The following is a 72,089-nucleotide window of genomic DNA, read 5'->3' as shown; positions in this document are numbered from 1 at the left end:
ATCATGGGTCAGGGGACATGAATACAAGTGCCACCTCTCCCGTGTGTTTGCTGAGTGTGGTAGAAAGGGTTCTGCCATGTCTCACAACTGGAGCCTTATTTTCACATTTCTGTTTTTATGAAAGCCCTGCCCTGTGAGGTACTTGAGTTAACAGTGCTCATCCCCTGAGACAGGGTGTCAGGCTAGTTCCTCCGGGACTCCCTGGGGATCCTTGACATAGAGTATAGTCTTGGCACCAACTGTATTATTTTATTCTTTAACTTTTTATTTTGAAATAATTTCAAACTTATAGAAAAGTTGCAAACATAGTACAAAACACTCTTATGTATCCCTCACCATGGATATCCCAATCACTGACATTTACTTTGAAATCTTCTCTGTCTTCTTTCTCCCTCTGTTCTTACGTCTGTATACACATATAAATGCAAATGTATATCCTATTTTTTCTGAACCACTTGAGAATAAGTTGCAGATATGATGCTCTTTACCACCAAATAGCTTAGTGTATAGTAGCTAAGAAGGAAACATGTTCCCTGACATAACAATATTACAATTATGAAAAACATAAATTCATATTATAAAATACTAATATCTAATTTATAGATTTTATTCAAATTTCAATCCCTGTCCCATTTAAACCTTTTATAAAAATATTGTGGCCAGGATTCAATCCTGGGTTGCATAGAGTTACTCTGTCTCATCTACTTTACTCTGGAACAGTTGCTTGTCTTTCCTTGTCTTTCATAACCTTGACATATTTTAAGAGTACAGGCCAGTAATTTTATAAAATATCCAATTTGTACTTGTCTAATGTTTTTTCATTGTTAGATTTAGATGATGTGTTTTTTGCAAGATTGTCATGTGCCCAGCTGGGCGTGGCTCAGCCTTTGAGTGTTGGCCTAGGATCCAGGAGATGGAGGTTTGATTCCCGGTTAGGGCACATGCCCAGGTTGGGGGCTCGATTCCCAGTCGGGGGGATGCAGGAGGCAGCCGATCAATGACTCTCTCATCATCCATGTTTCTATCTCTCTATCCCTCTCCTTTCCTCTCTCTAAAATCAATAAAGACTTTTTTTTTTTTAAAAAAAAGATTGTCATGTAATTGAGACTATGTTCTCAGTCCACTGTATCAGGAGGCATAACATGTCATTTCAAACCACTACTGGTGATGATAATTTTGATCACTTGGTTAAGATGGTTTCTAACAGGTTTCTCTTCCTTAAAGTTACTATTTTTTTCTCCAGTAAGTATTTTGAGGGGAGATATTTTGAAGCTATGTAAATATTAATACTGAATTCTATTTTCCAGTAAAAGGAGCTGAGATCCTTGAAGAATGACCAATTCCAGGGTTGGGAATGGGAAAATGCAAGATAAGCTTGAACTATCTTAAGAAACAAGGAAGCATGGAGGTTCTCTAAGGATGATAAAACATGTCAAAATGACACCAGAGCTAATCTGAAGGAGCTCTACTAGCTAAATCTTGAACAACTAGAGCACCAAATGCAGTGCAATGGCTTATAACTCATTGAGTAAAATAGAAACAATAATATAAGAATTCATGAGTTCATATGGAATGAATGAAATGGTTATAAATAGAAAGCTCTTTGTTAGAGTAGAATGACCAGTTTCCTTTTAAAGAACCACTGTATGAAGGGAGGGTGTTATCATCAAAACTCTAGTCAGTAAGCCAGAACTTCTTACCTCCTCTAAAGAGATCTCCAACCCATACTTGCTGGGAGATACAGGGCACGGCTGCTAAGAGAGCCATGAAGGTCTCCAGAGGTGAACATGGACCCAGCCGCCATCAGTGCCTGGGAGCATGGCACAGCGAAATACTTCAGGAATCTTTTGATGATCAGACTAAACTCGAGTTTTGTCCCTCCAATGAGAACTACTGCTAAATATGTCTTATAAAACCCCAAACTGTAATTTAAAAAGACCCCATGGTTGCCTCCTTTCCTGGGGATGGGTTAAAAGGTCACCATTAGTCAGAATTCTGGCCGTGACTTAGTGTTTCCTGCTAACAGGTCTATCTCAAACATTTTGGAGGCTGGGGTAGAAGGTCCACTGGTTATATGCCTAAATATTTAAAAATTATATATATATATAATTTAGCAAGTTTACATATATATACATATATAAGTGCATATATATATGGTCTTATCCTACAAGCCTGGAAAATGAACCATCAGAATTATAAATAAAGGTGTCAGAGTATGGCTTTAGTATGACTAAAAATTAGCAAAAAAGCAAAGATGGCTGAATTTTATCATTTTTGCATATACTGGAATGTTCTCTTGATTGTACAGTGATTTTCGCCATAAAGTAGTCCCTGAGGGAAAGGACTTTGGTGCGGAGAATATTTAGGATCTAATCCCAGGGGGCACAAAAGAGAGAACAGGGAAATTTAGACAGGGAGGGGAGAAAAGTTAAGATGTGGGTGTTAGTGAACAGCTTACCACTATGGCCAACTAGGCCCAATCCCTCTTGCAGGAGTATCTTTAAGTAAAAAAACATAACAGCCCTGGCCAGTGTTGCTTAGTGATTAGGGTGTTGGCCTGTGCACTGAAGGGTCACAGGTTTGATTCCAGGTGAAGGGCAAGTACCTAGGTTGCAGGTTTGCTTCCCACCCCTGGTCCGGGCTCCAGCAAGAGGCAAGCAGCCTGTGTGTCCTCTCACAGCGATGTTTCTTTCTCTCTCTCTCTCTTTCTCTCTCAGTCTCTCTCTTTCTCTCTCTCTCTTCCCCTCTCCCTTCTTCTCTGTCCGAAAAGCAGTGGAAAAAATATTTTCAAGTGAGAATAAAAAACAAACAAACAAAAAACCCCCACATACCCACTTTTGCCTTTGTATATGTTCACGATAAAGTTATTTCTCTTTAATCCGTAGTTCAATGACAGGAAATTAATTTTATAGGCCAAAAGCATGTTTGCATGTTGATTAGTTAATTTTTCTCGGAAGCATTTCTCCTTTCTAATAATAGCTGGTTAACCTGAATGCATTTTCATTAGTGCCCCTCATTAGTGCAGTTCACATCTCAGAATTGTTGTGCAGTGAGCTAGGGAAGCTGGGGGAATTGATTCACTGACTTTGATGATTGTCTCCGAGAGTATTAAATTTCTTATACTTTGGGGCTGTGCGTGTACTGTCTAGGATCCCGTGGCACAGGAGAAAGATCTCTGACAGAGAAGCTGGAAGTTGCAAGCCCTGAGTTTACAATTGTTTTCCAAAAAATTATTTTGCTTACTTTTAATAATCAAAATTTTTTATGACATATCCAGAGTAAAATGCTAAATACAGTATGAAGTCCCCTAAATTTGTATCTTCATCAAAGATAAAATTTAAAGTAAATATTAAATTAAAGGTATTATTCTCTCATATTTTTAAATAAATATTTTAAATGACAACGCAAATCACAAATTATACTAAATTACAGTGAATTTTTTGTTTATTTTTTAAACTCATTAAATCTTTTGATATTTTAGAATAAACTTTTTATTTTGGAATATTTTTGGACTAACAGAAACTTTGCAAAGATAATCAGAGAATTCCTGAAGCCTTCACACATTTTCTCCTAACGTTTTACATTATCATGATATAGTTGTCAAAACATTGGTACATTGTAATGAACTGAACTTCATAATTTATTCAGATTTTACCAGTCTTTCCACTACTGTCCTTTTCTATTTCAGGACCCAATCCAGGATATCACATTGCATTTAGTCTTTATGTGTCCTGTTCTGGAACAGTTTCAGTCTTTTTCTGGCTTTCATGACCTTGCAAGTTTTGAAGAGTACTGGTCATGCATTTTGTAGTCTGTCCTTTAGTTGATGTTTGTCTGCTGTTTTCTCATGGTTAGACAGTGGTTATAGGTTTTGGGGAAGAATACAACAAAAAGAGGTGCCTTTATCATTATATCATGTCAGGGGACATATGTTATCCACAGGACAAGCTGGTGTTTGCTGTTTTCTCCACTCTAACTTGACATACTTTCTCCTTTGGAAGTGAACCACTAAGGCCAGCCCACATTCAGGAAGAGGGGAACAGTAAGCTTCATTTCATATATTATTTGGAATTCTTTTGTAAGAAAGATTTAGTCCCTTAGTTACTTATTCAATCATTTATTTATATAGGTATGCATTCATGTGTATTTATATTATCCTTGGGGTTAAAATACCTTGCTACATAATTTACTTTTTGCTCAAATTCTTCCATCTTTGGCCGTTGGGAGCATGTTCAGTTTGGCTTCTGTGTCCCTTGAATTAACCTCAACCTTTTGTGTTTTTTTGAGCATTTTCTTCTTCTCTGGCCCTAAAATAAGCTCAGTGGAGTGAAAAGGTCTCTGGGAGGATGGGAGAGACTGAGATCCAGTAATGAATTAGCCTTTGATGGAAGATGCAAGGAGGAGACAGCGGGTGTGGCTGAAGGGACTCTGCATAGCACGCATTTAGTGATGATGATGCCTGTTTCATCGCTCAGACTAACAGCAGTGGTGATGGGACTGGGTATTTAAGATGAGGAGACAAAACGTTTGTGAGCTTCTGTGAGGGATCTGACTAGAAAAAAGTGAAAGGATTTATGGATAGCATTGAGGATCAGAGACCATAAATAAATGTTCATGCTAGCTATTTAATACAGAATTATGTTTTATAGGAAAAGTACACTTTAATGAATAATTTACACACATTTATTCACACCCAAAGAAAGCCTAGGCTGGTTCATGCATCCTCAACTCGAGTTGAAGACCTCTTTATCTGATGACAGCTAACCGACTTGGAAAAAGAATACTTGGAAAGAGAGAGTCTGATTCAGTAGGCTTGATCTTTTAAGCCCTTTCAGGAAAATGATGGGAACAGCACAAATGTGAACTTAAAAGACAAAAGAGTACTTCGATTCATGATAAACCTTTACAATTTAAGTGAATATTTGCCAGTTTAGAAACTGTGCTTTGGAAATACTTCAGTTATCTTTGCTGCCATAGGAATTTCTTGGTGAAAGATTGAATCAGCAATTACAAACTTTACAGATGAGGAATGCACATGTCCCCTGCCTGGTATCTGTTGCAATTGCCCTTTATTCAATCACCCACAGCTGGAGTAATTGGATCTTTAGGTACAGGTTAATGGGATAATTAGGCAAACAGGATCAAACTTGTATACTACGAGGAAATGGATGACTGCTGTCTCCCAGCCTCCTGTTGTACACTGTGCTCATGCAACCTGTTCTTCATTTCTATGGGCAATAAAATAGGAGATGGATTAGCTGCAAGTGATTTCGTCTGTCTGTAAGGGGAAGTGTGGTTTGATTTAAATGATTTTTTTAAGAGGCAGCTACTGGAATAACTAGCTAGCGATGAAATGGATGAGGTATGCCTGCTTCACAAAGCCAATGTAATTTGGCCCCTGTATTTCAGATAGTCCTTTGAATGCCATTTTCTCCCTAGAATATTAATATGATGCTCATCCATGAGGCTGTTTTTGTCATACGCCTTATAGAAGAAGTAGAAAGTGACATAATGCTATGGAAGAACATAATAGGAATTATACACTCAGCAGTGATCTCCCCAATAGAGTAAAGACCATAAAATAAGACGGTCTATGGCACTATCTTTTGAAGACTAATATACTGTGATCTATCTTTTTCATGGTTATTTCTATGAGCTCTGACTGGCTAGTTCTCTGTGTTATGGGAAATCTGGTGACCGACCTTTTCACTGCCTTTCCAGATAGGTAGAGCTACTTTAGGTGCACAGCCATGCTACACAAGGGAACAGAGACCTAGCATCACCTATCTTAATAAGCATCTGCTACTGAGTCCCACCCTTCTTCCTTGTTTTAACAACACCACTAAGAACATCATTAAGGGATGGGAGCGTCTTGCCTCCAAATGACTACAGGTGATGTGTTGTGATGTTAACTGGTAATTAGCCTTTTGCCTTTTTCTGTTACCATAGATTCGCATATTAGATTAACTAGCTGAGTGCTGGTGTCTGAGACAGTCACGTGGAATGGAGCGGGGCGTCTGATAACTGGTAACAACAAGCTCTGTTAGGGGTGGTTGCTGAGATACGGATATCAAGCTTAGACTAATTGTGCTCTGGAGCAAGCATCTGGGTGGTCAGTTTGGTACTGTACCCAACTTTCATCTATTTGGCTCAGCCTCACTTTTGCAAGCATGTAGTAAATCCAAATGAGAACATTCATTATTTTTAAAAATATATTTTTTTATTTTGAAACAGTTGTAGGTTTACAGAATGATTGTGAGGATAGTACAGTGAGTTCCCACACCCTGCATATTGTTTTCCCTGTTAACTAACATCTTACATGATTATATTTTCTTTGTTATAAGTAATGAACCAATACTAATACATTAATATGAACTAAAATCTAAAATTTATTCAGATTTGCTCAGGTTTTTTCCTAATGTTCTTTTTCGGGTCTAGGATCCCATTCAAGGTCTCACCCTGCATTTTGTTGTCCTGTCTCCTCAGGCTCCCCTTGGCTGTGAGTTTCTCAGATTTTTCTTGCTTTCAATTGACGTTGACACTTTTGAGAGAATTGATGAGGTGCTTTCTAGGGTCTCCCTGAGTTGGGAGATGTCTGATGTTTTTCTGGTGATTAGACTGGGTTGTGGGTTTGAGGGAGGACTCCACAGAGGTGAAGTGCCATTCTTATCACATCATATCAAGGGCACACATTATCAACATAACTTGTCTCTATTGATGTTGATATTGATAACCTGGCTTGAGGCAGTGTTTTTCAAATTTTCCACTACAGAGTTACCCTTTTTCCCCCTCTTTCCTTTCCATACTATGCTCTTGGGACGTCACTGTGTATAGGTCTCACTTAAAGAGTGAACAGTTATGCCCTATCTCCTTAAGTATGAAAGAACTGCAGAAATTATTTGGATACTTCTGCACAGGAATATTTGTCTATTCTCCCCATTTATGTATTTATTCAATCACTTGTATCCATATAAACTCATGGATATTTATTTTATACTTTGGGTTATAATCCAGTACTACTTTATTTATTTTTGTTGCTCAGATTGTTTCAATTTCGATCAGTGCAAACTCTTTTGGTTGGTTCCTGTGTTCCTTTGACACATGCCCATTATTTTGGAGGATTTGTTTGCTTATTTTTAGCATTTTCTAACTTCTGACATTACAAGACGGTCAAGTACTATCATGAACCTGCACTTTAAATCTATTTTACACTGATGTGCTTATGATTTGCTATAATATATATTATATGATAATGGAAATACATATACCCCCCCCCCCCTTTGTCCAGTCCTTGATGCCAGTGGATGACCTTGAGTTCCTTAAGCACATTATGGACAATCACATTCCTATACCTTTGTTTCTTCTCCAAGCATTTTATTTTATTTATTTATTTTTAAATATATCTTTATTGATTTCAGAGAGAGGAGAGGAGAGGGAGAGAGAGAGATAGAAACATCAATGATGAGAGAGTCATTGACCAGCTGCAGCCTGCAACCCGGGCATGTGCCCTGACCGGGAATCGAACCCTGATCGCCTGGATCCTAGGTCGATGCTTAACCGCTGAGCCACCCCCGGCCGGGCTCTTCTCCAAGCATTTTAGAAGATTGATGCTGGATTTATTTTTCTTTGCCAAGTGTAGATTAAATAGAGTATTTATGATTATTTCAATAACAAATACTAGGGACCATGCTCTTGTTAAGGAATATAATTGCCTTTTATGTCACCTTATTCCCTTGTAAAATAGAATTCAACTTGTGTCTATTGACCTCCTGCTCTTTTCTAGAACAAAATTTTCTTGAGACTGACAACTGTCTATTTCACCAAAATCAGTCAAAAGTAGTCAATTATTCCTGCTTAACAGATTGTGCTCCTCAACAAAGCACATAAAAATGTGTTTAGCTTAATCAACTATTATTGGAAATGAGAATCATTTTCAAATTGTTCCAAAGGAAAACAAACCAACAAACTTGTAAACATGCACTTGGCACAGAAATTCAGCTTAATTGAACTAAATTTTTAAAGAGAGAGAGAGTGAAAGGGAGCTGGAGTGAGAAGCATGTTTGATGAAGGCTGGAAAATCTACATGTCAGCAATAATAAACTTGTTATTTAATAAGGTTAATAATAGATAAAGTCCCCTAAAGATGAATTGTTATCACAGTTGACGACCGTTTTATTAAAATGTTAATGGCCTGAGGCAAAAGCAAACTGTTCTCTTAATCTGCCAGAAGAACTGCTTTTTCAGGAATTATCATACCCCACAGCACGTGGGACTTGAGCAAGCCTTAATAAGCATATTTGAAATTTGGACTAGACACAGCTCCTGAGATCTTAACTTGACAAGATTGCAGATGCATTTCACACACTCATTCATGGTCAAGCTTCTTCCTCATCGCAGCCAAATATATGACACTAACTTTTGCACGTGAAAATCTATTGAAAGAAGTTTCTCTAGATTAATTTTGTTTTTCTTTTCAAGGTTGAAGGAAATAACTAGTGAGGGTTTTTTTTCTTTCCCTCACCTCCATGCACATAATAAGCAAGCCAAGGGCATTTTCTAGTAAGTCTGATTGCCTGCACTATACAATGCACCTTTTCTGTAGTGGCTGGAATAGAAATAAAGATATTCAGCAGCACCTTCAAGGACAATCAAATGAGTCAACCCGCTGTCGAATGTGTATAAATGTGATGGGTTACACTGTGATTTGTTTGGGCCCATAATCAGAACCCCAAAACACCTCTGTCAGGTGATGCTGTATTTCTACCACAGTAACATTAGCTCAGATCACAAAAGAAGCAGTTCAAATTCAATTCTTTCTTATCAACATTTTTCACAGACTTTTTCTTGTATAGCTACACATATACATGGTGTATGCCAGTGAAAAAACTTGCAAATCATAAATACCCTACAAAATTGACTATTGTATTGTGTCTGAAAGTGAAGCAATAAGAAATATTCAGTATCTTCTAAATTATATGTGATTTTAAGGGGCTGGTGGTGGCCAGGAGGTAGAATTGACAGCTATAAAAAACTGTCATACTAAAGTTAAGTGTGGCATGGATTCAGGACAGGAAAGGTCCTGAAATGTACTTAGTCTTCAAAGGTCTAGTTAATGCCAAAGCTCTGTACATGCTGGAGTTTAAACACAGAAATCCAGTTTAAAAAAAGCAAAGAAAGTTAGACAAAACTAACTTTCTCTCTCCCCCCCTTCCTCTTCTTTCCCTTTTCTCTAAATATCAATAAAAATCTTTTTAAAAACCTGTCATAAACCTAATATAAATAAAAAAGTAAAAATCCCAAAAGTTGCCAGACCCAGGAAGAAGCAAGTAACCTCTAATCAGGTCCAGCAACATGTACTGTGCACCAGTCTTCTTTTAGGCTCCGTGTGGAATGGAGTGAAGGGTGCACAGGAAAATTTGAACCTGAAGGTGTTAATCTGTATTTTAAAGACAATATCTTTATTGTTAATTTCCTGACTGTAAAACTAATACATTGTCTAAAAAGCATTAGTAGTTTAGTTACATGTGTTCACACAAAATAGTATTTCATAGATATATATTCCTGTCAATAAATACATCATTCCATACTAGATTAAAAAGAAAAACAGAACCGTGGTATTTTTCAGTTTCTTCCATCAAAAGACAAAACTAATTTCCTCTCTCTCTCTCTTCCTCCCTCTCCCTCCACCTCTCCCTCTCCCTCTCCCTTCCTCTCTTTCTAAAAATCAATAGAAATCTTTTAAAAAAGCAAATAGTTGAAAATTTTCCAAGATTGACTAAAGCCATCACGCTTAGATTTAAAATTTCTATATTCCTCATGTATGATGAATTAAAAGCAAACAATATCTAGATACATCATAGATAAATTGTGATTAGCATTCCTGAAGATAGGTGCATAAAGTCTAAAACAAAATATTGTCAGTTCAAATTCATACATAAAAGGATAACATATTATCACAAAGTTATTTTTATGTCAGGAATGCAAGGTTGATTTAACATCACAAGAGCGATAAATTCAATTCATCAAATGTAAAAAAAAGAATCACATGATTCCTTCACCATTTTACCTTGTAAAGTACATGATTGTCTACCCATACTCTGTATACCTGAAATGAGAACAAAATAATATTGAATGTAAACAGTAATTTAAAACTAAATTAAAAAAGAAAAAAATCATATGATTACCTAAAGATACAGAAAAAGCATTTGATTAAATCCAATATCTGTTCATCATAAAGCATTTAGCAAACTTAGGATGAAGGGAAACGTCCTTAACTTGGTAAGGAGTATATTTAAAAATATACAGAAAACATTTTAACGGTGAAATATTAAATGATTCCTCTCTGTGATCTGGTATGAGAAAGCATGATGCAGCCATAATTTTATTCTTTACAGTCCTGGAAATCTTAGTCAGAACAATAGGGCAAGAGAAAAACAGTACAAAGGTATAAGTAAGATTGTGGTATTGGCAGACAACACAATCGTGAATTTAGATAAGCTCAAATAATTTACAATTAAAATATTTGAGCTAATACATTAATGTAGCAAGTTTATTGCTTACAAGGTCAATACAAATATCAAGCAAAGGTCTATATTCTACCAAGCACCAAATTATACCACTTACAGTAGCATCAAAATGCATATAAATTAAAAAAAGGAAGCAAACTAGATATTCATCAAATTTGATATATGTTGGCATCCCCATACTTCAGAGTTACAGTGAAGAAAACAGCTGAAAAGAATGAGGTAGATCCATAATATTGAATTGGGAATATCTACAAGAAATATGTTAAAAGAATACAATAAGCAAGTTGCAGAACAATATATATGGCATGATAAAGTCCATTTAAGGTAAAATATAATTGTGAAAGTAAACTCTCTTGTATTTAACTGCATGCATTCATGCATTTATAGAAAGCTAAGAAATGTCTGCAGGTGAGAGCAGTAGTTACCCATGCAGACTTCGATTTCTAGATGGTTGTGTGATGCACTAAACTTTTCTTCACTCAGAATTCCAGTTTTCCTCTCCTCCCTGGCATGCATGAGCATCGTATTTCCCCCTCCCTTGAAACAAGCCATGACCATGTGATTTGCTTTGTCCAATGGAATATAAGTGGGAGTGACAAGTATTACTTCTCTTCAGAAGCAATGAAAAAATGCTGTAATATTTTCTCTTTGTGATACCCTTTTTTCTGCTTTGGTGATTGTGGATCATGTGCTAATATAAAGTAGCCTAAAGATCAAAGCAGCCAGAATACTGACGAGAGGAGAAGTAACTCCCTTGGATTTTTGCTTGAACCCAGAATGACAAATTTCTGTTCGGTTAAACCACTAAAATTTAAAAATTGTTTATCAATGTAGCATAATGTAGCCTATCATGAATGGCACACACAAAGGGGGACTTGAACTCATCTATACTGTTTGATAATGGGAATATTTTATACGCTACTTATTTTATTAAAAAATGTAGTCCTGGCTGAGTGGCTCAGTTGGTTGGAGCTTCATCCTGTACACCAAAAGGTTGTGGGTTAGAGCCCCTGTCAGGGTGCAAATGGGAAGCAACCAAAGGAAGTTTATCTCTCACATGGATGTTTCTCTCTCCTTTCCTCTACTCTCTAAAATCATTAAAAAACATATGCTTGGGTGAGAATTGAAAAAATTTTGTAAATAATTTTTAGAAGATTGATACATTGCCTTGGATATCGGTTTAGCTCCTTATATCTTACCAATAAAAAAGTAGAGAGACTAAAATGATTTAGGCTTTCAGGATGAATTTTGGTATTTTTAGGGAGCATATGTATACCTTAGAGACCAGCCTTTGTCTTTACCAATCCGCTGAGTCATTCGAATGCAAATTAAATCAAATTAGATGTAACAACAAAAAGTTTACATAGGTTGTTTTAAATCTTAGATATTACATTATCTCTACATGAGTGTTTCTTTCTCCCCCATATCTATGCCCATTCTCATTCTACTCACCTTGCAAGAGTAACTCCTACCCCATGTCTTCAATGACGCTTTTTCTTCAGACTACGGCAGGGCCTCCATTTTCTGATCTTTAAGAACACTTTAAGTTTGCTTTATGAAATTCATCAACTAAGATTATTTATTATGAAGACGTTCTCTATTTTCTATGTGACAGTGTGGACTTAGATGGCCCCTGGCTGGGCCCGTGGCGTGCGTCAGTGCCTCACTGTGATTCTGAGGGGTGGGTGCGAGGCATGGGTGACTACTGGGGTCTGCGAGATGGGTGGTGTGCGCCAGATTCCTCATGGACGAGCCTGAGCCATGGGGCCTTGATACCTGGGGCACCCATGTGTTTCTCATCCCGGGGCTCCTCTGCAGCCCCCTAGAACTCCAGAGATCCCGAGAGATTGAGCTTCCTCTGGGCAGAGTGGTCCCAGCTGCTGTGCCTTGGACCTGATCCCACTATCTGTGAGCTGCTTTGACTTCAGCGTATCCCACCCAGCCCATCCCAGTCCATCCCTGCCCCTCGGGCGGGACCTGCATTCACCCTCCCACACGCTGGTAGCTGCATACGGTACCTTCCAAGCTCCAACTGTGCCCTGCTTAGAAAAGAAAAATAAAGGGCACATTTAAAAAATCTACAGTGGTTTAATTATCTGGTATAGTGCAGGTAATAGAGCAGCCAATAAATAAATGGACTATAAAGGAACAAATGAATGATTGGTGAGCAATTAATACTTACTGACTTAACCCATAGCATGTATGTAAAAAATTGGTTAGCACACTCTTTTCCTCTACATCTTATAAAGATTTCCCCCCTATTGTCTAAAAGGTTGGGTTTCTTGTATTAATCTAGTTCTCTTTTATCAAGATTAAAATGGTCTATATAGGAAACCAGAGTATCCATCAAGATGTCACAATAGTAATACTAATTCCGAATGAAAACATAAGGGGGCCCTGGCCGGTTTGGCTCAGTGGTTAGAGCATTGGCCCACATGCTGATGGATCCTGGGTTTGATTCCTGCCAAGGGCACGTCCCTTGGTTGCAGGCTTGATCCTGGGAGACAATCAGTGGATGTTCCTCCCTTCCTCCCCCTTTTACTCTCTCTTAAAAGCAATGAAAAAAAAATCTTCTATTGAGTATTTAAAAAAAAGATTAAGAAGTAAGGGGAAGAGATTCACGTAGATCACATGTGCAGGTCAGGGGAGTTAACTCTGGATTAGTCTATTTTGGTGAGGAACATTATTAGAAAATTCCTGGACTCTAGATCCTGTGCTCATTTTCTTCATATATATTACCTTGCTGACCGGCCATTTCGAGCCAGTACTCACATGTGTGGCCAGGTACTTTTCCACTGTGTTAAGACTCTACATTGCTTTCAGACCTTAAAATTACTTAAATTAATGTAACGGCAGACATGAGATATCTCATGACTGGTCAGCAAGGTAACTATGTTTAACCTCTTAACAAATCTGTAAAACATATATTGCTATAGACTTTCTACAAAGGAAGAATGTGATGTTTAAAGAAATTTGGAAGTCAGAAGTCAAAAGTCCTGACTCCTGAATCTGAGGTCTTGTCTGTGGGATGGATAAAGTCCAGGCTCATTTCTTTATCCCCAGACTTGTTACATTTTCACATATATCTGAACCCATCTAGAGAGCTTGTTAAAAATGCAGATTCTGAATTAGTAGAGGTGGAATGCAAAACATTGCATTTATAAAACTCTCAGGGGTACCAACGTTGCAAGTCCAAGGACCTCATTAGAAGCAGCAAAGCAGTTTACAAAGTATTTATTGTAGAAAATTTGAATTAATAAAAATATTTGTAATGCTAAATAGAATTTCTAATAGAACCCTAAAGAATAATTACATAAAATATATTTTAAATATTTATATTTTAAATATATTTTATATAAATAAATATATTTTAAATATATTTTAAATATAACAATTGTTATATTTTAAAATGGGTGTTTTCACAGAATTCTTGAATTGTCTTTATGAAGCTCAGTCTTAACTGCTCTAAAAACTCGGTGTTTGCTTAGTGACTGCAATTCATGGATATATATATATTTTTTTCTTGTTCTGGTGCATCAATAGAGAATTAACTTTTTAATTTTTCATCATTGACTTAATTAGGAATAGTCATTTGCTAAAATAAAAGTAAAAAGGAATATTCTCTCCTACCCACCCCCAAGGGCCAAGATTAGTAATTCAGGAATTATTATAATATGAACTATAGGGGAAAGGAATGTATTTCCTTAAAAGTAATATTTTACCTTGAACTTCTTACAACTTGCTGTTCCATATTGCCTAGAGATCACTTTTGAGTTGAGAAAGTGGTATTTTTATATATAGTAACCCAAGAATCACCCTGACCCCTATCCCTTACCGCTAAATAAACTGCAAAGCATGCAGTCTTTGATGTTCTGCCGGCAGGAGCACTGAGATAAGAATTCCCTCTATGAACACTGTGTTATCCTTTTGCTATTATCTACTGATTAAACCTCAAAGGCCCTTTCAAACTGTCAGGGAGAGCACACACAAGGTGTTCCATGTGGATATGTGTGGCAGGGAAGGACAGGGAGTTCTTGAATTCTACATTCTGTGAATACCTGACTTTCATCCTTAAAGCACGTTGTGTCTCTGCCTTTGGATGTAGCACAGGATTGTGTTGCTAGGAAAGTTTCTGGTAATAAAGGAAACACCAGGTGCATGCTGTAACTAGAACTCAGGGGAAATTTATTAGACTCTAGCATATGAGGCAGTTGAGGGTCAAGTCCAGGGCTAAATAGATGAGCGCTTCATGTCGATTAGCAAACAACAACTTAAACCTATTGGGTCACAGGTGGCAGGAAGCCTATACTATCAGCAAAGGGAAAATATGTATCACATGGGGAGCACTCAGAAGTGGAACATGTAATACAGTTTCAGCAGTTTGATATGGGTGGGGTAGGGAGAAGGTTAGAGAGGGTTAAACAAACACACACACACACACACACACACACACACACACACACACATATATATCTCATTTAGATGAACAGATGATGAACCTATTAACTCCAGATCTTGATTAGACTTACAAAAGTGCCTTTGGATTTGAACATGAGTAATATCATTTAGAAACCTGGGGCATTTAATGTCATCGGCTAGATTTAGTGTGATGGTGGTGACTTGGGCAGGTGATTCCTTTTTAAAAAATCTGTGTATTTTTTATTTTTATTGAATTTACTGGGGGTGACATTGGTTAATAAAATCATATAGGTTTCAGGAAAACAGTTCCATAATACATCATTTATATATTGTACTGTGAGTTCACCACTCAAAGTCAAGTCTCCTTCCATCACCATTTATCCCCCCTTTACCCTCTTCTACCTCCCCCACCCCCTTTTCCCTCTGATAATAACCACACTGTTGTCTGTGTGTATGAGTTTGGTTTTGAAATATGTTTTTATTGAGCTTAGGGAGAGGAATGGAGGGGGAGAGAGAAACATTGATGTGAGAGAGAAACATTCATCGGCTGCCCCCGCCCCCCCCCCTCCTGGGGGTTGAGCCTGAAACCCAGGCATGTGCCCTCGTCGGGATTCAAACCAGCGACCTTTCAGTGTATGGGATGAAATTCGACCAACTGAGCCACACCGGCCAGGGCTGTTGGTTTTTTTGCGTAGTCCCTTCACTTTTTTCACCCAGCCTCCCAACCCCCCTCCCTTCCAACAGCTGTCAGTCTGTTCTCTGTATCTATGAGTCTGTTTCTATTTTGTTTGTTAGCTTATTTTTGTTTATTCTTGATTTCTGGAGGGAATAATAGTTTTTTCTGGGTGTCTTCCTGATGGACAGACATTTTTCTGAGTGCTCATTTATCTAAAGGTTATTCTTGATTTTTGAGTTTTGTGTGCTTGGAGATCCTGAGTAACCTGGTTATGATTTCTAGAAGGGGCTACTGGGAAAACAGGAGAAAGGCTGTGTTATATTGGGAGCAGCCTGACATTCTCTCACTAACAAGGCCCTGGTGGCCTTTGCTGTGTTTACTCCACCTGTACTAAAGCAGATACATAGCTGTTGGGTCCTTCCTTACCCAGGGGCTTTGAAATGAATACGTGATTATGTGTATTGTAGGGCTTTTCTCCTTCTAGATTTCATAACAAAATAACCCTGCTGGCATTGCTTCTAATGCTTCATACCACCTGATGGAGAGATTTCAGGGCAGGAGGTTTCTACGCTTTTCCTCACCAAGAGGTCAACATATTTTCAGATAGGGAGAAAAAAATCACTGGTTATGGAAATTTTTATATGAAAGTGATATACTGTATCCAACACAAGCCATTCTGATAACATGTTCTTCCTAAAACTGTTTCAGGTGTTGCATTCTGGCTTAGGATTTTTCACTTAATTGCTACTGTCTCTTTGGTCTCTATGACACAATCTTAGACTTAAGAGTACAAAGACTTTAGATAGGATCTATTTTAGTAATGGTAAGTAGGGTTCATATTGCATGATAACTCTGCTCACTTGGTTGTAGCTTTCTAGATCCCTGGACTGAGAAGTCTTTGTAGTTATGCCCATAAATCAATTGGGGGAAAAAAGTCATGATCAATTAGTAATGTTTTCCATGGAAGAAAATGGGATAAATGGTAATATACATCCTTGATCTTGACCAATCCTATTGTTTTGTTTCCCAACAATATTTTTTCCATTGATTTTTAGAAAGAGTGGAAGGAAGGGGAGGGGGAGGAGAGAGAGAGAGAGAGAGAAACATCAATGTGAGAGAGACACATCAATTGGTTGCCTCCCACATGCTCCCCCACCGAGGCTGGGATTGAACTTGCAACCCAGGTATGTACCCTTGACTAGGAATGGAACTCGAGATCCTTCGGTATGCGGGCCGACTCTCTAAGCATTGAGGAACACCAGCCAGGGCAATCCTATTGCTTTATGATTGAGTAAACCTCAGATTAAGCAGTATAAGTGACTTACAAGAAAGTAAAGAGATAAAATTTGACCTTTGGGAAACTTATTCCAATTTCTGTCTTTTCATTACACCATCCAGTCAGTACCTTTCATTCCTGATGACTAAGTAAAAAATTAGGTAATAAAAAAGTAACTTGTTTATTAATTATTATGCACTACTAGGAAGAGAACATGGGGTCAACTCAAAAGTGCTTATCTCCCTTTCATTCATCCACCCACTTTCTTGATAATGACATACTGTATTACTTGGGAAGTATTGTAAGTACCAAACATGATCTGGAGACAATAATTTGATATTGGAATGAGATTAGTTTTTTGTAGCAATTTGAAGGTGGGAGTAAGCGCTAGCTTTTGGGACCCACTGATTAATGGTTCATTTCATGAATACATATAGGTGTAAATGAGAAAGCAGAGTAGTGTAGTGAAAAAATGTTAAACCAAACAGATGCTAGTTGAAACCTGTGATTTAGTTGGTTATAAAGCTTTAGAAAAGTCATTAAATTTCTCTGGGCTTTGGATTCCTCATCTGGAAAAATTTGGAGTAAAAAATACATGCCTTTATAATTATTGTAAATGTTGGAATAAACTATCTGAAGCTCATGACAGTGTGACTAATAAAAATGAGCTACTCAATAAATATCAACTTTTGCTATACAATTTTTACATAAAATTAAATTAAAAATAAAATTCCAATAACTTTGAAGAGCTACATTTAAAAAAATCTTCCTGATGCTGGGTCATAATAACCACTCCTAAATGCATTTAAAACAATGTTTCCAGGTTGTCACGGACACCTACTACATTTCTACCTGGGAATCTTGTTAAGAATGAAGACTTCTAGGAGTTGTTCCATCCTAGACCTACTAAATCAAAATGCCTGGGATGAAATTAATTACCTGTATTTTTTAACAAACTCTATTCTTGTTGGGAGTCTTGAGGACCCTCTTCATCTCCTAAATTCTAAATCAATTGAGAAGTTAAAAAACAAGATTCAACATATGACTGCTTACTTTTAAGATTTAGGTTGGAAGAGATAGTTTATGTACATGAGTAAGCCTGCTTTCTAAAACTGAGCCCCAGAATTAGAAGAGCACCCTCTCAGTCAGAGGTAATGCTGTACCACGAAGGCTGCAGGCCATGGAACGAAGGACAAGGCAATGTCAGCTCTCTCGGGCATCTGGAGCCCACGAGGAAGTGGCATAATCACTTGGGCTAATGTGCCATGTTTCTCTTTTCAAAATCACTAGGAAGCTACTTCATTTTCTGCTGATAAGCAGAGGATACGGACACAGGCCAGGAATAATACCACTCTAATTTATAGCCTTCCACACGAAAAGAAACTTCATTGTGAGTAAAAACATTGACCACCACCCCTCACACACATCCTGAGCACTTCTCAAGCACATCCTGTTAAAGACTCACTGGTCTGGATTCACATTTCTGTTCAGTACCTCCCCGTAAAGAATCCTCAGTTTAGCCCTAACACAGACTAAATGATACCTTATGCCTGAAATGTTTGCAGGGGTCGAGTGTGCAAGTAAAGGTGGAGCCAAAGCAATACTGCTGCTGTGGCCCTAAACTGGGGTTATGTGTAATAACCTCCCCTGTTGCTGGGACACCTGTGTCTGCTCTGACCTCCTCCCAGACTCGTGAGAGGCTGTGGCGAATGAGGGCTCCACATGCCCTTTTCAGTGACCATCTTTTCAAACACCAACGTCTTAAAGAATAAGAAAGCAGGAATAGAAAAAACAACATGTACATAAAATCTTAGGTATGAGAAGCAATAATTATTAAGAACACTAGTGACATAGAAAGATTCAGATAATCTTTGATCTTTTATCACCAAAAAGGCAAGGATGTACTCATTATAGTTTCTCATTTATGGAATTTTTTTTATGCAGAATGTTTTTAATAAAGGTCATGTTGTGACTACTATTATCACTACCACTAATGGTATGAGTTATAAAACAGTAAAAAAAAGTTATTTTCTGCTTGAAAAATAAAACCTAGAAATGGCAGAATAGAGTGCTTTTAGTGGCCTGGAAAAGGCAAGAAAACAAGGGAGCTACATGTCTGTTACTTTTAACATCACCTCCTCCACTAACTAGAATTCCTTCAATAGCAGACAAGTATGAATTACTTAAAATAGAGTTTGGTGAGTATTTGATTGAAAGAAGATATTAACAGCATCTCTGATAAAAGATTGGTCTAAAATATGTAAAAACCAGTTATAAAATATACAACAGAGAGAAAACCCTATGGATAAATGAAATAATCAGTTTACAAAAGAGAAAACTGAATGGCCAAGAAATATATGAAGAGGTAGTCAGCCTCACTGATAAAGAAAGAAATTAAAATAAAGACAAAAACAATATAGAAAACCTGTTGCCAGAACTGGAATGAATTTCTATGAACTCTTAGGCCAAAGAAAGGGGAATATGCCTGTGTTATGGCCTGGTCATGTTTGGCTTCATGAGACAGAGCATACTCATTGATCTGACAGAAGTTAGAAAGGCTTTTGGACCTGCCTCCCCAGCCCTGCCTTTCTCTTTGTCAGCAGCTTCAGGTTGAATTACCAGGATGAGTATCAAGCGAAAAACTGGGTCACTCTCCCTGATCACAAAGGCACCGATGAGGGAGATGAGCAGAAAGTCATCTCAGATGCCACTTTCTATACCAGAGGCAATCAAGAAATGGACAAGAAACTATCAGTCAAATCTATTTCATTATTTGTAAAGGTGGAAAACTGAAACTTATTTAAACGTTCAGTACTCAGTCAGGAGATGGTAAGATAAATTACATCATAGCTATATGGTAGCATATAATATACCCATTAGAATCATGTTTTTGAAAAAATACTAAGAACAAAAGAAAGTATGGCACCATTTTTACTTTAAAAAGTTAAAAATATCTGTGTGCATACCTAGTATTGGTAAATTGGTAATATACCAAAATATTGACAATGGGTATTTTTGAATCTTAGGAATAGACATGGTTTTCATTGTCTTTTCTCTATTTCTCTATTTTTTAAATGATGAGTAGCACTTCTTTTATAAATTATGAAAATGAAAAACAATAGTAACTAATGTTAACTGCTTACTCTGTGCCAGGCACAGTTCCAACTCCTTCACATGTATAAATTCTTTCTGTCCTCACAACAGACCTGTGAAGCTGTGACGTAGGTAGTGTAATTGCAACTATTTGCCTTGTGCTTGGAGGTCCCTGACACAGGAGTTGGGCAGATGGCTCCATGGTACTTTGGCTCTGGAGTCTGAGTACAGCCACTATACACACTGTCTCCCTAGTTTCCTTATTTATTGCACCCCAGGAGATAAGGCTTAATGTGATTTTGTGATGTAACATGGTGGTTTCTTTGAAATAAAAGCTTTAAAATCAGGGGAAAAAATAATGGAGGAAAGGGCAAGCAAGAGCCTGAAAGCAGAAAACCCTTTTCAAAATCGTGCCCTCAGTTCTAGAGTCAAGTAATGTACATAGTTCCAAGGAGAGAAAGTAATTAGCTTAGTTTCATTGTGCTTTGTGTGCTTCCTCCGAGAAGTGAGTTTGAGGAGCAAAAGAGACTTGGGCTGCTCCACGGTTAGCCACAGAAGCATCAGCACAGCCGCAGGTTTTACTAGACACTGATAGTGATTCTAGAAGTAAGTACCAGTGGGGTCCTGCTATTGAGAGGTCACTGAATGCACAGCTCTTCACCATTGTTGGACTCTAAGGCAGCAGGTCTTCATCTCCAGGGAGACACTGGTATCAAAATGCACCAGTAAGACCATGCCTGCCAACCTTCTAGCCTGCCTCCATGCATAATAAATCTCTGGTAAGGTGCTCATGTTTTTGGTTCATTTATTTGCAATTTTGTGATGTGAGACCCCAGTGTATTAGTCATAGTCAGGGTTCTCCCTCTACTGAGAGAGAGAGAGATTATAGGAATCGGCTTACACAGTGGTTATGGAAGACGAGAAGTCCCAAGTCTGCAGGCTGACAAAGAGAAAGCCAGTGTTGTAATTCAGTCCCACTATGAAGGCCTGAGAATGGCAGGGCTGAGGGTGTAAGTCCGGATCTGAGTTCAAGTGCTCCGGACCCAGGAGCAATGCTCAAGGGCAGAAAGATGAATGTCTTAAGCTCAATCAGAGAGAGAGCGAGAGAGCAAATTTGCCCTTCCTCTGCCTTTTTGTTCTATTGTGTCCTCAGTAGATTGGGTGATGCCCTCCACATTGGCGAGGGCAATCATCGTTACTCAATTTTCAGATTCAAAGGCTAATCTCTTCCTGAGACACCCTCCCAGACACACTTAGAAATAATGTTTTACCACCTATCTGGGCGTTGCTTAGCTTAGTCAAGTTGACACATAAAATTAACCATTGCACCCAGTAAATATCAGAATCCTAACAGCTTGCCTTTTACACCCAAGTAATGATCCATTGTCAGGGTTCAAATTCATTCATTGCTTCTTCAGCAGTTAGATGTAATGGACGACTCTGTGATCACTCTGCTGGCTATGAAAGATCAATCCCATCATTTTTTTCCCTTACGCCCAAACCATTTCTATTTGCTTCAAGCTCTGATGCTGGGACTTTTACTGATTAAACTTTTAGACATTTCTTTGGGGCTGTGGGCTCTTGTCAACATTAGCCTGTTGTGGTACCCTTCTAAGTACTTTTTCTCCAGTGTTGTGGTGAACTGGGAGATCTTATTTAGCATTTATTAAATAGTAAATAGCTAATTACTCAAAGTAGCTATTTACATATTGAATTTATTTTTCTTGGCATCTTTAATGTCTGATTAACATTTTCTTCCTACAGCTGGAAGATACTTACCAGAATAAAACATTCCCTTATTTAATCTCAAGTGGAATATATGGTAAGTGTGATCATTTTAATTTGTGTCATTTATTAGCAAGAAAGAGGTATTGTACAGGTGGGACGCTCCATCACATTCCAATTAGCAGGTGACTTAGAGGGCAAGAGGGAAAACTCCTATACCAAGGGGATTATAGATGTCACAGAAGGAGAAGTGCAGCTATGGGAAAAAGAGAGGAAATGACATTGGGATGCCTGATTTTGGAGACTGGGGACAGAGCTTAAAGCAGTAATGATAACATTGTACAGATATCCTAAGATAATACTCAAAATGTAAAGTCTGGCATCCTCTATGTAAAAATCACAGTTTCTTTTTCTAATCATACAAGAATCACAGAAAGTTAGAGCTAAAGGAGACCTTACTCATCTAATTAAAGTGTATTCTATAGATGAGGGAACTGAGGCACACATAAGTCTTGCTTCAATGCAGTTTAAGTTAGTTCCACTGACAGATGTAAAATTGAAGCTGGCTGTCTCCTATTCCATTGAAGTTTTAAGAAGCCCATATGGTAGCATTTCTTGCCTCCAACATGATGTTCTCAGTTGATCTCCTGATGGACTGCATCAGGGTGTTTCACTATCCTGCACTTATATGGGGGAGAGGTGCAAAGTGTGTTTTAAAAAGAATTTATGACAGGCTTACAGAGAGAGAGAGAGAGAGAGAGAGAACAGAATAAGGTCCCAAAGTTGTTCATGGTTTCAGAATTTGTAAATATCTTTGTCGAAAGTGAGGTTAAATCACAGAACGAAGAAGGCGTTGGTTTTGCTAGGGAGCAGCACTATAGTTCGCTGTTAAACTTGTTGAATTGTTGAGTTTCCTGCTTCTCTGATGCTTTGGTTCCTGGCAGTCAATAGTATTATATTGAAAGGATTTTAATTGAGATTAACTCAGACTTTAGTTTTATGGCCCTACTCAAACCATAACTGTTCATTGTCATCCCTAGTCCAAGTTGAAAACTACAATATTGCAAAGCATGTGCTGATCTGGGTATGTAATAAGTGCACAATAACAATTTCTTGAATGGCTAAATGAATGCAGATCTTCCTTTTATGGCTGTGCAGGTTGTGTCCTACACAAGAGGCTCAGCCAAGGGGCACAGATGGGAGCTGAAATCCAACTTGCCCTCTGGTTACCAAACCAGGTGCCCTGGCATGTGGCCTCCTCCACCCTGGAAGAGGTGCAATTTCCTAGTTGGTCTACCTATTTTTCTTGATTTGCACAAATGCACTATACACGCTCGGCCTCAAAGGAACGTATGAAACCAATGATGAAAGGAGCCAGGACAGAGAGACTGTGAAGTTCAAAGTGCTGCTATTGCAGGGGTAACATCCGGTAACTGATAAGGGACCAAGACAAGTGTCTGCGGGCTGTTGATGTTTCCTTCCTATGCATGTGTTATTTCTTTTCTGTGAACTTATAGTGTTCTTAGAGTTACTACCACATCATTTAATAATCAATAACATTCTCTCTTACACTGCTCTTTAAAGTTTTCAAATGAATCTTTTACTTTGAAGACATAGATGCAATATATCTGTCTTAACATATATTAGAAATTCAAATATTTGTTTAATCATATGAACAAACTGGATTGAAAGATCCTTGGAACTAGGAACTATGCCAATATCTTCAGTTTCCAGCACTGAGTGCAGAATAAATTTTATTAACTATTTGAGGAAGTACATCGAACTGACTGAATTCAACATTTCTCCTGGAGGCTTTTAGAGACTCCAACCATGTTACAGGGGTTGATATATTTGGGGCTGGTTGTTCTTGTTTTGTTGCAGATTTTCTAATGGGTTTCAGCTACTTACAGGTGGATAGCATCAGCTGGATTCTCTGCCTTCACTCTCTACCCTTCTCCACCCTGCTCTGTGCAGTGGGAGGACATTCCCAGAACTCCCAGGGCCTGCTTCCTTCATGGAACCAGCCCCTGAAGGTAGCTTTCTGACAAGTGACTAATGCAATAAGAGTGAGCAACTCGCGTGTCCCATTTTTTATTTACAATAGAAAAATTGTTGCAAGTGAACACACCTACCCTCTTCCACTTATGAGAAAACCATTCCCTCCTATATTGTGTCAGCTGAAACTTCAGTCTGCACCTTGCCACCCAGGGTTGGTGTCTTGGCCTACATGTTTTATGAAGTTACTGGCCCTAAGTCTAACGGAGTAATAACTTTAACAGATGAATTTCTTAAGTTTGGGTTATACAAAATTAAATGAGTTCCCTGATGTTATCAGTTCTATAAATCCAAAGTTTTGTTGTATTTACATACAATGAAGGTTCATTAAATTTTATCCTTACTGTACTCTAGCCCCAAAATGGTATAATAAATTTTCTTCTGGAGTTCTTAATGTTCCAAAATATATTCTTTAAAAAGATCTACTGTTCTGAACTATGGAAATGCTGCCCCTATTATATATTTTTTTCACAAAAGGCCTGGCTGCTGCTGTTTGTAGATTTGTCTTGAAATCTGTGCATGTAAAATAATAAACACTAAATGCTGAGACGTGTTGGATAAAAATGCTTATGTCCCTCTGTCTGCATGTCAGGGGAGACTTGCTCAGGAAATATTCATGAGAAAGTAAAAGGCTGTTGATAAAATAGGGCTCGTATGCTTCTTAAATGTCAAGTCAGAATCAGTAACAGCTTTAAGACTTTATCCCATGGGAGCAGAATATGAGAATTGGTCGCTCTGCGGTACAGCCACCTGAAGAGAATGAATGGAGGAGTAATTGCTGAAGACCTCTCAATAAAGCATGCGGGTGGTTTTGAGTTCAATACTAGTAATTGCTAGACATTTGAGAGTGGACCTCTGACAAACATGAAGCTAGAGTATTTTCTAGAGATCTCACTAAAGAGTGTATAAGTCACAGCTGTCCTCTAAGAGGTCCTATGGTTCAGAGAGTGTGCCCGAATACCTTGTTAGATTTCATTTTCCCCATCAGATGCTAAGTTTCATGAGGGCTGAGACCACAACATTCTTCTACACCATTTGATCCCCGATGATCAATAATCCCCAACAATCAATATTATTTTAAATGAGAATGAATATCTGAAAGGACTGATAGATCGATCTCTCCTACTTAGATCTCCTCTGATTACAGTTTGGATTTCTGAGGTAGTACAGAATCCAGCTGTGATCTAAAAGGAGGACACATCTGGTTTTCTTTGTAGGCTTTTGGAAGGACAGATATCTATCTGTCTGTCTCTCTTTCTCTCTGTGGGTGTCAGGGAACTTAAGAAAAGATTTATCTTATTTAATGGGAAATATATTCTATAAATGTTCTTGGTAAATGAATTGTTACTAAACTAAATGAAGTTACTTAAAATCAACGGTCATTTGACAGGTTTATACAGTGTGGTGATTCCAGCCTAATCCCAGGTGTGATCTTATTTGTCTGTGTTCTCAATGTGTGAAAAGACTCAGAACACTCACAGCTTGTCCAAGGACAAGGAATCACCTGGTTTGGGAAAATATTCAGATCCATAAATTGCAGAGCTCTGCTTCTTTAATGAAACAAAAATCTGTTTTCTTTGATTTGCAAATTTGGAAATTTGCAAAATGGATTTTCATGAGGGGCTTATTCATGACTTAGAAAAAGCTTGTTGAATGAGTTGATTGAGGTGAAAAGGTTGAAGATAAAGTAGATATGAAGACCAAGCAGGGACACCTTAACCTCTATGGATCTCCTGAGATCATTGCTGAGAGCAGAAGCTCAGATAGGCCAAACCAATAATTCCCCCCTCCCTTCCAATTCTTATTTGACTCTGGAACACATGGTTCTTGAAAACAGTCTGTTGTGACATCTTAAATATTCCCAGTGTGTCAGGGCCTTGCCTTTGTGGAAGGGGGAGTGGGTCCTAAAATGAAAGGGAATTGGAGCTTGCCTCCCCAGATGGCTGGGGCATGCCTCCGGTCCACAGGCCTGCTCGGCAAACCACGCGGAGCAACACTGTTGACAGTAGGCTGCGACAGCCTGCGACAGGTGCTGCTCTGCATGAGGCCGCCTTCTCAGCTTTCAAGAAAACAGGTTACTGAAACCCACCTGCCTGTCCATCAGCTGGTGTATACAGTACACATAAGCTGCTGAGAGGAAAACAGAATATCCTGCAAGGAAATCAATTGATGCTCTGATCTTTGGGATGTTATACAACTCTCACCTTCAGGATGTTAGGAACATCATGTTTCCCAAACACCTCCCACTTTGAAATATATACCCCGGTCTTGCCGAAGCACTTAAGGCTCTGGGTTTCCTTTTTGACATGTCTTTCTCCTTTGCCATTACCTAAAGTGTGAATTTTGGAGCTTGGAGCTTGGCTGTCTGAGACATGGGGGTAAAGAGAGCTTTCTAGTCTTCGGATTGGTGCTTTCTACTCTCCTCTTCTGAGGTGCTGAACTTAACTGCATGTTCCCATCTCCTAGGGTTAAAGGAGGGAGCTGTCTTCATCCAGGACCATGACTCTGGGACCCCTTTGCTCTACCATCTGGCAGCTTTATCCACACTGGCCACCCTTTTAGTTTTTCTCCCACAAGTAACTGAAGTTCAGAAAGTGTGAGGGAAATTCAGGATTCCATCTCTATATAACTGAGGTGCATTGAATGTAGTATTTTATAGTATCACCCAATATTTTTAGCTTGGGTTTAAAGTTTTAAGTTTGTTCTTTCTACTTTTAGTTCTTTCACTTTATAGACCCTTCTCTCATTCTAGTTCCTTTAGGGGGAGATCTGGTCAGTTTAGTGTATTTTCTCTCTCTGTTCCTACTCTAAGGCTGAGCAACTTTCAATCCCTTTTTAGTTTCTGGAGACAATTTCTTATTTGGATACTATACACTTTTGAAGTCTGTAAGATCACCCTCAATTCTGACACCAGTTGCAAGTTAAGGGATAATTAAGACCACCCCCAGGTTCAATAGTTTGCTAGATGGACTCACAGAACTCGCTGAACTATTACACTCATGGTTATGGTTTATTACAGCAAAGGATTCAGGTTAAAGCCAGCAGAGGGAGGCAAGGCATAGGGAAGGTCCCAGGAGAGTCATCCGGTTATTCTCCATCAGTGGAGGTGTGTGAATAGTGTTTACTTGTCCCGGCCACAATGTGTGATGATAATGCAGGGCACTGAAACCAGGGAAGCTCACCCCAGCCCTGGTGTCCAGAGTTATACTGGACTCAGTCATGTGGACGTGGTTGACCACCAGTGTGTCTGACCACCAGCGTGTCTGACCTTACCTTAGACTCTAGCCCCTTCAATAGGCTACTGTAAATCACATTTTTAGCACAGACTATCTGGCAGGCCCTAAGCTTGTAAACAGGCACTCTTATCAGGCAAGACATGCCTAAGGCTTAGAGATTACCTCCTAGGAGCCAAAGGCAAAAAACAAACCTGTCTTTGGGCAAGATCATTCCTGCCCTGCATAGGTACTTTAAGCCTCGGGTTGTCTGGTTATCTAGCTGCTGCTCTCATTCAGCTGTTATCTGCCCTTTATTTTGTTTCCTCTTTTTTTCACTCCTTTATTCTAGCTTCTGTTATGAAATGGTTTTGGTTTTTCCCAGCTGTTAGATTTTTTTTTTTTTTTTTTGTAACCAGAAGCTTTTCGGTTTCAGATAAATGAGGATTTGGGGTCTCCTTGACAACCTAGCTACTGGGTGGGATGTTATGAAGGCATCTCAGACTGAATTCTGCCACACACACGGAGTTTTATTGGTGGTCAGGCAAGAAATAAATATTAAAAAAAGAGGAAAAACGTATTTTTAAATTCAAGAAAATCTTGGCTCTCTTGTCCTTTAAAGGCATTCTGCCAACCATGGACAAAAAGAATTTCTCCAGGCAGATGTGAAAGTGTTCTATCTTTATAACTCAGATAAGTAGTTAGGTGAGAAAATCATTTTGAATTTAAACACAGAAGCCAGTGTCTTAGACCCTGGGTATCCTTCCCAAAGGTTGTAGGTTGCCCTTGTCCATAGATCCTTATATTCTGTCCGGCAAAGGCAGAGGTGCCCGTATGACATTCTGCCAATCTGGAACTCGTTTCACCAATGAAAAACCATTCCTTAAGCTAACTGTAAAACCCCCGAGGGCTGGGCAAGTCTTCAAGGGAGCTGATGCAGGTAGCTGGCTGGGACGCGGACTCCTGGTTATTCTATCAGATGCTACTTAGACACTCTGAGTGAGTAGTTAATTAGAATACACTGAATTTTAACTAATTGCTTCTAGGATATACATGAACATTAACTTGTGACTGTAACACACTATGCAGAACTACTTTAAAGTACACTTTAGATAATATAAAAGGCCCTTCTGGAAAAAACTGCTTCAGCTCCTCTGATTTCAAAGGTTCATATGGATTCTTTGATTTCTGTTTTAAAAAATCTGCCAATTTTGTCAAAAGACCTCTTGGTTCCTCATATCTCCCTTCTCTGACTATCTCTTCACTAGCTCCATTTGGGCCTCTCTTGCATAGGTCCTAGGACATCCTTACAGGTGGGAAAGTATCAATTATTCAGGCAAATTTGGAGCTTCTAATATTTATTCTAAATATCCCATAGTTAGAGCTTCTATTCATTCAACAATTTTTGTTTTATAAAAACATCATTTTCAGCAGACAGCTTCTATTATTTAGTCCATGTTTCTCTAAGAGTGATCCATCGATCACTGGTGGTCCCCCAAACACATTCAGAAGGTCTGCAAGACCAAAACTATTTGCACAAGAACTAAGATATTATTTGCCTTTCACATGGTATTGACATTAGTAGTGATGGTATAAAAGCAATGGTGGGTAAAATATCTGGCATCTTAACATTAATTAAGGAAGTGGCATCAAACTGAAGAGTGGCCAATGCAGACTTCAGAGTGGAAAAAAACAGCCACTTTCTCTCTTAAAAATATCTTTACTGAGGCAATATAATTTAGTAACTTTATTAAGTATTGACCCCTGAGTAAACTTCTTTTTAATAGCTTCTGTGACAAAAGGAGAAGTGTACATTAAACATTTTTGTCTTATATTGAAGTATGGAGGTGGAGTGGTGCACTAAACTGCAGACTTTCTGCATGGAATTCCATTTTTTTTTTTTGAAAGAGCCACTGATACAAACTGTGTTTGTTCAGATTTGTGTATTTGACAGATATTACCTTGAAAATGTTAATTCAAGAAAACAAACTACCATATATGTTGCTGAGGATAAAATTGGAAATTTCAGGTGAAAATTTAAAATTTTGAAAACATATGTCTACCCTTATGAGCTTGAAAACCTCTCAATTCTTAAAGATTTTTCTGATGAGCTCAATGGTGATATTAACAAATGTGACATTTTTATATTGTATAGTGAAATGTATGAAGATTTGGAAGATGTGTATGAATCAGCAAACCAATATGTAAGTATGGATGTATCGTGTCACAGAAGTATGTGTGGTAAAACAATGTTCAGTGTGCAACAGACCAGTAGATTTTAATGTAATAGATGATTTAAGATTTCACATTGTAACTAAACTTTAAAAAACTTCCACTTACTGACTTTTGGATTAGTTTCAAAAAATAATATCCACAATTACCTGAAAAGGGCAATTAAAATATCCCTCCTTTCCTCAAGTATATATCTTGAGGTTAGATATATGAGTATGTGAGGTTAGATAGTTTTCACATACTTCAGCAAAGCCACCTCTCAACATATTGAATACAGACCCACATGTGAGAATCCAGCTGTTTCTATTAAGCCAGACAGTAAAGAGATTTACAAAAATATAAAACATTGCCACTCTTCTCACAAAATACTTTTCTTTGGGAAATATAATTATTTTTTTAATAAAATATATCACTTTCTTTAAAAATAATGGATTTCTTATCATTGATTTTGAATAAATAAATGAATATGCTTGATTTTTTTAGTTTTAATGTCTAATATAGTAAATAGTGACAAATATAACTCATATAAACAAAACTCTTTGGTGTCCTGGATAATTTTTAGGCATGTAAAGATATCCTGGTACCAAAAATTTATTTTATAATAATTTTTTTTATAAAGTATAGTTGGTATACAATGTTATATTAGCTTCAGGTAAACAACATAGTGATTTATATGCCTTGTGATGTACTCGCCACACAAAGTCTAGTAACCATGCAAAGTTATCACACTATTAACTATATTCCCCTTTACCTTTAGCACCCTTCCTTCCACCCCCTCCCCTCTGGCAATCATCAGTTTGTTCTTTGTTTCCATGAGTCTGTGTTTGTTTTCTTTGTTTCTTTTGATTTTAAAAAATTTCACATATAAGGTAAATTGTGTGCTATTTGTCTTTGTCTGACTTATTTTGCTAGTATAATACTCTCTGGGCCCATCAAGTTGTTGCAAATGGTAGGATTTAATTCTTTTTCATTGCAGAGTAATATTCCATTGTATGTATGTACCACAGCTTCATCCTTTTACCTATTGATGGACACCTAGGCTGCTTCCACATGTTGGCTATTGTAAATAACATTGCAGTGAACATAAACGTGCATATATCTTTTCAAATTAGTGTTTTTGTTTTCTTCAAATAAATACCCAGAAGTAGAACTGCTGGGTCATATGGTAGATGTATCTGCAGTTTTTTGAAGAACCTTCATGCTGTTTTCCATAGAGCTGCTCCAGTTTGCAGTCCCACCAACAGTGCCCAGGGTTCCCTTGTCTCCACATTCTCGCCAACACTTGTTATTTGTTCACTTTTTTATAATGGCCATTCTGGCAGGTGTGAGCTGATATCTCAGTGTGCTTTTTATGTGCATTTCTCTGTTGATTAGAGATTTGAGTATCTTTTCATATGTCTGTCTGCCATCTGTATGTGTCCTTTCGAGAAATGTCAAGTCCTCCGCCCATTTTTGAATCAGGTTGTTTCATGTTGTAGTTATTGAGTTGTATGAGTCCCTTATATATCTTGGATATCAACCCCTCATCAGATATATCATTTGCAAGTATATTTTCCCATTCAGTAGGTTGTCTTTTTGTTTTCTTGATGGCTTCCTTCACTGTGCAGAAGCTTTTTAGTTCAACAAAGTCCTATTTATTTATTTTTGCTCTTATTTTCTTTGCGTGTAAGTTATAAACTATTTGACATCAGCCTTAGTAATATCTTTTTGGATTGTCCACTCAAGCTGGGATCAACATTTGAAAATACAGTTTTAGAAAAATGAAGAGGTAGTGAGCGGCACTTTGCCACACAAGGCTTGAGTAGAGAGTGGTCAGGTTACTTACAAATTAATTGTGATTTTATAGATTGAATCTCACTATGTTCTGAAGAGGAACAGCAGGCGAGAATGACTGAATAGCAGAAGAGATTTTGAAAATATTTAAAAGTGTATTATCTTTACCCTTATGTATAGTAATTTTCGGGAAGAAATTTCAGTGTTTACTTATTAAACGATTTCTTCCAAAGTAATACAAAATTGTATACCATTTAGAGTCATTTAGTCATTTCTTTTCTTTTTTTAATCCTGAACATAAGACCCAACATGTTTTACCTCTCTGTTGAATATTTATCCCAATGTGCTTGTTTTACTTAGAATTTTGTTTTACTTTTTATCTTCAATGCAGGATATTATTTTTTTTCAATCAAGCACTAAGTAAAGTTACTGAAATACTTGATACATTTCTGTGCTCACCATCCTTCATTGTCTCTTAGGGTTCAAATTTTTTCTTTTTTTTTACTGAGTTATAATTAACATATGACATTATATTAGTTTCAGGTGTATAGTATAATGATTGGATATTTGCATATGTTGCAATGTGATCAGCATAATGTCTGCTTAACATCTTTCACTATTCATTGTTAAATTTTTTTTTTCTTGCAGTAAGAACTTTGAAGATCTACTCTCTTAGCAACTTGTAAATATGCAATACAGTATTATTAACTATAGTCACCATGCTTTACATTACAGCCCCATGACTTACTTATTTTATAACTGAAAGTTTATAATTTTCGACCCTCTTCTTCCATCAAATTTCTTCTTGATAAAGTATATCCTTTAGTAATTCTTTCAAACAGGTTTGGCCATAGATGACAAACTCTCTTAGTCTTTGTTTGCTTTGCAAGAAAATGATAATTTAGAATATATTTTATTTTCATAGATTCACTTATTTTGTTACCTTCTGTTTCTGTTTCTGCTGATGATAAATCTAATAAATACTTCCTTGTAGATAATCTGTTTTCTTTCAGATATAAAGGTAGGCAATACAGGCATAGTAGCAGGATAAAAGAAAGACCAGTTTGGGACAGGTGATGGTTCCAAATTTTACTGTATAGATAAATGTCAGTTTTACTTCTGAAGTAGGCTTATGTCCCTATCACTGTTTCCAACCCATAAGAGATATTCAATATAAATTTTTGTCATTATTGTTTTGTTTTATTGTATTTTTAGTAACGAGTGAAAGAATGAATGATTCTTGTCAACTGTGATGGCAATTATTATAAAATTCAAACCTATTGATAGGGAAGATGTTGCTGAAGGATGTTAACTTGAGAGTCTGACTCTAAAGCTTTCTTGATCACAGAGGTAAATCGAGAAGTCACCCTGATGGTTAGTACTGGTAGAAACCTCATGTTCCAATCCCTTTTGCAAGGGGTCAGACGTCCTTGCTAAATTTTGCTGACTGGGCTGGAGTGGGTCTCTGACCTAGAGCAGTCAGAAATGGTGTAATTTAGGGGCCACTGCACATCGTGTCCAGGAGTCAAGTCCCCAGGAATATTTCAGAACTTTGAGTCAAGGCTTGAGTGAAAAGCAAGAAGTCAGGAACAGAAGAGATCAGAACGTCATTGGTCACTGGAGCACAAGCTGATGTGAGAGAAAAAGGTCTAGAACTTTTAGAGAACAAAAATCTTAACGAAAATACAGTGCCTGGAGTGAGGCCAGGTCACCTGCTTTAAATACAATGTCAGATTAGATACCTTGGTGAATGTACTGTGATACCATGAATATTTACCTGCAAACTGCACTTACATTTAGAAAAAAATATTCTTAATGTCATTTTTCTAAGTATTGATTTGTGTGTAGGTGGTCTATACCAGATGTTAGTGAAACCTTTTATCTGACTCTGCTTGTTAGAATCACATCCTAATCCTGGTATCTTGCTCTGGGTACTTTGTCAGGAATAGTTTTTGGATTAGCAATAATGTATAAAATATCTTTTAACGACTGGGGATACGTAGGCTATTTTATTCACTGTTTAAATCACATGCATATACATGCACATGCACACACACATATGTAAACCTAAGCAGACACACACACATACATAAACACACAGAGAAATACTTGAGGAGAGGTCTAGGAAGATGTATTGTCACATGTGGAGACTCAAAGCAAATTCTTTGAGGTCAATAAACTAAAATTTTGTCTGGCCACAAAGTAAAAAAAAAGGTTTATTAAATTTAGAGCCTTTTAAAAGAATGCCCTCCCTCCCTCCCTTTGCTTTCAGTCCAGATAATTGCTTAAGTGCTGCGTTGTCTTTGGTGCATCTTTTCAGTGGCTGTGTATGGTTGACTATTAGCTACTCTGCTCTTGCCCGTATTGTTTGCCTCTGAGCTTTTCCCTGTTGTTAAGCTCCTTCTGTCCACCCCATGGATGCGAACAGGGGGTGCCGTTTGTTGTGGCATTCGTGCTTGTGATTGTCTTTGACCCTACTCTCCTCGGAGTACTGGGGCCAAAATGGTTTCTTGGCTTTGCTCCAGTCTGGAGGGGGCAGAGCGCATTTGCCATTAGACTCCCCGCTGGGGAGGCCTTGGCTGCTCTTAGAAGCTGCCCGGCCCTGCGCCCTTCTCGCCCCGGCTTGCAGCTGCCGCGGGGCAGGAGCCTGCCGCGCTGACACGGTGCAGCGGCCGATGCTGACGACCGCAGCGAGTCCACAGCCAGGGAAGCCGGTGAGGGGGAGGCATGCCCTGCGAAAGTCAAGCTGGAGAAAAGGCGAAGGAGTTCAGCTCTTCATGAGTAGTTACGAACCCTCCACCTTTGGGTTCTCTGCCTCCGCCCGCAGAGAAGCAGAGTCAGGCTGTAGTGGGATTAAAAGTTATAGGTAAAACTCAAATGTGCAGCCAACATCGGACTCCGGTTGCTAAGTCGATTTAAAATCCCAGTCAGGGCGCCTTCCTCTCTCAGATATCCTCTCCTTCCTCAGGTCAGGGTGCGCATGGGGAGTGAGCCGTTCCACGGCAACCAGGAGGGAGGCCCTGCTTCACAGGCCGGCCCTGCTGCTGGGCCCGGCTGGCCTTTGCTCTCGGGAGCTGTGCTTAATAGCTCAGGCTCACACTCACTGAGCCCTGACTGCTCCAGGCTCCCAAATACCTGCTGCCCAGGCACAGTGGCCCACCTCAGTTCTCATGCACTCTGTGAAGTTCTTCAGCGTTATCTACCTGGCTCCAGGATTTGGACCGAGCATCCTGTATCTTCTGCTATGAGATCCTCTGACCCCTTATTGTGGCAAATGTCTGGAAGGACATTGAACTCTTAGTCAGTTCTGTACCCATCTTGAGCAGGTGGATGAAATGGGCAATAGGAACTTTTCTAAATTTTCCCAATGCCTTGTTGGCATTGCGAGAGACTTAGAATAGGTATACAGGTAGCTCTTTCAGGCTTTTTTTGTTGTTGGCACCTGCCTTCTAATCAACATCTAGGTCGCTTGCTCAAGACAACAATGACCATGATGAGTACTGTAGTCTGATGTAGGCAAGGGCTTGCTCTGGCCTGCTTACTGAAGAGATCTTTCCAACATGCTTTGTTTGGCTCCTTAGGAATTGGGAAACAAATATTCCTAACGAGCGTAAGATCTTTAATGATCCTAATCATAGAAGCAAGAGTTCTAGAAACTTTCTCAAACACAAAGTTCAATATCCATGCATGTATCGTAGCTCTCATATTTTCTGTACTCTCTAGACCAACATCACACCTTAAATTTAAGAATTCTAAATTCCTAATAGCCTTGGTGGTTCATTGTAACCTTAAATATTTAGTTTTCCATCGAAATGTGTTGTAATTGTCTGCGACTTGGTAACTTATTTTTTTAAATAATGGAAATAACATTTAAGGGCTGGGTACATATGTCTGGAAGAAAAATTAATTTCTGATAAACTTGCTTGCTCAGTTCCCATATGATCATTTATAAAAAATAATTCATCTTGGTGGTGATAAACAAAAGGAGATGTGGTTCAAATAACTATAGCAAAGATTGGTAAGGAGATTTAGAATTTTTAGAAGTTAAACATCTGCTTGGTGTTCTCAAGACCTGCAAAACCGCATCTGGCACCTCCTCTTGTTAGAAGCCTCAGTAAGCTGCAGAAGCAACTGTCTCTTTAGATTTAATAGTGTTGGTCTCTTAACAGTATTGAAGAAAGATGTAAGGTGAGTTGGGGAGAAATTAAAGCATATACTACTGAGAAAACATCTTCAATAATCATAAATTGATCTACATGTGTGCATGCATATGTTAGCTTTTATTAGAAATAAGATACTGTTACTTCTTTCCTTGCCAGATGACAGAAAAATAGGAAATGCGTTTGAAGCCATGAGGGTTTTCAGTTGTGCATCTAGGGGCACATTTCTACTACTCAGTTAAGAAGGAACTTGTTCATTGAAATTAGAAAATTAACGACAAGGCAAGAGTCAATTCAAAACTAGTACTATGATTATAAGTAGCATTTGTATCACAACATATAGCTTATAAAACATTACTTCATTTGATTTTCACAGCAACCTTTTGGGGCAGAGTTATGTTTCTTCTGATTTACTAGTGAACCCAGCTGTTAAGTTGCTTTCACAAAGTAAATCAGCTGGGAAATAAAACTGGAATTTGCATTTTATGATAATTATTTAGCAAATCAAGAATAGTCATAATAGTAGATAATACAGATAATAGTATTAAATAACGGTAATGATAGATCTTCAGGTACATTTATGTTCATTCTTTTATCTAATGTTTTAAAAACGCTGAAGTAATGTGACCTCTTTAATACAACTTAATTGTTAAGTCAGATTCATTTGCTTTGACTTTTATTAGGAAACTTTCAAGTCTATAAGAAAGTAAGAACCGCATAATAATACCCATGCATTCATCAGCTAAATTTAATAATTGTGCATATTTCACCATATTTGCTTTATACAATTTTTTGCTGAAATATCTAAAATATAGACTTTACAATATTTCATCCCTAGATACTTTAGAAGGCATTCTCCAAAAGTAAAGACATTTTCCTGTTTAACCACCCACTTAACCATTATATTATCACCCTTATGTCCTTAATATTAACTAATATCACAATCATATTAAAATTCCCCCATTAGACTTTAAGTGCCTTTTAATGTTGGTATGTTCAAAGTAGGATCCAATTAAGGTCCACATGTTCCATTTGGTTGTTGTCTCTAACCAGCTTTTCATCGGAACTGAAGCACCCACCCCCCGCCCCCCATTTCCCCTATGCCATGTACCTGTTGAGCAGACCCAGCTGGTGATCCTGCGGAAAGCTCCAGCACTTACATTTCTTAGATTGCTTCCTGGTTTAACTTGTTCCTCTCATGGCTGCTGTCCCCGTTAACTGCTTAACATACACAATTTCAATTAGGCTCATGTCAGATATTTTTAGAAAGAGTGTCTCAGGGTAAGACCCAGGGGGCCAAATCTGGTTGACCCACCCGCAGTGACCTTGATAATGATTACTATGTGAAGGCGATCCTCATTTCCTTCTAAAGTATTATATTTTTTGCAGTAGTTTTCATGCTTCATAATTCACTTCAGTTAACTCTGGACTCTAGTACATATATACTCATCAGATTTTAGAAGTTATTTCTTTAGGACATTGCTTAGAGTCCATAGAATATTGAGTGTAGGTATTTAATCAATATGAAAAGATATATGATGTTTTGGAGAGTGTATTCAATGTATCTTTGAAATTAAACTGAGGCTACTATTACGTCAATGACATATTGTTGATTAAAGAAGAAACAGCCACATTGAGTGTACTGCCTTTCAATTCACTTTTTCCCTCAGTGACCTTCTATTTTCCTGTCTAACCATAATTCCTGAGCAGCGGTGCATGGGAAGCCCACTTTACCAATGCATTAGAGATCACAAGAGCAAATTCGAAGATTAAAGGTTTCCCTCTTCTTCGTGTGTGTGTGTGTGTGTGTGTGTGTGTGTGTGTATTTCCAAGAGCTAATTTGAATCTAAAGTAAGCCTTACAATTGATAACATTTTTGAATCAAGGGGATATGTGAATAAGCCTGTAGCCTGTATTAGGTTGTTTAAGATGAGTAAAGAAACATCTCTTTAGTCTATATACTTACATTTTCTTCTCTATAGGGGTCTTGATGTGCTAATAATTGTTAAAGTAGTTTTGTTTTTACTGAGATTAGCACTTTTAAAGCTCTTGGGTAGAGGGACACGTGGCCTGGTTTTGCTGATCTGTGACTACCCCCTCTGAGTACTATTATCATATAGACGATTTTCTTACTGAGCAGTTATGAAGGTTTATGACCAAGTTATAAACAGGAGAAGAAAGCTCATATTAATGAGGTCAACACTGTTTCTGTTTTGTCTTTGACTTATTAAACAGTCTCTCAAAGGGAATACCATTTCCAAAAGGGCTAAACAGAGAGATAAACTTTTACCAGCTGAAGACTTAAACTGCAACTGTACGTAATGATTTGGAGCTGTATCTAAATCTACATGAAACCACATAACTATAATTGCAACTATTATATTAATATTTATTTATGTGTTTGTATGCAGCACATTTCTATAACTGTTTCTTTGTCTCAGCCACCTAGGGCTGCCCTAAGAAAATACCTTGCTGGGTGGCTTAAACAACGGAAATGTATTTTCTCACAGTTCTGGAAGCTGAGAAGTACAAGATTCAGGCGCCAGCCAGTTCGATTTTTGGTGAGAGCTCTCTTCAGGGTTTGCCCATGGCTGCCTTCTCATTGTGTTCTCACACGGCAGGGAGAGAGCAAGCAAGCTCTCGAGTGTGTCTTCCTATAAGGGCAGGAATCCCATCAGGAGGTCCCCACCCTCAGGACCTCGTCTAACCCTAGCTACCTCCAAATACCCTCACCTTGAAGATTATGGCTTCAACATATGAGTTTGGGGGATGGACAGGGACACAAGCATTCAGGGAGTGAGTGAATGGGAGGAGAGAATTATCTATATTGTTAGATGGATGGGTTTACAAATCAGCCTCTGGAGGTTTAGATTTTATGTGTCTCCTTCCCCAGCTGCTGTGTTCTGTATCAGACAAGTTGCTTCTGCAGTGGCCCAGTGATTCTTGATCAAATGAGAATGCATATCACCACTGAGTCAGAGCAAGGGCAGACATTACAAAAAAGTTCAAATATCGAGTGTATGGTTGATAGCCGATATTGATGAGCTCATTCTAGCACAGTGAATAAGGGCATGCCGGTTGCAGCTTTGTGGTCAATGTTTCAATGCTTTATCAATTTGCCTTTGTAGTCTTAGCCCAGAATTTGCACAGCCTTTGATAAGGAAGCCACCAGCTTGCAGTTAGGTGGGATGGGTAACCAGACAGCTGCTCATGCATACCAATGAGGGTTTTGTCAATGCAAATTTGGAGAGCCCTTTTAAAAATTTTGCCCTAAGTGTCTACTTTGAGCTTCGGTGTGATATGTGACATGAGACCACTTAACCAGCAAGTTTACCTCTAATTTTAGCTTCACCTGAATGAAAGCTGGCGTGATATCGCATACTGCTACAGACATTAGCAACATTAAAGTGAGAAAGGAAAACCCTGAAATTAGATGCAGTCCAAGGGAAGAATCACAAGAAAGTCACTGGTGGTTTTGTGTTGTTTTCAAAATTTCAGGAAATCTCTGGTGAATATTAGGGGGAAAGAGATAATTTCCTTCTTCACAGGAACAAAATTTTAATGCCATTTATTTCCTACTTTGGCAGCTGAAGACAATCTGCCCACATGCAAAAGATGCAAAACAAAACACAACAAGCTGTTTGGGGAATTGGCTCTCTCAACAATTCCCTCTTGAAGGAGCCCGGGTCCCCAGTAAAAAAGAATGCTTTACAGCTCCTGTTAGCGCCTCGTGTATCTGACCATGGGGCTGCTGAAATGTTCCATCAACCAAGACAGCTGAATGGCCATTGGGCCATTTTGTTCTGGATATGTGGCCAGCCCAAAGGTTTACATAAACTTCCTATATTCTCTCCTAGTATTGAAGTGACCGCTCCATAGACCAGCTTAACATTACTGCTTCCTGTGTGTAAGACTGGCATCCCTGAATCCAGCTGCAATCCCAACAATGTTGACACCCAAGTGCCACTAAAGTGAACTGAGACTATTGTTCTCATTGGCTGTTGCCAATATAGGATGATGCCGGATAGTAAAGGGGACAGCTATAATAATGGAAAACAGCCTATAATTAGTGAGGGCTAGCTATGTTTGAATTTATTATTTTAATTAATTAAACAAATATTTATTTTGTTCTGGGAAGTATGATGAGATTTAAAGATCGAAAAATATTAAGGTGTTGTCTTTACCTTCAAGGGATTGGCAGAGAGTCGGATTGATATGCAGACACACAAAAGTATTATACATACTCTGATACTAGTGTGTGCCATTTATAAGAGAGACTCTTAGGTGTGAGTCAGGTCCCTTACTGGGGAGGTTAGGAAAGTCTTCAAAGAATAGGAAAATGTTGGGCGGAAAAATCACACGCAAAATTAAAAGGCAGTATTTGGTAAATAAAAATAAGGAGGAAACCAAACATCTGCTTAATAAGGCCTTAGAGAAGAGAAACTTGATTTCTGTTTGATACAGAAAGGGAAGGTAAAATAAAGGAGGGAGAAATGGAAGTGGGCCTGGAGTAATATTTGTAGTATAGCTAAAGGTGAAAGAGTTGTGAAACCTAAACTGTGCTAACACTGCTTTAGTTCCTTCTCTTAGGACACTAAGGCAACAGAAAGTCATAACCTTCTTGATGTGTCTGGAGATGGGAGAGAGAGGGCTAACGCAGCCCACACTGGGCTTGTGATTGCCATTTAGTTTCCATTTTAAATTGTTTTGTTACCATTTGTTTTTTCCCCTAAATGTTTTTATTGATTTTTAGAGAGAGAAAAAAAAGAGGGAGAGAGAGAGAAACATTGATGTGAGAGCACAACATAGATTGGCTGCCTCCTGCATGAGCCTGCAACTGGGCACATACCCTCCCCTGACGGGGAATCGAACCAGCAACCCCTCTGTGCACAGGATGACTCCCAACCACACCGGCCAGGGTGCGTTTTTGTTTTTTTAAAACAGTAACATACTTGGATAGAAATATGGATAGAACCAGCTTATTCCCACCACAATATAGCTCCCTATAAAATGTATATAGCAGGCAACAACATTGTGGTACTAGAGAAGGAGAAATTGAATTTTGTTTTCCTTTAAACATCAATAAGGGAGGAAATTGTAGTTTATATTTTGAATTTGACTCCATAGGTCTTAGAAGATTCCTAAGAAATCTTTGAGCAAATGTTTCTTGGATTCCTGAACGAATTGCTTTCCCTCTAAGTGGTGAGATATTGTTTTCTAAATTACGTTTATTGGGGTGACATTGGTTAATAAGATCATTTAGGTTTCAAATGTACATTTCTATGAAGCATGATCTCTATATTGCATTGTGTGTCCACCACCCAAAGTCAAACCATCTTCCCTCACCATATATTTTGCCCCCTTTACCCCCTATAAACCCCCTTCCCTCTGATAACCACCATACTGTTGTTTGTGTCTATGAGTTTCAGTTTTATATCCCACATATAAGTAAAATCATATGGTTCTTAGCTCTTCCTGACTGACTTATTTCACTTAGCATAATATTCTCAAGGTCCATCCATGTTGTCTCAAATGGCAGTATTTCACCTTTTCTTATAGCTGGGTAGGATTCCATTGTGTGTATGCACCACATCTTCTTTACCCAGTGCTCTATCGAAGGACCCTTTGGTTGTTTTCATGCCTTGGCCACCGTGAATAATGCTGCAATGAACATAGGGGTGCATATATCTTTATGAATAAGTGTTTTCGAGTTTTTCAGGTAGATACTCAGGAGAAGGATTGCTGGGTCATATGGTAAAGCTATTCTTAATTTTGGGGGGAACTGTTTTCCGTAGTGGCTGTACCAGCCTACATTCCCACAAGTAATGAATGAGAGTTCCTTTTATTTTTTCACAACTTCTCCAACACTGGTTATTACTTGTCTTATTGATAATAACCACTGTAACAGGTGTGAGGTGGTATCTTATTGTAGTTTGGATTTGCATTTCTCTAACAGTTAGTGAGGTTAAGCATCTTTTCATGTATCTGATGGCTTCTTGCATGTTTTCTTGGGAGAGGTGTCTGTTCAGGCCCTCTTCCCATATTTTAATTGGATTTTTGTTTGGTGTTGAGTTGTGTGAGTTCTTTATATATTTTGGATATAAACCCCTGTCAGAGCTGTTGTTTGCAAATATCATTGCCCATCCTGTTGGATGCCTTTTTTATTTTGTTTTTTGTTGGTTTCTATTGCTGTGCAAAAGCGTTATAGTTTGGTATAGTCCCATTCATTTATTTTTGCATTTATTTCCCTTGCCTTTGGGGTCAAATTCATAAAATGTTCTCTACGACCAAGGTCCATAAGTTTAGTACCTGTGTTTTCTTCTATGTAATTTATTGTTTTAGGTCTTATATTTAGGTCTTTAATCCATTTTGAATTAAGTTTTGTATATGGGAACAAACTGTAATAGTTTCTTTTCTTTCTTTTTTTTTTTTCATGTGGCTTTCCAATTTTTCCAGCACCATTTATTGAAGAGGTTTTCTTTTCTCCATTGTGTGTTATTGCCCCTTTGTTAAAAATTATTTACCCATATACATATAGTCTTATTTCTGAGCTCTCAATTCTGTTCCTTTGGTCAGTGGGTCTGTTTTTCTGCCAATACAATGCTGTTTTGATTATCGTAGCTCTGCGGTATAATTTGAAGTCAGGTAGCATGATACCTCCAGCTTTGTTCTTTTTCCTTCAGATTGTTTTGGCTATTCTGGGTCTTTTGTGGTTCTATACAAATCTGATGATTTTTTGGTACTATATTCTTTTAAACTATATTGGGATTTTGATGGGGATTGCAATAAATCTGTATATTGCTTTGGGTAATATGGCCATTTCAACTATGTTAATTCTTCTAGTTCATGAACACAGACTCACTTTCCATTTCATTGAATCTTTTAAAATCTTTTAAAATAATGCTTTGTAGTTGTCAGTACATAGATCCTTCACGTTATCTGCTAAGTTTATTTCTAAGTATTTTATTCTTTTTGTTGCAATTGCAAAAGGAATTGTTTTTTGTTTTTATTTCTTTTTGTGAAGTTACTTTGTTAGCATATTGGAAAGCAGTTGGATTTTTGTACATTGATTTTGTATCCTGCAACTTTACTGTAGTTGTTTATTGTTTCTAACAATATTTTTGGTGGAGTCTTTAGGGTTTTCTCTCTATAGAATCATGTTATCTGCACAGTGACACTTTTACTTCTTCCTTCCCACTTTGGATTCCTTTTATTTCTTCCTCTTGCCTGATTGCTCTGGTGAAGACTTCCAGAACTATGTTGAATAAGAGTGATGAGAGTGGACATTCTTGCCTTGTTCCAGATCTTATAGGAAAAGCTTTCAGTTTTTCACCATTGAGAATGATACTGGCTGAGGTTTTGTCATCTATGGCCTTAATTATGTTGAGGTACTTTCCTTATATTATTTTTTAAAAGATTTTTTAATGATTATTTTTAGAGAGAGAGAGAAACATTGATGTAAGAGTGGAACATTGATCCACTGCCTCCCTTCATGCCCCCTACCAGGGATGAAGCCTGTAACCTGGGCATGTGCCCTGACTGGGAATCCAACCAGCAACCTTTCAGTGCCCAGGATAACTCCTAACCAACTGAGCCACACTGGCCAGGGTCCTTCTATGCCTATTTTATTGAGTGTTGTACTCATAAATGGCCAATGTATCTTATCAAATGCTTTTCCTGCATCTATTGATAAGATCATCTGATTTTCATCCTTTGTTTTGTTAATGTGGTGTATTACAGCAACTGGTTCACATATGTTGAACTATCCTTGTGCCCTTGGAATGAACCTCACTTGATTGTGATGTATTATTTTTTTAGTGCCTTGCTGCATTCAACACCCTAGTATTTTGTTTAGAATTTTTGCATCTGTATTCACCAGAGATATTGGCATATAGTTTCCTTCTTCTGTGTTATCCATGCCAGGTTTTGTTATCAGGGTTGTGTTGGCCTCATAAAATGTGTTTGAAAGTGTTGTCTCTTCCTCAATTTTTTGGAAGAGTTTGAGAAGGATAGGTATCAAATATTTGGTAGAATTCACTGGTAAAGCCATTTGGTCCTGGACTTTTAATTTTTGGAAGGTTTTTGATGGTTGTTTTAATTTCCTCACTGTTGATTGGTCTATTTAGATTTTTCCAGTTCTTCATGATTCAGTCTAGGAAGATTATATATTTCTAGGAACTTACTCATTTCTTCTAGGTTATTGAATTTGGTAGCATATAGTCTAGTCTTTCATAGTCTTCTCGTATGATCCTTTGTATGTCTGTGATGTCTGTGGTGACTTCTCCTCTTTCATTTCTGATTTTGTTTATATGAGTCTTTTCTCTTTTTTCCTTAGTAAGTCTAGCCAGGGGTCTGTCAATTTTATTAATCTTTTCAGAGAACTAGCTCTTTGTTGTATTAATTTGCTCGTATAGTCTTTTTGTTCTCAATTTCATTCAATTCTGCTCTAATTTTTATTATTTCCTTTCTTCTGCTGACTTTGAGTTGCTTTGGTTCTTCTTTTTCTAATTCTTTAAGATATGTTGTTTACTTGCAATTTTTCTTGTTTCTTAAAATAGGCCTGTAATGATGTTAACTTCCCTCTTTTTTCTGCTTTTGCTGCATTCTAAAAGTTTTGATATGTCATATTGTCATTCTCATATTTCTCTCTATCTTTTGATCTCATTTTTTATTACTTCTTTGACCCAGTCATTTCTTAGTAATATGTTGTTTAATCTCCACATGTTTGTGGGTTTCTTTACTTCCCTTTTGCAATTAATTTCTAATTTCAAAGCTTGTGGTCAAAGAATATGCTTGACATAATTTCAGTCTTCTTGAATTTGTTGAGACTAATTTTGTGACCCAACATATGGTCTATCCTTGAGAATGCTCCATGTGCACTGGAGAAGAATGTATAATGTGATGTTCTGGGATGAAAGGCTCTGTGAATGTCAATTATGTCCACGCAGTCTAACACGTCATTTAAGGCCAATATTTCTTTATTGATTTTCTATTTGGATGGTCTGTCTAGATCTCTCAGTGGAGTATTAAGGTCCCTAACTATTATTGTGTTTTCATCAGTTTCTCCCTTTAGTTCTGTGAGCAGTTGCTTTACATATTTTGGTGTTCCCTGATTGGGTGCATGTATATTAAAAAGTGTTATGTCTTCTTGATGTAATGCCCCCTTTATCATTATATAGTGTCCATCTTTTTCTCTTGATACCTTTGTTATCTTGAAATCTATTTATTCAGATACAGGTATGGCTACACCTTCTTTTCTGTGGATGTTATTTGCTTGGAGAATCACTTACCACCCTTTCATTTTGAGTCTCACCTTGTCTTTGAAGCTTAGATGTGTCTCTTGAAAGGTTGGGTTTGACTTTTGATCCAATCCACTATTCTGTGCCTCTTTATTGGTGAATTCAGTTCATTTACATTTAGGGCAATTTTTTATGTATGAGGATTTCCTATAGCCATGTAATCGTTTGTTTTCTGGTAGTTCTGTGCCTCTATTGGTTCTTTCTCTTTGTGTTTCTGTCTGGTTTTGTTTGGCGGTCTTTTTTTCTATTGAACGCATGTGATCTCCATCCTCCTTTGCGAATCCAGACCTTTCCCTCTCCCCTTTTGTGTTGTTGTTGTCGTCACAATTTATGCTGTAACTCTGTTAGTGATCTTACTTGTAGTTTTGTGACCTTTTGTTATTTGTTTCAGATAGCATAACCCCCTTGAGTGTTTCCTGAATTGGAGGTCTTCTGGTGATAAGTTCCCTCAGCTTCTGTATGTCTGGAAAAGTCTTTATTTCTCCTTCATATCTAAAGGATAACTTTCCTGGGTATATTACTCTTGGCTGGCAATTTCTCTCTTTCAGTAGTTTGAATATTTAGTTCTCTCTTCTGGCTTGTAGAGTTTCTGCTGAGAAGTCCAAGCATAACCTAATGGGCTTTCCTTTATTAGTTACTTTCTTTTTTCCCCTTGGCTGCCTTAAGAATTCTTTCTTTGTCATTAACTTTTGACAATTTTAGTGGAATCTGCCTTGGAGAAGGTCTCTTTTGATTGAGATAACTAGGTGTTCTACTTGCCACTTGGATTTGAAGATCTAGCTCTTTCCACAGGTTTGGAAAGTTCTCATCAGCTATTTGTTTGAATAGGCTCTCCATTCCCTTCTCCCTCTTTTCTTCTAGTATGCCTATTCATATATTGCTTTTACTGATGAAATTGGATAGTTCTCGTAGAGTTCTTTCATTATTTTTATACTCAAGTTTCTCTCTTCTTCCCTTTGCATCATTTCTAGATTTCTGTCTTTGATATCTCCAATTCTTTCCTCCATCTGATCCACTCTATTTCTCTGCTCACTAGTTCATTCTTGATCTTTTATTGAGTTTTTCTTCTCCAGAATTTCTGTTTGGTTCTTTTTAAAATTTTCAATTCCTTTTGTAAATGCCTGTTTTGTTCATTAATTTGTTTTCTGAGTGCTTTAAGTTGCCTGTCTATATTTTCTCGCATCTTGTTGTGTATTTCCAGGACTGTGATCTTGATTTCTCTGCCATTTATATCACATATTTCCATGTGTTTAAATTTTCTTCCTGGAGATTTTTTATTTTCTTTCTGAGCTGCCTTGCTACCTTGGTTATTCATGGTATTTGATGGGTTCCTTCTCTGTCTAGGCATCTATGTATGAGTGGCACTTTTCTAGCCAATTTTTGCAAAGAGGTCTGTGTATTACCTTCCTGTAGATGGCACTGAATCACAAGATTTTTAGCTCTGTGAAATCCCAACACTGACTCCTGCAGCATCTCTGGCTGCCTTCAGTGTAGCTACGATAGGTGGGAGTGGACTTGGCTGCTTTCTTTGTTTTCCCCTCCAAATAATGGAGTCCTCAAACCTCCATGGGATACCCCCTGTGCCCAGACTAGGGACCAGTCACAGAGTACACCCTTTGCTCAGGGGAAAAAGTGATTCTGCAGTACCAGTTCTTGGGTTTGCTGGTAATGTGCTCTGCAACCGGACCCCAACGGTGAAGTGTGGCGGGTTCTGGGAGTCTGTGGGGCAGCAGGACTCTGTGGCTTTGTTTCTCTGTCTGAAATGCCAACTGCCTAACATCCACAGTAACACCCCAGTGCTGTCCTTGCTCAGGTCTCTGGGCTCAGCTGCAGCTCATGCTGCCCACTCCTGCAGGAATACACATTGAATCTCTCTGCTTCTCCCAGCTGAAGGAAGCACCAGCCACAACCAGATTTCTCCCCTCTCAGGGCTGAGCCCCACTGTGAGCTCCCAGCTGCAGGGCTGTGACCCTGGCTCCCCTGAGCTCTCCCTCGTTTGTTCCCACTTGCCCACTTTTAGATGCTTCAGTGCATGGATCTCTCAGGTATGCTTATATGTTGACCTAGAAATCCTTTGTTGTTATTTCTGTTTAAACTGTTGAAATTACAAGGGGAGAAAACAAAGGGATCTTTCAAGCAACCACTCCTCTGACATCATTTGTAAAGAATGGTTCTTGGTTGGACAGACTTTGTGACATTAATGATCACTGAGGCACTAGGTCTTAGTTTACAGGAGATAGGGGACAGCTTGGTCAGCTTTCTTCAAAGATACCTACTTCCAGGTGAGAAAATTCTTCATGCTTAGGCAACCAACCACCCCCACATGCAAACACCAAATAGTAATGTTATAATATGTGTGTAACTTCTGGATGTGTGTAGCTTTCTATGGCAATACACAAACAAAAACACCCCCAAAAACCTATATGTGATTTGATGGATTAAGTAGAGGCCCAAATTGGTGGAGTGCATTAGTTACATTTTTATCAATTCTTCCTTCTCAGTCTTAGAATAATTCTCTGATGCATAATAGTGCAAGCTTTGTAGGAAGTTTATATGGGGGGGGAGGGAGATTCTAGTGCTCTAAAAGTGTTAGGGTGGAGCCCTGATTCTTAACCTGTGCCTTGAATTACCTCTAAGACCTCAGATGAATCACTTCATTTTGGGAGTCTTTGTTTTCTTTCTTCGTTTTGATAGAATGACTTAAACTAGTGATCTATATATTCCATATTCCACATCTTATGATTCTATGTATTCTATGAATAAACCAGAGTGATCATAGTTTCAGAAATGAGATTTTCAGAAATCTATTGTTAGGAACATTTCATCATTTGATTCCTGCAGATCCTAAATCAAGCTGACTCCAGGACATAGGTCTCCATCATACCATTGTGAAACTGATATAGAGTTTGGCAGGATTTTAAACTTGAGTCATATAGAACACAGATGGGAGGAGATGATTTATGTAAGGTCATATTTGTCATGTGAGTAAAAAAAAACCTGTTTTAAGATAAAGCCATCTTTTTCTGAAATTCTTGGCTGCCTCAGAGGAATTTTGTCTCCACTAGTATTTCTATTATCTGAATTTACCTTATAATGGAAGAAGAATTAATAGGTGATTATGACCCTTTGGTAATTTTGGGTAGCTTTGTTGTGCAATACTTGGGAGGTCTGGTTATCAGGCTGAATCAGGATCTTTCATCTGGAGTGTTGTGGGAAACCAGTTTGTAGCATTCTTTCCATTTATACTTGACTTAAATATATATAAGTTTGTACTCTAAAGCATTGATTATGTACTACTATAGGCAAGGCATTGTTCTTGGCTCTATGGGAGATATAAAGATGGTCCTTTTTGTCAAAACAAAAAAGAAAAACAGAAAGAAAGAAAGAAAGAAAGAAAGAAAGAAAGAAAGAAAGAAAGAAAGAAAGAAAGAAGAAAGAAAATCTAGTGAGGGAAACTCAGTTCATGGTAAGGATTTATTAATTATTACTGAATAATTGTTATTTTGTTTTTGCAAAATAAATGCTAATATTATTATACTGTTTATATGGCAAAAAATTCTTAGAGAGTTAGAACTAAACCATGGCAATATTTGGGTTTTTATCCACAAGTGATATTAAATTATGTGACAGGCCTTGACTAGTTATGCTCAGAAACCTAATCTAATTCACTCCTGGTGGGTAGAATCCCAAGTGACCCAGGAAAAATACTTGCATGTTAGAACTACTCTTTGATTTGATAGGAAATGGCTAATTTAGCTTTTCTACGTTGAAATATATAGGACACGTTATAATGGACCATTTTACTTCTTGAGAAATTTTAATTATTTGGCTTGCATGAGGCCCCATCATGTAAAATGTTTTCACCCTACAGTTTTTTAGTTGTTCTAGTCCAATTTCAAGTCAGATTATGAGGGTACTGATACTTTTGATATTGATATTTCAATTAAGATTTAGGAGGTGGACAATGAAGAGAAACCAGAGGTATAGTAGTATAATTTCTTTACTGGTAAATGTAGATTGATATTTAAATCTTATCTACAGTTCAAAGACTATTGCAGGGGAGTATAACTCCTTGTCCTGTGAACGTGAAGGACATTATGTTTCCCAGGTAGCTTGGATGAAATAACAACTGTGGTTACAAGGCTTCTGATCCTTTGAGACTCTTAATTTTAAAATTTAGTTAAACATAGTGAAAGTAATTTCTAGTGCTCCATCCTTAGTGTAAAGGATATAAGAAACACATCTGAACATATGTAAATGTGATGGACCTGATCACCTAAAATGTTTAAGGTGATAGAACAATCTCTACTTAGAATGATTTATGCATTGAGGTTACAGTATTTAAAAATCTGGTAATCTTCACCAGGTTCAAAGAAGTTGCTGTTTATAGTTAATGAGGTTCAGGACCCATGCAATCTTCTGTGGCCTCACAGCTGTTTTTCTGCAGATACATTTTTCTACAGGATAAGAGAAATGAGATTTATATGCAATCCTCTCATTGCTATTTTCTTTGTTTTGTTTTTACAAAACACCGCCCTATTAAACCACTAGATGTGCTCTTAAATCTTTCCTTTCTCACTGATTAAGTAAAAGTAGAACAGGTATAGAATAATATTCAGTAAAACAAGAATCCTTCTTCAATAGTGATTCAGAAAACTTTAAGATGAATTTTCTCTCATTTTTAAAGGTGCCGCATGTCTCCTGCTGGCTCCCAAGGGGGGTTGTTCCCCTCAGGTTATAAGCATTAATGGCTGTGGAAAAGTTCTATGTGGAGCCCCACCTGCAGCGGGCAGCTGCTCCAGTTGGTCCCAGGAGCCTTGTAGCAGTGGAAGAAAGGAGAATTCCACAAACTCTCCACAAAAAAACATTTCTATGGAACAAACTCTGTTCTGGGGAAGATTAAATTTTAGAAAGAGAATCTATAGATTAAAAAAAAATTTGCAAAATACTGGATTAAATAAAGTTGAAAGGTGAATCTATGTTAGGTCTTCTCATGGTCTTCAAATGCTAATTCTCATTATGAACATCCTAGGGGGGAATACTGTGGCATGGTCTTCTAAATGAATTGGACCAGGAGCCCCCTTTCTCTTAAACATCTATTAAATAACATAAAAGAGTAAAACATTGAGGAGAAGAGTTTAGACAATGCTGCCTTAGCAACCACCAAGTTTCCTGCGTTAGGTGAGGAGGCAGGCGTGGGAAGAAGTATCTAGAAAGCTCTAAGGGTTTGTCAGTGGACAAACCTCTCATCTGTGGAGCCTGCAGCTGTCTCATCAACACCTTCTGCTGCCTGCCTCGAGTCTCTGTTGACACAGAAAGTAGAACCTTGTCTTTTTCTCTCCATGACTTAAAAAGCTCTCAGCATCCCAGCTTTCTGTCATGAGTCATCATGCGTTCTGGCATCTCCAGTGTCACCTCCTTACTGTAGTTTCTCTGCATTTCCTCTCTCATTTTCAACTTGGTCCCCAGAAATCATCTCATCAGAGACATTTTTTATGACTTAAAAAATGAAATAAAAAGTAAGGCTTTTAAAACCCTTATCTGAATTTAGAAAGAAAGCCAGTTGCTATATTATTGGTAAGATTTTGTTATTTTGTAATAAGCATATTTTTGAAAGTTTCCACCCTTTCTTTTAATGCCAGTTAATGAAATACTGAGCAACAGATATGAGCCCATGTGCACCATGCTACAGGTGGTCATAAATGTGGAGCAAGCTAACAGCAAGCACGTCTTCCTCTTTTTTAGCCCCTGAAAATATGGGTTTAAAAAGGCAGTGTCTGGTTTGACTCTGGATTTTGCCCCAACTAGGCCTATAGCTTAGTGGAAAGTAACCTCTCAGCTTAGCTTCGTCAACTGAAAAGGAAGGATAGATGTGCTTACCTCCTGAGGTAATGGGGAAAATGAGTTGAGAAAAAGCCTGAAAGCATAGCCAAGAAGGCCTGGCACAGAGCAGGTGGGGTCTTTGCCTCCAGTCTTGACCTTGCAAATGGCTGGGTCCAGTGAAGCCTCAGGTGCTTAGCTTGGAAGGACTCCAGAGGTTTCAAGGTAGGAGGTCAGTGCGGCTGGATCCTAGAAATAAAGCCAATTTGATTTCTAGCTGCATGCTCCAAGGTTTCTGTGTGGGCAAGGGCTTCCGCAGATGTGTAGCATCCCTAGGCAGAGCACAGCTCTCAGAGACAGAGTTGTGGCATGAATCTGTCATACACCTGTGAGGGCGAACTGCAGCCTTTGGACTGTACTTGGAGCTGCTGGTGCCCTGGCTGTGGCCCCATAATTGAGACATCTGTCCATCCATTCCACCAGCTGCTGCCAAGCCTCTGCATAGCAAAACGTTCTTGCACTGCAAAATCTGAAAGCAGGTTTAGAGCTACAATACCAAGACCAGCTAGACTTCTTCCTCCCAATATGCATGAAGGAAGATTACTTTTCAGACAGAATGGAAGAGAGAGAGAGAAATGTCAATGCGAGAGAGACACATCAATTGGTTGCCTCCCACATAAGTCCCAACTGGGGCCAGAGATCTAGTCTGCAATTGAGGTAAGTGCCCTTGGCTGGAATTGAATCTGGGACCCTTCAGTCTATGGGCTGACACTCTACCCACTGAGCAAAACCAGCCAGGGCTATTTGTTATTTTCTTAAGTAGGACATCTCAATGTTTCTGAGGTTTAATGGAAGGTGACACCCAACATCTTTCAAAATAACGCAGGCAAAAAAGGAAAAAAATATATTTATATTCCTTTCTCTGTTCCTCCATGTCTGTCTTTCTGTCTGTTGGGCTGGTTTCTGTCTTTCTTTATTTCTCTCTAACTCTTTTCCCTTCTTCACTCTTTCTTGCACATAAAGATGCCATTTAAAAGGGAACTTCTCTCAGACCACATAATAAAAGGTATATTTTTTACCTGTAGTTGTTACTCACTAAGCATTGCAAGACAAATGACACTCTTCCTGTGCCCAGGAGAACACAGCTGATCTTTTGGAAACAGTCAACTTTTTGAAAATAATCATTTTCATTTTTGTGGTACCCCTGTACAATTTACAAAGAACTCTTACCTACTTCATCTTATTTAATCCTCACAGATATTGTTATCATCACATTATGGATGAGATATTGTTATCATCACATTAGGGATCTGGAGAGGGCTAAATAAAGTAATTTATGTGAAGTACCTTAGCAAAAGCCTGGAACGTGGTAGGTGGCCCTGAATTTCCTTTGTCTTTCTTTAGGTAACATGTCCAGTTTCAGTTAACAATCTTCTTACCCCAAAGAACAAACTCTTTCCACATTAAACCATAATCTCTAGTACAGAGCAGTTGGTTGAGCTGCACATTTTGGACTAGATTGGAGACAGGGTCGCCTACGTGGGTATTTCGCTGCTTCCCCGTGTCTGCTATCAGAGATCACTTCTCTGTAGAAATAGAGGGTGAAAGGCCAAGGGAATGACAGTTTGGTAGGACAGAGAAAATGCACTCTTCTGTTTTTCATTTGTTTGTAAACTTTAAATTCCAGGACACATCTGTAGAAAGGGATAGTTTTTTGTTCTATTTGTTCCCCTTCCCCTATTCATTTATCTTGGGTGAACTGCCATGCAGAAAACACAATAAACTACTGTGCTCTGCAGGGCCCTGAATTTGAGGCACACCTGGGGATATGAGAGCCACACACAAATGTGTGACAAGCGGTGGCGCAGAAGAGTGAGCGCCAAGTGGTCATTTTTGTTGGAATGCTTCACAGAACAGATGGGCTTTTATGAGTTTCTGAAGTTTGTTATTATAAATCTCAGCTGTTGTTCTGAGGATTCTTTTCTTCTATATACATTTTAATATCTCCATGTGTATTTGGTGCTTATGAAATGCAAGACAGTTTCTCGTAGAACTGGGCATCCCAGGGCAGTGTAAACTTCCCTCGTTGGGCTCTCCAAAAGTCCTCACTCTACCAATCCAAGCTGTTAGGCTGGGGGGACAGATTTGGCAGTAATCTGTGACCACACCTGAGGTGTTGTTCAGGGAAGGTCATGCTGCAAAACCAAATGAACTGCCAGACTTCTTAATACACCCAAGGTTTGTTTCTTGCTCACACATTCTAATGCAGGCTGTAGGGGTATAAGATGAGGGGAGTACACTGACACTCTCCTCCACATGGTCACTCAGGATCCAGGCCAACAGAGGTGTCAGCGCCAATGTTGTTGCATGAGGTTTGCTGGAACAAGAAAAGAAAAAAACCTAGAGAATTCAAAGGGAATTTCCATTACCATAGCTCAGAAATGACATCTATCATTCCTACCCAGATTTCATTGGCCAGAACTGGTCATATAGCCTTGCCTACCTGCAAAGGGATTGGGAAGTATAGTTTTCCATAAACCGGGAAGGAGGAATAGAAAATGAAATTTGATGAACACAGAGCTTTTCACTAGCTTTACCAGATGTTTGCAGAGATAATGAATTCACCATTAATGGGGATTTTTTATCATGGGCATATGGCATGCAGCCTCTTCTTTCATTCAAGGAGAACAGAAATACATGTAATAAGAACAATCATATGATAAAAATATTTATCTTTGTCTTTAATTAAAATACTAATTATTTTACATATATATTTATTTATTTACATATATATAATTATATAGATAGATAGATAGATAGATAGATAGATAGATAATTTCTATGTGACAGTCACCTTTTCATGGTCATTTTCTCAAATAAAACAACCTTGCATTCTCTAAACACTCATTAATATTGAACCAGGAAAGACCCTAAAATTTCCTGGGTGGTAAGGACAGGCCAAGGTAGCATGATTAGACATGTCTTTGTTATTAGGGCTCTAGACATTTAAAAATTTAATGTAATGGAATTTGAAACAAACTTTAGGGACTTCTTTTGCTGCTTCAGGCTGGGAAGAGCGCTTCCTAATAGTTTTTTTAATGTATATTTTCATCTACTTTAAATATAGAAAAAAATCCAAACATTTGAAGGTGAAAGGAAATCACGGTTCTCATGCATTTCTGGTAGCATTATAAATTAATACAATCCTTTGGGAAAATAATCCAGCAAAATTTATCAAAAGCTTTGCAAGTGCAGTATTGCTACCAATATGTCAAGAGTCGTAAAAAGGCTTATAACCTCACTAATCCCACCTCTGGGAACTTAACTCAAAAAACACAGCAATCCCTTATCAACCATCTCAGGAAACATTCATGAAAGGCAGTGTGGTTAGCAGCCTCCCCAAAAACTCCTTTGATAAGGTCATGATTTAGTTAAAATTAATGGAGTAGGAATAAAGACAATATGGCATTATATAGGTTGTTCTCAAATTAAGTAAATAAATGTTCTATAAAGCATCTATTTACCTAAAACTAGGTTACTTGACATAAAATCCTGGTTCTCCCATTTTTCTGCAAGATCACTGTTGACTATGAGCACCTCTGGCAGATTCATGAGCACTTTTCTGTTCTACAGGCTGTATTTCTCGCCAGTTTCCAAATAAACACTTACTATCTGAAAGTCTAATATCTTTCTTCACTTGCATTCTTGTGTGATTTATATCTTAAGTGTTGAGAAAGTGTTTACATAACCAAGTGGTCTTAAAAATATTCAGGCTCCATACTGGTACATATTTCTAGATCTGCTCTCCCATCCAAAAATTGAAAGTATAGATGATGTATGGACTTTTTGTCTTCATGTTATGCCCATAATCTATTACTTAAAGAGCAGAAATGATCTGTTATTTTTGTCTGTATTTTTAGGGAACTAGTTTGAATGGTCTATTTGTAGAAACAATGTCAACTTTACATTTTTGTTTATCCCTAAACAATAGTTTGTAAAAGTTACTATTTCATAATTTGGGTGCAAAAAGCTATTTGCGTAAAGATCATCATAGATTTATTTCAGCTCTATTTATTTCAAAGAAATTTTAAGTAACATCCATATATAAAACACCATTAAAGACAAAGTAATAAATGATGTACTATATAAAATATTATGTAACTTAAGATAATTGTTAGGAAAACTATAATCACTCCATTATAATGTAATTTTTAGAGAATAAAAACAATAGATATTTTCTATTGCCACCTACTCTGTGCCAACAATGCTCTCTCCTCCCCACTTCAACCCTAACGTCAAACATTTATCCTTGCAGAAATTCGCCATGGGGCTGACAGAGAGGTTGAAAGTGAATGGAACTAGTTTGGGGGCAGCACCTCTCCATCCCTCCTGAGCTTTCCTGAGCCACTCCCTATGGAGGCCTTTCTGGATTTCAAAAAGCTCAGGTGCACAGTGAATGTGGCATAGGATAGTGCAAGTTCTGCTTTTACCCTTTCCGTGGCCCCCAACCACAACTCTAACCCTGAGGCCACATCACTAAGAGACCTTGCTGAGCAGATGAATGGCAGTTGGCTCAACTGATTCTTATAAGAATTACAGAACTCAGTTTGGACATTTCTTTCTGAAGGAAGAACTAAGATTAGACAGGAGGTGCATTAGTGCGAGATGGTTGCAACAGGAGAGGTAGGGGGCTAACCCAAACCATTCATTTTGTTTCTTTGGTTTATATTAAAATATTGATTTCTCCCAGCTTTATTGGGACAGGTAAAAATTGTATATATTCAGGTAGTGCAACATGATTTTTAAGGTGTGCAACATGCTGAATATATGTGAAATTAACACAATCAAGATAATTAGCACATTCATCTCCTTCCATGGTAGTTACCATTTGTGCCTGTGTGTGTGTTGAGAACACTTAAAATCTACTCTCTTAGCAAATTTCAAATATACAATACATTCTTATTAACCATAATCACCATGTTGTACATTAGATCCCTAGAACATACCCATCTTATAACTGAAAGTTTGTACGTTTTGACCAAAATCTCCCCATTTCCCTACTACTCAGCTCCTGTCAACCACTACTCTACTCTCTGGTGTTTTGAGTTTGACTTTGTTAGATTTTATATATAAGTGAGATCATACAGTATTTGTTTTTCTGTGTCTTAAACCAAACTTTTTGAATAATCCATGTTTTTAACACACATACCAAAATTCAAATTTTCAACACAAAAAATGGACTGTAAGCTAGCTAACTGCAAACATACATAAACAAAATGTATGAATGTCTTTCCTTCTTTAAATATTCATTTAGTTTCTCAGGTTGTGGTAGCTTAAAAGATTCCATGAACCTCCTGTGCAAAGCTTTGCCTATATGTGCTTCTTTCAGCAGACTCTCAAGTTCATCTTGAAGGTTTAAACTACCTGAATCACATGCCTCACCTCAAGACAGCTAAGGATTTCTGATTTGAGAGCTAAAATGGGGATTCAGACTTGGTGTTTCATTTAAGCCCAGTCATTCTGATGGTTTCTTTGAGCAACGAGGAGGACACTGAGCCTTAACACGTCACAGGTTCATATAGTTCTTTCTAAATTCATATGCCTGAAGAATTTGATCCAAATTTTGATCCAAATTCAGACATGTTTATTGTGAGATATGTAAAAATATTGATAACATTTTTGATAGCTTCCTCAGAAAGAAGATACATTTGTTTCCCTCATGTTCTCTTCTGACTCCCAAACAAGCTGCATCAAGAATGTCTTATTTAAATGATTTACTTGGAATTTTGTTCCTTTCCATGAAGCAAGCCCCCTGTTATCCCATCTCCTCATAATTTACCTTGAAACCTCTGGTCTGCAAAGATGCAGGATGCTACAGAGCCTTAATGCTCCTGGTAAACTGAAGAGAGAAAATCTGTTCAATTACATTTCTATTAGAAAACAGAAAGGAACAAACTTTGCTTTCAGCTGAGATGTCACCACTAGTAAAAAAGTGGGGAAAAAGGAGGGAGGGTATGTACAAATCACAAGATGTAGATTCTCAAGGAAGGTATCATATCTTATTTATTTTTGAAATTCAGTGCCCAGATAAGTGCCAGACACCTAGAAAAACACTCAATTCCTGTTGCTTGAACAAACGAATGAATGCCCCTAAGATTCATATGCATGGCACTGATGACCAGGGGATTGATGACCATGACATTGACTGCCAGACACAGCAAGCTAGTTATAATCAGGGCAGATATGTTTACATTATTTTAGGTTCTTATCTTTCTATCGTTCCTCCTAAAAAATAAAATATTGCCATCATATTATTCATGTGATTTTAAATACCATAGAAATCGATGGCTTGCAGATACATCCAAGCAAATAGTGAAGAGTAATTCTTAATGGATCAAAAAGCCCATACATAATACAGTGGAAAGTCCTCGTTTCTTTTCAAGGAGCCACATGAAAAAGGGACACACGAAAACGAATCTAGCGGGTATGTTTAGGTGTGTTGGTGCCTGTAGGCACTCACTTTCAAACACTCTGTTTTGTGTTCCACAGACATTAACTCATTTCATACTCTCTATAACACTACGAGGCAATTACCATCCTTATTTCTATTTTACAGTTTTTAGCAGATAACTGAGATTTAGGTTGTTTAAGTAACTTACACAAAGTCATATAAATGGTGAATGGTAGAGCTGAGTTTAAAATCAAACCACTATGCTCTACTATATATACTCTACTCTACTGTCTTTATATTAGGAAAATAAAACTTTCATGGGCTCTTGGTTAGATTACAATTTTCATACTGTATAGGATGGTCAGGAATGAAAAAAAATCAAAGAGAAATGAAAATGTAAAAATAAATTCCACTGTGGTTCATTGAACCCAGAAATAGTTTCCTACAAACATGATTGCTAGAATATATCTTCTAGAAATAAACAATAATCTTTCTCTTTTTTCATTTTAAAATCCTTAAAAACTCTATTTCAATGTGTTCTCTGAATGTTCTAGTATCTCTGTGCTTTAATTAGCAGCTGTTTCCAAGTGTGATAGGTGATTCATGCTAGTCTTAATATTGTATATAATTGGATCTCTAAGGCAAATTTATCTGTCAGAGTAAAATTGATCTACAAGTAGTTCCCTCCAGCTAATACCTAAATTAGTTTCACCTGGACTCTGCCCTCTGATTCTTTCTGAATTATACCCAAGGAAGGAAAGCTAACAGCTGGTGTAGGAAGCAGAAATTCTATCTGAAAGATTCTAAGGTGAGTCCAAGCTGATTATGAGAGGAACGAGAAAACTAAACACATTTATAGGCCAACTTTGGGAAAAACCAAGCTTACAACCCATCATATATTAGAATAGTTAGAACCCACTATTCAGAATGGACACTTCAGAGCAATACTGGTCAAGACTCTTAAATCAATGAGCAATAGAAAACAATGATGAGTAGGGGCTTTTGGATTCTAACTGTATATATTTATTATTATTAAACATACACTCTATATACCTGTTTTCCTTAATTTTCCCTCTTTATTTAAAACAATCCCATGGGAATATCTAAATCTACTTACTCTCCATGGGCTGAGTATGCGATGGTTTCTCATTAGATGGGTAACAAATTAGCCTTACTCAGAATTAGAACAAAAAAATGGTTGATTGGGTGTGGTTTGAGGAAGTCTTCTCATGCTCAAGTTATGTTCTCAAGAGTCTCCCACTTCCATAGGACAGTGCCTCACAATGCTGTGCAAAATTTGCTACCTGTGCTGTTTCTCAGCCCCTTCCATCACCTTCAAGACATCACCATAATATTCATCTTTCTTTCTGAATTATAATACTTATCAGTTTGTACTCATTACTTATATCTTGCCCCATTAGGCCTTGAATTCTGTTAAATTCTCCTCTTTATATCTAATCTCAAGAACAAATGGCCTCCCAAAGAGAAGTCTACCATCATCTTTTTTTTTTTTTTTTTTTTTAATATGTCTTCATTGATTTCAGAGAGAGGAAGGGAGAGGGAGAGAGAGAGAAACATCAATGATGAGAGAGTCATTGATCGGTTGCCCCCTGCATGCCCACCACTGGGGATCGAGCCCACAACCCGGGCATGTGCCCTGACCAGGAATCGAATGGCGATCTCCTGGATCATAGGTAAAGGCTCAACTGCTAAACCACGCTGGCCAGCCTCTACCATCATCTTTTAATGGAAAAAATGTTAGGGAGGAAATTAGAAAACCCAATTCTAATGCCAATAAAATGTGGGTATTTTATTGGGTCTCTCAGATCACCATTTTTTTTCATCTGTTAAATGTAAGTCATTGGCCTCATTAGGTTTGTCCAAAGTGTGTGCTGAAGAACACTGGTTCTGTGGGATTCTCTGCAAATAAAATGATTCTTCTCTCAAAAAAATTTGTGAAATACTTATGTATCTCTCTGAGACATCAATGGTATATAAGAAAGTCTCTCAGAAATCCTGAAGTAAAAAATAATACAAATAATGATTAACTAATTTTTACATTATTTCTCCACAATTTTAGACTATGGGACCCTTTTTCAAGAAAATGTGTTAGTATCTTATAACACTAGGTAGAACGTTAGGAATAATCAATCTGCAAAGCACCTTCCAATCCAAAATCTTCCAGGGTTATTATTACTGTGTAACATCCATCAGTATATCACTGTGAAAGTCAAGATATACCTGCTAAGATAACATAGTAACCGGATGCCAACTACCAGCCTTGCATTTATTTTTCCCATATAAAGGCAGTTATTCAGTATATATTATACTAGAACCTATATGTATAAAGATGAAGTTAGTAGTATTTTATCTAAAGGAGTATATGGTATAGAGGAGGAGACAAATGTAAAACAATAGGAACACTGAAGTATTCTGATGAAATCACATATGAAGTATAATACAGATGTCGGGATGTTTGACCAAGACCGGGAACTGTGTGGGCACAGAAGCTGTGACTAGCATTGTTCTAAGAAGATGCCCCTTCCAGTGAGTGCTGAGGGAGAGGCAGGACTTATTAAGGAAGAGCATTTTAGGTAGCAGAAGTAGAACGATCAAAAGCTCAGAGTTCTGAGACATTCAGAAACACTTTCTTATCCAGAGGGCACTGGCAACTTTTGCCGGAGCAGCTTCAGGGGAGTTGAGGGAATGGAGCCTTGATTAGGTTGGAATAACACGCGGGTGGGGAGATGAGAGGACTGTGCATGAAGGGAGTGCAAGGGTGACTGGCACCTGGAAAGGAAGACATTCCTGCAAATGGGTTTATGGGAACGCAGTCCTCCCGAACAGCGAAATGGAGCAAGAAGCAGCAGTAGTGCGTGAGGAAACTGCTGATGCCAGAAAGGGATGTGTGGGGGCGAGGTGCTCATATCCTTTTAAATTAGGTAGCTTAAAAGAGAGTTAGTCAAGTGCTGAAGACACAAACACATTTCCCGCAAAAACTTGGCTGTGATAAAAAACAAAAACAATGTAACAAATTCTGATTTCTCACTTTAAGTATCCAGAAGGCTCACTTTGTATTATTTAATAAGAGGATGCTATTTCATTGAGCTAGTTCATAAAAATAGAAAATTACCTCTTCTTTTCGCCTATGCTTATATATACCCTGAAGTTGTCCAAAGTGTTTCATAGCAGGCTGTGTAATATTGCTCTGTGTTATATACATCCAAAGATGGAGCAAAATGTAACCAGCACAGGGATCTGGCATGATTTTAAGAACTATTTTCTGGGGAAAGTAAATGTAATTCATAATATGCATTTCTGGAGAGGTAGCATTCCCAGCGAAGAGACTTATATTATTGTAAATATCAAGCAATCTCAGTCCTGTGCATTCTTTTTACAATTTATCTGCCTCAAGTTGATAATAATAATAATGTGTTCACTTCTATAGCATCTCAAATCCAAGAATTTTCAAGTGCTTTGTAAATGTGAATAAAATCTTAAGACACTCTTGTGAGGCAGGTGAATATTGTTACTAGTAGTTTATAAAGTATTAGATGAGGGATTTATCAAGTTCACAGACTCATTCCTTTGTTGGTACTGGGATAAAAACAAATGTGTGTCCAAACACACATGCACACAGTGGGTCCTGACATCTCTGAGGCCGGCAAATAGAAAGAGGCATGCCTATAAAGAAATCATTGTGATGAAATAGAAGATACGTACAGCATGCAGCCCTGATTCAAGAGGCAATGATCTTCCCTATCTGGGGAAACCAGGAAAAGCTTCAAAGTGCACAAGACACTCGGTCACAACCACGAAGGATCATGAGGTATGTACAAGGCTCAGAAGTTAACGAGGCAGAAGGTGCGTTTTGTGTAAAGCCTTGAAGATAAGAAGCTGCATGATGTGTAAAGAGCTGATAGGAGCCCTGTATGGCTAAAGCAGGGGCCACCAGCTCAAATGCCCACCAGGCCAGGCACATAGTGTAAAGGGAGTAAGTGGTGCATGGAGATGCTGGTGGCCTGTAAATCTTGTATATGCCATAGAGGGCAGTGGCTCATTGCTCATTTTGAGCTGGGTCATTGCCATGTCATGTGACATGCCATATATCTTCCTTTTCCGAGATATCAGGATTTTGAAATGGGCTCTATTTTTTAATGTTAGCGACTAATTTAATTTTTTAAAAACTGTAAAGACCAAAAATATCTTCACCCATGAGCAAACTCCACAAACATCCAAAGAAAGGGATTCCAGTTTTCACCCTCCTCTTTTGGTTGCAAACAACAGAAACAAAATCTAAGTTCATTTTAGGAGCTATATCCAGAAACATAGAAAATGTATGGGAAGCCTGGAGAGTAAGGCACTGAAAATCCTCAGAGACCAAGGGAGATTAGACAGGATGGCATACAGCTGAGGTCATATCACAGAAAGAGTCACTTGTGCTGAAATCTTGGTGGAGCGGAAGTTGTCTCCTAACTGCTAATGCCAGAATCTTGACCGCTCTGCGATGCATCCTTCCTCAATAGTGTTAGTCTCAGAATGGAAAACCTAGTTGGCAGAGTCGTGGTGAAATGCTTACATACAAGCTATCAAGGGAACAAGATACAGCCCAGCCAGTTCCAGAGTGGGAGATAAAGTCTTGCTTCTCACCAAAATTCACACAAGGAGGATGGGTGTACAGTGATAGATGGCTTGAAATGACAAATGTTTACCCAAGGTATATAGAGATGGTGGTATAGTCAGCAATCTCGTCTTGGCTCAGAAAGGTTACTTCTTATGTGCTCATAGGTAAGTTGCTTAACCTCTCTGGTCTTACCTCCCGTATCTATAAAACTAAGGGACTTGGACCGGAGGGACTCTAATTTTGCCTTACAATTCTGTAATTTAATTGTTTTCATTGCTATTACTGTGCTCTTACATAAAGTCCAGAAAATGGACATGACTTCTGTGAAATTTCCACAGTTCACAATCATTTAGAATGTTGGTTAGAATGACTCAGCAGATTGGTTAGTCTGGAAGCTTATGCCCTCCTAATGCCTTTATACTACAGAATGTTTCAAGAGAAACTATTTATCATAATTCAGTATCTCTTTTTTAGGTCTACTGCAATTGGCAAATCCACCTTAAAGAGTGAAAAAAGAATGTAAAGGCAGAAGTTGCCATAATGGGTAAAAAGTAAGACCCAGCCCAGCCCAGCTGGCATGGCTCACGTGTCTCTCCCTCTCCCTTCCTCTCTCTGAAATTAATAAAGATACATTTAAAAAAAGAAAAACAAAAGTAAGGTCTAAGTCTATACTGTTTTAAAAATCACACTAAATAGAAATATACAGATAAGTTCAAAGTAGAATGATGGGAAATATATCATGCAATCTCTAAACATTAAAATGCTTGAGGCTGGGGTGGCTACTAATATGCCAGGAAACGTGGGCATCTGAAAAGAATATTACTAGAAATAAAGAGAGGACTTTCAGAATGAAAAAGGGAACAATTCATCAGAAAGACAATATTAATACATTATTATGCACCTTATAAATGAGCTTAAAAGAACATGAAGCAAATCGATAGAACTTAAAGGAGAAATAGAAAAATTCATAATTAGAGTTAAAAAGATCGATACGCCTTTCTCAGTATTGTATGTAACAACTGAACAGATCATCAAAAAGCATATAGCAGCCTGGCTGGCATGGCTCAGGGGTTGAGCACAGACCTATGATCCAGGAGATCAATGTTCGATTTCTGGTCAAGGTACATGGCCAGGTTTCGGGTTCAATCCCCAGTAGGGGGCATGCAGGAGGCAGCTGATCAATGACTCTCTCTCATCATTGATGTTTCTCTCTCTCTCTCTCCTTCTCCCTTCCTCTCTCTGAAATTGATAAAGATATATATATATTTTAAAAAAGCATATAGGAAACATACAACACTGCCAACTAACATGACCTAGTTGACATATATAGAACAGTGTTACCAAAACAAGAATAACATGAATTTTTGTTCAAGGGTATATGGAACATTTATTAAGATAGACCATATAGTGGTTAAATACATTTTAAGTAATTAAAATAATAAAAACATCTTCTTTTATCACAAGTTAAATTTAAATCAATAACAAAAAGATATATGAAAAATTCCAAATATTTTACATTAAATAATACCTTTTTAATAATCCATAGGTCAAAGAAGAAATCACAAGAGAAATGTAATCCAAAGGTGGTTCCTTGAAAAGTTTATTAAAATTGATAAAACTCGAGCTAGACTGATCAAGAACAAAATACAAAAGGTACATTTTATCCATATTAGCAATTTGATAGGAGGAAAACACTACACTTCCTACAGATATTAGCATAATAATAAGAATATTTTAAACATATTTATGCCAAGTTTTCTGACAACTTTGAAGAAATAGGCACATTTCTTGAAACTCAAAAATTACCAAGCTGACACATGAAGAAAGAGTATCCATATGTCTATTAAAGTAATTGAAGGCATATTTTAAAACCTTCCCACAAAGAAAGTTGCAGGACCATCTGGTTTTGTCACTGTAGGTAAGTTAGATATTAAGAAGAAAGCGAAGAGAATCAGCCCCTGGGCCTGCTTGCTTCACCAGGACGCTAGAGCTTCACCCACGCCCTGCATCCCAGGGGGTTGTAGCGTTGTTCCTCCAAGGGGATTAGCACCCCTCCCTTACCTCTCTGGGACCCGATTGTGGGGGAAAATGAGGGAGGTAAGCACATATACTATAGAAGTGAAAATGGTGCAGGAGAAGGCGCTTACCATAGCAGCCTGTCAGTCTAACCTGGGAGAGGGATCGCTGGTCAGGGGTTGGACCCATTGGAAGCCTAGGGAAGCTTGGGAAGTTGATTGGTTATTTTGGTTAACAAGCTCCTGGTTATAATCCCAGGTGAACAAAGGAGCTCTATCTCCTGCTCAGTGACACACACTCACCCCCTGTGTTTCTGAGTTCTCTCTTGCCTGGGAGCAAGTGACCATGCAGGTCTAGCAGCTACCAGGCTAGCGGCAGACTGTGTGGGCTCCAAAGGACTAAACTTTAATATACAACAGAAACTCCAGACCCTGGCCTTTGTTTTGGCCTTGCTGAAGACATGGCTGGACTTTTTCCATGGTGGGACAGACGGAGATGGGACATTGGAAACCCAGGGGTCTATTCCCACCTGAATAAATCCTCTTGCCACACCACAATCTCCCATGGGTGGGTCTGTGAAATGCTTTCCTTTCAATCCCATGGAACAGCCTGATTTCTACCAACGATGGCTTCACTGGTGAATTCTATTAAGATTTTAAGAAAGACATAATATCAATCCTAAGCAAATTTTTGTGGATAACAGAGAAAGAAGGAATGATTCTGAACTCATTATAAGCTGAGCATTATGCTGGGACCAAAGTCAGTAAAAAGACATTTCAAGGAAAAACTATGGATTAATGATCTTTTTCACTGTAGAAATCTTGCACTTTATATAAAAAACAAACAATACATCATGACTTTATCTCAGGAATGCAGTATTGATTTCACATTTTAAAATTAGTCATATCATTTACCATATTAACAGAATAAAGGATAAGGCCCATAAATATCTCAATGCATTCAGAAATATTTAACATTCTTTGACAGACATGAACACCCATTCACAATACTCTTAGAAAACTGGGAATAGAAAGGGACTCTCTCAACCTGATAAAGGGAGTCTAGGAAAACCGTCAGTGGACAGTAAATCAAATGGTAAAAAACTGAGTGTCTTCCCCCAATGGACAAAACTAGGTAAGGGTATCTGCTTTTACCACTTTTATTAACTTTCTATGAAGGGTCTTAACTAGAAAATTAATACAAATAAAATAAAAGGCATATAGGTTGGAAGAGAAAGATCAAAATTCTCTTTATTCATAGATGACGTAGTCATGTACTTAGAAAATCCTAAGATATTTATAAAAACCACTAGAACTAATAAGTGAATTTAACAAGGTTGTAGGACACATGCTCAAAGCGCAAATATAATTTGTTAAGAGCTCCGTCTCTGGTAAGGCTGAATAAGGTGCAGCTATCTGAATGACAATTATATACACGGGACAACATACAAAAAATTTATCTCTCTGAAGTTAAGAGGAAGTGAACAAGAGTGGGCAGATTGTGTAGAAAGGTCAAAACTTGAAACAAGAAAACACTGTGTGAGCTTTTCATTTTCATGACTTATAGTCTGAGAACAGATTGGAATCACCACCATGCAAACTGGCTAAAATATTTAAAGAAAACCAACTGTCTTTCTGGTCTGAAGAACAATGGTCAGGGTAAACACAACTATTCTGAAGTGAAGTTGGTGGGATATTCTGAAAAGGAGACAGTCAGAGAAGGGAAGAGCAATACCTGTGTGTGAAGTTTGTCCAAATATCTGACTAACCCTTGAAATAAGCATGCAGAGAGCAGATTCAGAGGAGCTAAGGGTAAAATAACTGAATGGAGTGTTAGCTTTTGTTCAACAGCTAAGTTAATTGTCTGCTAAAACATGAGAAAATGAAACAGAAACTTTGAAAAATAATGAAATACAAACCCTAAGACTGAAAAATAATATCTAAAATAAAAAATTCATTTGAGCTTAATAACAAAATGGAGATGCCAGAAGAGAGTCCATTAAAATGAAGAGAAATAGAATTTTTTCCTGTGAAGAAAACAGAAAGATGGAAAATAAACACGAACAGAGCCTCAACAACTTTTAGGACAACATTAAGTCATTTCGCATACAACTGTAGTTTTACAAGGAGAAGAGAGAAAATAGGGCAGAAGAGATATTTGAAGAAAAAGTAATCTCAAATTTCCAAACTGTGATGAAGGGCAAAAATTTAACAGTTTTAAGAAGCTCAGTAAATCAAAAAGAAAAGAAAAAAAGATAAATAAAAAGAAATATGCCCCAAGGGCATGGCTCAGAAACTGGGCATCGGCCTCTGATCCAGGAGATGGAGGCTTAATTCCTGGTCAGGGCACAGGCCGGGGTTGCGGGCTCCATTCCCAGCAGGGGCCGTGCAGGAGGCAGCCCATCAATGACTTTCTCACCATTGATGTTTCTCTCTCTCTCTCCCTCTTCCTTCCTCTTTCTGAAATCAATAAAAACGTATTTAAAAAATAATAATAATAATTATAAATATATGGTTACACACATCATAGTCAAACTCATGAATACCAAAGATGAAGATTAACAACAATAACAAAGAGTTAAATAACAGAACAAGGAACCCATTATTGTCTAAGCGGATTTTTTAAACCAATATATCTAGGAAACTGCCCTGAGTTTGGCAGTACTTCTCAGCTTTTGTGATTTTTGCCTTATTAAAAATAGACTGACCCATTGTTTTATGAATCCAGTTCAACTCTCTGTCTTGCAGGGTTGATGTAGGTCATTAGTAAAGGAGGAGGAGATCCCTTGGACTTTTTTCCAGGCCTTTCACATCATGCTACATATATAAATAACAGGCTGAGGTGGGGAGTGATGAGTCTCTCAAGGAAATAAATACGGCACACTCATTAGAAGGCTCATTAAGAATAAAGTGCAGGAAGGGGGCCCTGAGAACAGATTCTTATTCTGATATTTATTAGGACAAAGCACTCTTTTTAATGGGGCACCTCAAAAGCTCTCTGCTGCAATTATTATTAGGCATTAGTGCTTTTACTAACTTCTTGGGATCAGCTTTGCCCTTCTCTCTGCCTTGCTAAACAGTTGACAACTACACCCTTGTGTCTCAGGCTCCCGTAGAGAATTTGTTTTCACTTTTCCTGTCTTTGCTTGGGAGTCTTGTGCTTCCAGACAGACGGCATTTGAAAATTGGACATCCCTTCAGACTGTGAATTTAAGGACATAACTGCACGTTATTGCCTGCCTTCTGAATCCCTCTTTCATCATTTCATATACAACTCTCTTCCTCTCACTGTCTCTGTCTCTCAAATCAATTAAAAAACCATATCCTCAGGTGGGGATTAACAAAATAAATAAACAAGGCAAAGACCACTGACCCACGCACGGAGAGGGCAAAGGACAAATGCTAACTTTGCCTACTTCTCAGTGTCACCTTGGGCAGTGTGGAGCTTAATAAGGTGGACTAGGAAGAGGCACAGAATAGCAACTGATTAATAAACATGGGCAGAAGTGTGTCTTTTTTCAGAATCAGTGGAATTTTTACTGCCTAACAGTACCAGAGCCAATTTGTAAAGCTGTCTGGAAGAGTTCAGTGTGTGAGAGGCAGACACAGTGAAAGGAGGAGACAATTGGGAGGCTAAAGATGCTTCAGACAAGGGATGGGCTGCAAGTGACAACAGAATCATTGCCCCCCTCACTTCTGGCAGCTCTTACTCTTCCCCTGACAAGCTCCTGCTTGGTGCTTTATCTTCTGAGTGCAAAGCTAAAGTGCTTGGGTGAATAAACAACGGTTCTCTTTATCAAGGAGGGCCAGAACCCAGTCTCTTGGGGCTTGGTGCATGTTCCCACGCAGTGCCCATTGATTTGAAGCTGATGAGAGATGCGAGGGCACCGAGCCCAGCTGATGACAAAGCAGGAACCCTGGGACCACAGACTGAAACTCCTCAGGAGGCGTCATCTTGCTTCTGCCATTGTCATGGGAACCGCAGAACTACACTTCTAAAGCCAATGCCTGCCTGGATAACACCTAAAACAACCTTCAGCCTCCCTTGATTACTCATTCATACATTAAATATTTAAGCACCTGTATTGTGCACCTATTTTGTGTGAAGGCCTTGCTTAGGGGCCTAGGAGATTCAAAGGCACATGCATGAAAGATTGTAATACCAGACAGGCACACGGCTGTGACAGAGGAGTTATTATGAGAATATAAATGAGAGAAATTTGATGGCCTACATTCCTCAACTGTAGAAGCAACCCAGGAGACTGTGCAAAAGTCTCAAAGAGTTTATGCAGCAACACAGTGTGCCCATCACGGTGATTTGGGGATCATCTGAACAAGCCCTGATTGGAATGTGACTAATAAAGGAATCTGAAACCAGGGCCAGCTACATCATTCGATTGGCCCCGTGTAAAATGAAAATGCAGGACTTCTGGTTAAAAAAAAAAGCAAGAAAAAACTCCCTCCAAGTTACTAAAATGTGAAGCATGCTTCTTTCTTCCATGGTGTGTCTCCTAATTTTTTATTTTTATTTTTTTGGAATGTCATGTTCCTTTGGCACAGGAATACCTGCTGGGTCAGTGTAGAGCTTCACAGATAGCCAGGGCCTTACCCCATGACTCAGCCTATGAGAGCACATGGCCCCACAGGTTGCCAGATTTCTTGGTCCCACCAGCCACCAACCACCTAATGCACATGTCCTGCCCTGAATCTGCCGCTGTGCACAGGGCCCTGCTGGCTGTAGAGCAACAGCTGTTGCTGGGAGAGGGCCAGGAAGAAAAAGCTGGGCAGGGCTTAGGGTGACAGAAAATGGGGGCGCACTGGTCAGTTTGCAGAAGCCGTAAGGGGGAAGCCAGGTGGGACCCTGGGCACCAGGAGGCAGGAGAGTGGACAGGAGCAGGAAATCTATTCTCTGAAGGCTGTTGGGGAGCTAAGGCTCCAAGCTCATTGTTCCATAGAACTTCATGGGCGAAACACAAAATCAAAGACAACATTATTAAGCATTTCAAGATTATGACTGTAGGGCATATGTGGATGCTTCTGAGTTTGGGGCTCTGTGTGACTACCCTGGTAGCCCCCTCATGAAGCTGAACCTGATTGAAATCCACTCAGTTGTTCTGTTTCCAGTCTTGGAAGCACCTTGGTCTCCTGACAGACATGGGTACACGTGTGTATAATACACATAATATAGCCCAAATGCTCTGTAAGTGCAGGAACAGGAGTCGCAGCTGCAGCTGGTTCTTTTAAGATAAGCAGAATTATCTGAAATATGTAAAACTGCTATACAGCAAGATCCCAATGAGCAAAGGTAAATTTAATTAGACAAATATTTATTCAATACCTACTATGCCCCATGTTCTGTTCTAGAAGCTTGGGATCCATCAGTGAGCAAAACAAAGATTTTTGACCCCAAGGAGGTTATACTCTAGTGGGAAGAGACAAGCAATAGAGACCACAACATGATGCACAATTAATAAGTACAGTATGTATGGGTGAGTGATAAGCAGTCTGTACAAGAGGAAAAATAAAGCAGGGGAAAGTGGAATACGTGCACTGCGCAGATTCTCTGTCCTGGGTCAGTACATCCATCCTCTAGCTGCTTTGAGCGTGAGCTGCAACCTTCTCAAGAGCACTGTTTGCAGCCAGGGAAGCTGCCTTCCCCAGATATGCCCAGGAGGTTTTGCATCCATTTACCTCGGGGTTGGGAGTTGGGGTGGGGGTTCTGGCCTGCAGCAATCATTGGTGGATATGGGTGTATCAATGTACCCAAGAAGGGACAGCTCTGTGGTGTCATTCATACTCTAGACTAGACCTCCCAGGCTGGGCAACCAATTCATGTGTCTCCTTCACATCGATGTTTCTCTCTCTCTCTATTCCCCCCACTTCTCCCTCCCTTCCACTCTCTCTAGAAATCAATGGAGAAAATGTCCTCAGGTGAGGATTTAAAATATATATTTTGGGGTTAGGGTAGCCACACTTCTTGGTACCCCAATTGGAAAAACAAATCATTTTAATTTTCTGAGGCAGGAACAGCAAGGGAGGCAATAAGCCTGGAAGAAGAAAAAATATCCAAAGCTTGGTCTCCTTAGGCAAGGAGAGAGCACTGTGATACCTTCCCACAGCCTCTCTCTTGTGACCTGTAAGATAAAGACATGGATCATAATAATTTCCTGTAGGTCTGAGAGGGGAAAACAGCCTGCTGGGTCCATGTGATTATCAAACCCTGCAGTCCCGTAGAGAAAGGCATGCACTGTAGTCTTGTATGTGCCTCTTCCTTTTCTGAGAATTTAAAAGGTGAGAGTTTTACTTGCATGGTGAGGCTGGTTTAAACATCTTTCATAACAAAAGCTCTAGATGCTAAATTCCGGGGTGTTCTCCCCTGGCATAAAATGAAAAAGAAAAAGCATGGTTGTAATGGTCAATGGATGAACACTTTATATAAATAGACCATTTCAAAGTCAGTCCTTAAGTGAACAAAGTATATTCCAAGGCTTATAGTACATTAAATAAAGTTACTTTAACTGGTTCAACAGTTTTAGGTACGATTAACTTGTTCTTTCATAAAATTGTTCGAAAATATTTTCTCAAGTGTTTGGCCATTGACTCAGCAGTCATTGTATTTTGAAAATTAAGCGGAGGAGATGATAAATAAATTAATAGTGACAGTAGATGCATATTAAGTTATCTCTGCTGTCCACACATGTGGGCACATTAGCACAGGCTCATCATTCAATTAATTGCCTTTTGCTGCAGTGAAGCTCTAATCTTGGAGACACAACGATCGTGCACAGAAAACCAGATAAGCGATTTGGACCACATTTTAGAAATAAGAAATCAGGTTTTCAAATCAAAGAGATTTGACTGACCAGCAGATAGTTTTTGTATTAAATTCTTTCAGCTGTTACCAAATATTCTAAAGGAATATAGCAGTGAGGCCGCCCAAACAGAAACGATCCACTCCCTGGGGAGAATTTTATTCCTTGTTTGTTTCTATTAGATTAAAAACCGGTCACAGTGAAGGAGGAGACTAGAGCTCACCAATTCGAATTTGCTGAGAATTGGTCTGGTTTTAAAAGTGCGTTAGAAAGGGGACTTGCCCAATTCCTTTATGACAGGGTCTTTCAGGAGTTACCTAACAGCCTGATAACTCTTATTTAGTCTCATCTAATATCCTCATGCTGCTGCTTGGTCCCTCTATTCTTTTCTGATTATTGGGAGGTGGAGAATAGGTTATACCAATCTCTAAGTGAGAGTCATGATATACATGGAGATTTGTTATTAATCTCCTACTCACAGAGCTTTTTCTGATCCAATAACCTTTATTCATTATTGTTTGAACATTTTAATCGTCTTTATAACTTGCCTTGTGTTGGCTCTAAGTTTCCTGTGTCTTTCTGAACTGTGGCTTTCAAAGTCAGTCTTCAGGGGAATGGTAGAAACCTAGTTACAATGTACTGTACATATTTTTGAACAATAGAGAAATACTGTTTAGAGTAGATAGAATTCTAATGACTCCCAAAGCCCTGCTCTGCAGTACTAATATTCAATCATTGGTCCTTCCCCATCTTTTTGTTTTGTTTTGTTTTCTGCTTTTATGTATATTTATTCCATGAATTACTGGAAGAAACTCAGCACCACTGCTTTTGGATAATCATGTATAATGCAAACAATTCCCATCTATAATGTAAAATTGAATAGATTATCTTCTTATTTCAATATTGGATCTTTGCCGAAATTATGAAAATGAGTCCATTTGTCATGGCATCTTTAAAATATGTTTTTAAAAATTGATTTGAGAGAGAGAGGAATGGAGAATGAGAGAGAGAGAAACATCAATGGGCTCCCTTCTGCATTCCCCCTACTGGGGATCGAGCCCACAACCTGGGCCTGGAATTGAACCAGTGACCTCTTGGTACATGGGACAACACTCAGCCAACTGAGTGACACTGGCTGGGCTGTCATGGCATTTTTACATTCCAGTTGGAAGCAATAATAGAAATGCAGGGACATCTCTTGCCCTTTTTAAATTATTCAGTCAACAAAAAATTGAGTGTCTCCTGTGTATCAGACAGAGATCAAGACTGACGTTGTCTTTGCCATTAACAGGTGGCTTCCCAGGAAGTGTAGTGGAATATACCATTTTTATAATTTGTGTCAGATGCCCGATATAAAAATCACAATGCAAGAGAAGCTTGGTGACTCTCCCTGATAAAGGGAAAATTCCCCTTTTAAAGTGACATGTATAAAGTAGTTTTGTAAATTAGTCTTATGTTTCCAACTAGAGAGTAAGCCCAGGGTGTTAGGATGCAGTTTGGTAGGTTTTCTTTCCCAGGTTCTAGCTGTCTTCCAGGCACAGAGTTGGTCTTAGCCACACACACAATAACTTGTAGGGCAATGGATGCTAACATTGTGTGTGTGAGAATCTAGCGGAAGCTATGGGTTCTCATTGCAGAGAAGACAATGCACTGAAAATTTCAGAAGCTCTTTCACTCCCTGAAAACCACTGATGAACTCTAGGGTTCAAGGTCTTTACACTTAACTCATGTTTACAATATGTCCGTGGAAGGTGGAGACTCTCTGATATGGGTCACATTCCAGAATGAGGCATCAAAGACCAATATGGGATTCCTGTACCGAGGGGAGAGGTATACTCTTGCAGAAATGAAGAAAATTCTCTTTGCCTTCCTTCACCCATCAAATGTTAAGATCGAAGAAGCAATGGACCAGAATGGGAGC

The sequence above is a fragment of the Miniopterus schreibersii genome, assembly GCF_964146895.1.
Source record: "Miniopterus schreibersii genome assembly, chromosome: 8".
Taxonomy (NCBI): domain Eukaryota; kingdom Metazoa; phylum Chordata; class Mammalia; order Chiroptera; family Miniopteridae; genus Miniopterus; species Miniopterus schreibersii.
This window is presented reverse-complemented; position numbering follows the sequence as displayed.